This window comes from Malaya genurostris, chromosome 3, assembly GCF_030247185.1.
Source record: "Malaya genurostris strain Urasoe2022 chromosome 3, Malgen_1.1, whole genome shotgun sequence".
Taxonomy (NCBI): domain Eukaryota; kingdom Metazoa; phylum Arthropoda; class Insecta; order Diptera; family Culicidae; genus Malaya; species Malaya genurostris.
Window position 1 is genome coordinate 53,163,181 of NC_080572.1, and position 72,089 is coordinate 53,235,269.

Here is a 72,089-nt window from a genome sequence, read left to right on the forward strand (position 1 = left end):
AAATGTTCGAATCCGTAGATCTACAGAGATTTCCGTAGATCTGACATCGCTGAACGCTATACCCGTCCTCAGCTAATAATGAGTATAACGTGTTTAGCCAGCATGTGTCGAATATGCAACCTCAAATCTTCTGTAACGACGAGTTTTGTTGAGTGAATAACATTCTAAAATCGTCTCAAAAGGGTTGATATAATTTAGATTGTGATTAGGCCAATTGAAGACATTTGAAAGGTGATTGGATTTGTCATTATTGTACAGAGTAGGCCATTTATAGAGGAATTGGTTGATTTTCCATGAAAAGCGTGAAAAGGTTCTCCAAAAATGTTTCCGAATGTGATCTTTGTTGCCAGCATAAGGTTTTTTTGGAAAAAAAAATTTCATTCCATCGAATTATTTTTTCAAATAATTGTGAAAGATCACAAAAACACTCATTTTTCAGAGCTATTTTTGATAAGACTCGGAAAATCCTCCGAATTTTCCGGCCATTTTCACCCTGTAGATAGATAAATGTATTTCAAAGGTCTGTATGTTTTTGGTTTTGTCGAATTTTTCAAAATTTCCATCGAAAATTTTCTAAAACCACCCGCGCGCATGGTACTTGGACGATGGCCTTAATTTAATTTTCATTTAGATTATAATATTTTTTGTTGAAGGAGATATGTTACATCTATTTTTTGAAAATGATACCTTTGGTCTTGAGTACAAAATGTACCCTTTTTTCGGCGTTTTCCATCGTTTTGACCAATGTATCGGTCGATATGGTGGCGATTTCACGTCCTATGTCGACTTTGAGTTCTGCTATGCTTCATAACTTATTAGCGTATACCTTAGATTTCAAAAAGACCCCACAAAAAAGTCTTGTGGCGTCAAATCGAGGCCAGTCAAAATCATTGTTTTGCGATATGACTCGTACGGGAAACAATGTTCATAACAAATCGATTGTTAGTCAAACTGTATGGCATGTTGCACCATCCTGTTGAAACCAGTAGCCATTCAAACCGTTTTGACGAATAGTGGGTATCACAAAATCATTTATCATGGCACGATAGCGATCACCATTGACATTTTACGTTGCTCTATCAGCGTCTATGAAAAAAAAACATCACACCAAACTTTAACTTTTTGATCGTATAGAGACTGCTCCTCAATTAATTGAGGGTTCTCAGTTGCATAGAACCGACAATTTTGCTTTATAAGGCATATATTAAAAGTGAAATGTGCCTCTGACATGATGATTTTTCCAAAAGTTGGTCTCGTTTTGCATGCAAAGCTGACCAATTTCAGCGCGTTCTTTTGATGTGTATTGTTCAATGGTAAAATTATCTTGGAATGACTCTTCCAACGCGGTAGGTCATCAGTCGTCAGATCGACAGAATTGTCACATCGACTGATGACATATCGCGTTGGAAGCGTCATACCGGGTTACCCGATGCTTCCACTTTAAATGGCCCACCCTGTATTTGCAGGAATGCAATTGGCCCTATAAAATAATATTAAAAAAATCTTTTCGCTTCCTCACATGAATGAATATGATCCCAGCTTGTGTTCGCATTTCATTCCAAGTTTTTTAAATCTAACAATTGAATGTACTTTTCGAAAAGCAGTTTTGTGTTCGGATTAATCTAATGAAGTTCATGCTCTCCCTCCGTTTTCAACTAAAAGTTTATGGCTACAATATATATGGTTGAATATTACGAGCTAATAATGCAAATTTTTCAAGGGTAATGGGGCAAGGATAATGATTATGCAAAACTTGAGACAAATAAATATTCGAAATACATGTGTTTTAGTAAAGATAATATTCGAATCAATCCTTCCGATTTTTACTCTATCCTCTGAGTTAATGCCATGCACACATGAATATACATATTTTGTATAATTACGCCTATTTTCTTGCACAAAAAAAGGATATTAAATTCAAAGTTACTTTACAGTTTTTTATTTTTCTTTCTACCCAAGTAGCAAACCTGAGCGTTGGAAAACAAAGTTTCATTCATTTAAAATCAATGCATTCGTATTTAGTTTTATATCGATTATGTTTGTCAATCAAATTGATGTCCATTTCATATTACTGTTGACTTACATATCGTATAAGTTTCTTTTTTTGTGCAGAGATAATGAATCCTACTGTAACTGATGGTTTGAATGAATTGAATGAATAGAAGATGTTGAACATTTCACTCTAATATCGTTTGAATAAAAATTTCAAATCTGTTTAATATTCACAATAGAACTGATACAACTATGATGTTCCTTGAATTGAAACCACTAATATGCATACTTGACTGCACAGAAGATTAACAGGAGTATTGACCCTATCAGAAGAAACACAACTACGTTCTCATTTTTTTCAGTAATCCCTAATACATGTTTGTTTGTTAATTGGCGAAAACATTATAAATTTAGTGAACATGAATGCAGCTACGAGTTATTAATAAAGTATATTAGCTCCATTCATTATGGAAAATCCGTCGTGATGAAAACAGATACGAACTAAGTTTACCAAACTATATTTCATGTTTCATCTTCGTACCAAGAGTTTTATACATTAATGATTCATCTCTAATAACTTATTAAAGAGTTTCCATTGAAATTTATAAAGTAGAGTTGACATAATTATCAAATCACATTCAATTTTCCCTGCGGAACAAGACGAGACTCAATGAAAATGTCCTTACAAAACCACCGGATGAATACATTTGTTTTGGAGGAACCGGTTAAGTTTTTGTCCGGTTTTTGCATTCAAAGTATTTTTGTCCGGTTGTTCCAATAAAAATGTTTTTAAACGACTTTTGCATTTCAAAGTCCGTGTCCGATTTTTGCGCTCAATGTTTTTATCCGGTTTTTGCATTCAAAAATACTTAAACGGGTTTTCCAAACTAAGTTGCACTTATCCGACTTTTGCTTTCAGCCGTTCATATATACATACAATACTCAAGCGAACAAAGTGTTGCGCAGACAACAGGAAATTTCAAAAACACATCATGCAAAAGCGACAATCCAGCAAGTGAACGCATATACAATCCAGTCACCAGCTCACTGGACGAGCTACTTGTTTCATTCACAGATAGGCATCAACTAGGCAAAGAAATATTGTGCAGCCTACACAGAAAGAAATATTGAAATTTACACGAGATGGAAATCAATAGTAACATGGAATAGACATGGATTGAATCGAAATTTTGATTGAAAACCTTCATCGATGCAAAACTGAATTGGATTGCATTGAATTTTCAATTAATATAACTGTATCTTTCAATTAACGCTTATTTTGCGATTAAATTATATTGAAACGTACAGAATTGTAAAGTAATTTTATATTTAATTGCCTGCTCCAAATATGTGCATGAAAATAGATGTAAATTCACAAAATATTTTTATCTGTGTATATTTATAGATTTCTCTTCATACTACGCATAACGATGCGGTGTTTTTAATGCATGACGCAAATCCTCCTATACCGAACAAGAAGTTGACGTCATTTTGTACAACAGGGATTGGTGGATGAGAACATAGGTCGATTCTAACCATTTTTCAATAGTATGCTATTGAAATACTGAAACGACGTTGCCATATATGTTTAAGTTAAAAGTTTCCGAATCGATTGGTTGTTAAATTATATCAATCCATCAACAAATGACTGAGTTATTAACGTTGAAAATTATGACGAAAAACCTATTTTAATCCACCTAGTGGTGTAATGATGCCTTTCTCATATTACTCATTACATCATAAATATAATCGTGAAATTCGCAAAAACAACTGTTTATTGAATAGAAATAGGATAATTTGTTCGGATCTAATCTCACAAACTCTATAAAACCTGTTTACCCTGTAGTTTCCGGAACCGAAAGCAGTATCCACAACAAATTAAGGAATTCCGTATGAAACTGTAAGACTTTTCTTTTGAACCTATAAGTTTGTGAAAATCGATTTGGCCATCTCCAAGAAAAGTAAGTGAGATCCTTTTTGCAGTTTTTGATCACTATTTCCAATTCTTCCGAAACCGGATTCAGATAAACGGAATAGCCGAATTTGGCTCGTTTACTACCAACAAATATGACCTATAAATTGGAACAGTTTTGAACGTAGTTAAACCTATACTTACTATCTCATGCTCTATTTCGATTAAACCAATTAAACGAAATCTAACAAACGAAACGAACCTGCGTTTCTGTTACTTCTGCATATGTAAGTCAAGCTAAACAGCATTATTATTATTATTATTATTATTATTATTATTATTATTATTATTATTATTATTATCATTATTATTATTATTATTATTATTATTATTATTATTATTATTATTATTATTATTATTATTATTATTATTATTATTATTATTATTATTATTATTATTATTATTATTATTATTATTATTATTATTATTATTATTATTATTATTATTATTATTATTATTATTATTATTATTGTTATTATTATTGTTCCGTGTGTGTCTTGTTTCGGCAACAGTTGTTCAGGAAATGGTAGGAAAAATGAACCACTCAACTTTTATATGGATGCTCTTGTATAGATGCAGACATCCTGCGTTCTGATTGGCTGGTGCTGTCATGGGTTAAAGCAAACAGGTTTTTCAATTGTGTACTATTGAAAAACTTCAATGTTGTTGCAATACACGTTTTCGATTCTATTGGTAGTTAGATTATATAAATGCTTCTACAGATCACTGAGTTATGAGCTTCCAAATTACGAGAAAGGCAAACGCGCCTTATGAATTATCCTCTTTGATACTCGTTTATACCAAACATTTCAGAAAAGTTTAATGTTGAACTATTTGAGGTTATGTCACACAACTGAAAATTTATCATAAAATTGTGATCATATTTCCGATGGCATGTCGCAAGAATTATGTTGATTCATTAAATACAACAGGAGATATTCACGATCAAAAACTTATCACTCTCTCAGAGGGCGAATTTTGAAAAGGCGCCCCATAGGAAAGTAAGTCGTATTCATGACAAAATGTATTACTTTAGATAAGCAAAGTTAGAGATATTCAACAATCCCTTAAAAGTTTTCAAACACTTTTTCGATTTGTAGATCTTTTAGTTGCAGGTTGAAAATAGCGACTTTGGGTTTACCGCACCCCGGATGTACTGGAAATAGAGAAAAAAAAATCGTCAAAGAAAATCATATCGATTTATCTGTAGTTCTTACTGTACTTCAAACTATGTTGATCTGATGATTATTTACGTATTGTTGTTCAGCTCTAGAAGAATATTGTTCACTGTTTGTAATATGCCGATTTTTTTAGAAATGCAAATTACATGCATATTACTCCAATTCATAAATTCTTAACATTTACGTAGAAGGTAACAAGGCTAATTTGCTAATTAAATATCTGTTTTACTCAACCTTTGATTGGTATGATTTGTAGATTGAATCTAAATAAAAAAAAACAAATACACTGAAGTCTTTTTTATGCGAGTTTACGTACCGCATAAAAAAAACCGCATAACTTTGAAAATTCGCATAAAAAAAACCGCATAACTTGAAATTTCTTATAAAGAAAACAGCATAACTCTGAAACTTCGCATAAAAAAGTCGCATAAAAAAAGATGTTAGCAAGTGTTTTTATGCGAGTTTACGTACCGTATAAAAAAACGGGCATAACTCTGAAAATTCGCATAAAAAACTTTGCATAAAAAAAGTCGCATAAAAAAGACCGCATAAAAAAAGACCTTAGCGTATTGCATAGAAATACAATTTTGAAGAATAATTTATTATTTTCCTTCTGTTTCTCAAAGTAAAACATTTCAAGAATATTCTGTGAAGTTTTCAAGTCTATCGGAACACAACTCAGCAAGTTATGGGCCTTCATCTTTGTTCATCTCATACTGCGAAGCAGTAAGAGCTCGGCACACAGGCCCAAGATTTCTGCTTCGAATGACTTAAAACTTTGACAAAATATTCTTGAAATGTTTCATTATAACAAATTATTTAGGAAAAATATGATTTTTGGAAAATGTTTGACCCTACCATTGATTTTAAGGACGCGTTTTCCTTTAAACGCGTTTTCCTCGAAAGCAGGTTTTGAAATTCCGTGTCTATCGGCATTCAAAAATTACTGCACCAATTTTGCACACACTTTTTACATATAAAAAACAAGACACCATTTTTTTTTTTGCTGTTTGTTACTTTGTGAAGGTTTTACAGCTACAAAATGGCGGTTTTTTCCGTGAAAAATCTTAGTTTTCACTTTGAACAACCACCAAAAATTCAAAAAAAAAATCAAAACAGAAACGTTGGGGTCTAGAAAAACGTCTACTCTAGCTTTGATTTGTTCACTTCCGATTAGTCTGCGCTGAGATACAGTGGACGCCGCAAATCATGATTTTTAAGAAGCGTTCTCAAAAATACCTCTTCACCAACTTATTTCTCTATATCATTCCACGAAAAAATTACAAAATGTTGTTCGAATGATGCTTTTCATCATGCAAAACATTTGATTTTACCGATTAAACTACCGAGCAGAGAAACAGATTCTTGCGAAATTTAAAAACTTTCTATGGGACGATAATTCCTTTCATTAGAGCCTAGGTTTGTGATAGTTGGTTTTGCCATCTCGGAGAGAATGGCATATACATACTCACACACACATACACACACAGACATTTTGCGATCAAGGTAAACTGATTCGATTGGTACAAGGAAATCGGCCCTTCGGGCCTCGGTTTAAAAATTAGTTTTCACAGTGCTTGCATAACCTTTCTATACGATAAAGTCAAAAATGACCACGTCAATGGAGATATGGGTGTACTGAAAATGTATGCACAGTTTTAACCAAATCTAGGTATGTGAAATCTGAAGACTTGTTTTCAATTTCTGGGATTGTTCTCATGCATCAATTCCGAAGAATTCATTATTGGAAAAAGAAAATCATTTCTAATCATTCTATTATTGCTGACATTATGACTAATGAAGGAATATCTAGTCCAATCTTAAATGCTAGGTAAGGTAAAGTTCAAATCGCAAAACTGGCTATTGGCTTTTATTGTTTGGTTTTGTTTATAAGATCAACAGTTTTCGTTTATTTCGCTTCATAGCCCTAACTGCGAATCGTAACTAAAACAAACTTCTGTAGAAACAAGTTCTGAATGTTTATGACGCATACTGTACTAAAATACCAACGTACGTCGGCCGCCGGTTGGTTATGCTGCTATTTTTTCCCCTGTTAATCTGACAGTGGCCTAACCAGTTTCGCTATTTTCCCACAAAAATTGTCCCCTCGCCAGAGCTGAGTCATGTTCGCCGCGGGTTTTTTTCGCTCTCAGATTGATCGAAGGAACAAAAATCACCGAGAGTGATCGGCGCACACACCAGCACACTACCTGTCGAAAGGTGAATGTGTAATTACCTCACGTTCCTATAAAGTTCACGTTTTGGCTGGGCCAACCAGTGTCGTCAGCCAAAAGCCATAACCACGTCGTTGGCAGCGATCGTACGCTTCTCCGGATGAATGCACACACCCACCGCGCGAGACCCAGCGAATTGGCGCTAGGCACTGAGTCAGTTCTCCTCCAGCGGTTGTCTTGATCGGTTAACTATTTGATTCACGAGATTGCTGCAGCAGCCAGACGTTCGGTGATTGCGCGTGGTTACGAGAATTGCAGAAAAAAAATTGCGCGCGCTAGACTTTACGTTCGTGGCCGGGACACGTGCGAAAGTAATTTGCTAGGAAATAGCATGTACTGAATAGTGGCGGTTGTAAGTGCTTTGAACCGGCCCTCTGTCATCTGTCGAAGGATTCCGCAATTGTGCCAATAGAAAACAGCCATTTTCGCAGCATGCAGAACGAAGCCTATGTCGGCGATGACGGTAAACGAAGCCGGGTGGAGGGACTAACGGTGACATGTGTAACCATCGAGCGGGAGGTAGGTTTTTCCGCGGTGCATTGGGATTGTTTATAGCTCAGAAAGTGTTATTACGAAATCCGTTTATCGCTCACAGTATTCGGAATTAAGCTCTGTAATGTTTTCCGCTTGAAAGTTTATTGGAGAAATAAATTGAGCTAACAGAAGCCTCAAGCGTCTGAAAGTGAATAGAACGTTTGATTGCCTATTTTCACATTGTAGAAAGTGCAGCAGAAGTACTTGCAGTCTAGTGATGAAATCTATCATATATGCTAAGAATAAAATTATTAAAGTGTGAGAAATACTCAATGAAAACTACTTGGTTATTTTTTGTCATGAATACGACTTACTTTACTATGGGGCGCCTTTTTAAAAAATTCACCCTCTGAGAGAGTGATAAATTTTTCGATCGTAAATATCTCTTGTTGTATCTAACGAATCAACATAATTTTTGCTAAATGCCATCGGAAATATGATCACAATTCTATGATAAAATTTTCAGTTATGTGACATAATGTCAAATATTTCAAAATTAAACTTTTCCGAAATGTTCGGTATCAACGAGTATCAAAAAGGAAAACACAAGGCGCGTGTTTGCCTTTCTCGTATTTTGAAAGCTCATAGCTTAGTGATCTGTGGAAGGATTCATATAATCTTACTATCAATAAATTCGAAGTTTTTCAACTTCGAACGTGTATTGAAACAACATTGAAGTGTTTCAATAGCACACTATTGAAAAACTTATTTGATTTGACCCATTTCAGCACCAGCCAATCAGACCGCGTTCTGAGGAAGAGAACAAAATGACAAAATAACAAATGCTGCTCCATCGATATAAAAGATGAAGATTTCACTTTTTATATCATTTTCTGAGCAACGGTTGTCGAAGAAACATCGGGCCGGGCACACAGCGAAGCCAGAAGCCTGTCAGCTGAAGTCATAAGTGTACACACCAAGAACTATCTCAGACCTAAATGCAGATCTCGTTTGTTCATGACAATTAAAGGCTCTTTTCAGTGCCACAGATCATCATTAAGAATTAGTTGAATTTTTTCCATTTCTTACCAAAAGCATCATATTCATCAAAATGGAAGTTGGACAGTTTAAACATACATCTGATGTTTTATTATTTTTCAAGAAATTTATAATAATAACGAAATAATAATACTAACAATCATAAGAAATTATTGTTATTACAATTGTTTGTTTTCCTATATTTATGAATTCGTGCCAGATTTTCCAATACTAATTCAGAAGTGCTAGTGATAATATTGCGGACAGCGGAGGTTAAGTTTTTGATATATTCCAATAATCTTGAATCCGCTCTAAATAATCGTTATTTTGAATGATTGATTTTATTATTCCAAAATTCTTCATGAAACTTGACCATTTTTCCATTATTATTAGTATTATTTTCAAAATGATAATAAATCAATTACAGTTATTATAATTATTATTATTATTATTATTATTATTATTATTATTATTATTATGATTATTATTATTATTATTATTATTATTGGTATTATTATTATTATTATGATTATTATTATTATTATTATTATTATTATTATTATTATTATTATTATTATTATTATTATTATTATTATTATTATTACTCTTTCTTTTTAAACAACTAAGTATAGTAGTCAATATTTCTTTTTTCCTTTTTATGCGATATTTTGTAGAAACAGAAAATGAAAATTATAGAATGATAGTACTCAAGGGAGAGCAAGGATGTGAATATATAGAACGGAAAAGGAGAGACGTGATAGAGGGTCATTTAAGCCAGCAGAAATCTTATAGTAACTTAACTTTTACCTTCTACCAGATGAGTCGGGTTTAGGCATCTGAACAATGCGAATCGCCCAAGTATCTGGTATGTCGGAAAGTAGTGATAAAGGTCTTTCCATTTACTATCCGATCCGAATATTATTATTATTATTATTATTATTATTATTATTATTATTATTATTATTATTATTCAGTTTTTGCAATGACTGAGCGGAAATATATATTGGAGAAGCCAAGTGAAAGAAAAGCTAACAGAAAAGATGAATTTTTTGGAAAAAGATACGCTCAGAGACAGGACTCGAAACTGCGTTCTTATGCATTCCGTGCATACGCGCTACCATTTCGCCACTCAGATCTTGCTTTAGCCACACTAAAATTCATCTTTTCTGTTAGTTTTTCTTTCACTTGGCTTCTCCAATATATATTTCCGCTCAGTCATTGCAAAAACTGAACGATGTCCAGCCAGCGACTGGCACCATTAAAGAAGGTGACAAGCGATTATAAATACACTCTTTTACTCAATGCTTGATCGGAGAAATAGGTATAAAGCGAGAGGACTAGTGTTTGATGGACAGAGAAGATGTTTGGATATAAGATATCAGTCGGGTGACGGCCAGGATGTAGACCATGTTCGATGTACGTTGCTACTATGTCTGTGAGTTTTAGTGTGGCTAAAGCAAGATCAGAGTGGCGAAATGGTAGCGCGTATGCACGGAATGCATAAGAACGCAGGTTCGAGTCCTGTCTCTGAGCGTATCTTTTTCCAAAAAAATCATCTTTTCTGTTAGTTTTTCTTTCACTTGGCTTCTCCAATATATATTTCCGCTCAGTCATTGCAAAAACTGAACTTAGAGTCATGGCGGCTTTACGTCAAACTAAAATTAATAAATCGTTATTATTATTATGATTATGATTATTATTATTATTATTATTATTATTATTATTATTATTATTATTATTATTATTATTATTATTACTATTATTATTATTATTATTATTATTATTATTATTATTATTATTATTATTATTATTATTATTATTATTATTATTATTATAAATATCACTATTGCATTACCGAGAATCTTGATACATTTCAGATCAGGCCATTGCAATTGTCTCTTAATAAAATTTCGTGAAGAATCAGATATCTTCGAACTTCATAATTTCACAAAAAAAAAAAACAAACTGCAAATTTGTTGTATCCAACCTATATTAACAAATTAAAAGGGAATTGTTTTAAGTTTAGAACAAACAGTTTCAGAATAGCAGATGTTTAATGTAACTTATCTGTACTTTAGTTTAGGTGCACTCCTTTCAAATTCTAGTAGTGAAGTAGGTGAATGCTTGCACAATCCACACAATTGATCATTCAGTTATGTCTCTGACATTATCCACCCGCCTTTTTTGTAAAAACACACTTTTTTCGTTGAATCTCGGAAAATAATAAATAATTGGAAATTGGAACTGGATGTCGTGAATACAGAAGAAAACTCCTTCACACTTCCGAATACCAGTTATTTGATTGATTGTGTGAAATGAGCAAACTTTCCCTTTTTTTAATTATAATAATAAAAATATTTTTAATAATAATGACAATAATAATAATAATAATAATAATAATAATAATAATAATAATAATAATAATAATAATAATAATAATAATAATAATAATAATAATAATAATAATAATAATAATAATAATAATAATAATAATAATAATAATAATAATAAATGAAAAAAACCTGTCAGTTCGTGCTCACATCTCATCAGACAGAGTCGCAAATCGTTTACGGTCGAGACAACAGAAACAAAGACAATACAGTGTAGTGAACAATAGAGTGTACGAAATGGGCAAATACGATTTAACAAAGCCTGAAACTTGGCCTACAAGACCAAATTCAATTTGTATTGATTTCAAGCGCTGCAAAGTTAGACCAAAAAATGAAATTGAAATCTTACTTAAAGAACGAATGCATCTAGACGCTAATAATGTAAGTGAAATTCAGTTCAACAAGGCGTCTAACTGTGTGTACATTATGTTCAAACGTGAAAGAGATGCAATTGCTTTCGCTTCGGTTAACAACGAGGTGCACAGTGTTGATCATGACAATGTTAAATATAAAATTCCTGTGTACATGGTGGACAATGCAATAGAAGTACGCGTGCATGACCTTCCCCCGCAGACCAGCGATGGGTATGTTCGGGAAAACATGTCGCAGTACGGTGAAGTTCTATCCATCGAAAGGGAAGTATGGCGGAATTTTTTCCCCGGTATCCGGAATGGCGTGCGAGTGGTACGTATGCAACTACGTAAAGCAATTCCATCTTACATCGTTTGTGGTCAAGATGGAATACATCCATGTAAAACGCTGATTACGTATGAAAATCAACTGGTTACATGTCAGTTTTGTGAACAACCTGCACACTATGGCAAACCTTGCACTGAAACTGCGAAAACAAACAAAACAAACAAAAACAAGGACAACCGCTCAACAACGGAAACTAGTGAATGCAGTGCTCCTGTTTCAAAATCACCTTCACCATCTAACCAAACAGCAACTGCAACCAATGTACAACAAGGCGCTTCTACAGTAACTAGCAACGAGATCAAAACTGCGAATAACAAGGAAAACGAAAAGAAGACGGAAATCAACAATGCCACCGATGCGTCAATGGACGACGAAACTTGCAACGAACAAAGTGCCCCTCAATCCTCGCAGGAGGGAAACGGAAGCTCCTCTCCCCCTAGAAAAAGGGTGACAACGAGATCGAATACAAAAAATTTTTTATTTAAAAAATCGGCTCAATCGGCCACGTAATGCTTGTACGCAAATAGGCCTGAATAAAAACGTCTTTTAAATAAAAAAAAAAATAATTGAAAAGTTCTGCCACGAAATCAAAATATAGGAAAATCATCAATTATAATAACAATAATATCTTATGATTGTTAGTTTTATTATAATTTCATTATTATTGTAACTTTCCTGAAAACAAATAACATCAGAAGGGGACGGGTATAGCGTGATGGGTTAGTCGATGTTCTCCCTGGGTTCGATTCCTAATCCCGTACATAGAGTCAGAAAGTTTTTCTGGCTCGAAGAGGTGAATGACATTATATTTAAAACCTCTATAATCAAAACAAAAAAAAACTAACATCAGAAGTATGTTCAAGATAAGTAAACGAACCGTTATAATCAATAATTATATAAAACCCATCTTAATCCACCTAGTGGTGTGATAATGCCTTTCTCTTCTTTCATAACAGTCTCATGAAAATATGTTTCATACATTTATTAAATAATTTTAGACGCCAATTGATTCAGATTGATTCGAGTAGCTCACAAAAGCATGCTTCAGTGTTTATGTCACACAGTCAGCATCATTTTTCCAAACTAGTGCTTGACATTTGCGTTGCCTATTTGTATGAGAACAGTGATGCTAATCTAAAAAAAGCCTTCTTAGTCCACTTAGTGATGTTTTCATATATCTTGAAAAATCACCATAGGGGGGAGTACATGAAATTTTCGAAATCGAAAAAAAAATTTTGATGCCAAAAGGCTTAGAATTGCATGAAACGTCGAGATTTAGTGTGATCTCGAAAAAAAATTTTTTTGAAAAAATCGACTTTTTGGGACTTAGAAAAAATATGAAAATTTTTATAAGTCCCAGAAAGTTGATTTTTTCAGCTGAGTCGAATGGTATATAACACTATGGGTCTCCGAGGCTCCGTTCGAAAGTCGGTTTTTCCAGCAATTCTAATACCTTTCTATAGAGAAAGGCAAAAAGTATGCCAGACAGGATAGAAAAATTTAGCATAAACATACCATGTCGGCTTGCAATCGAAACCGGATTTTGAATCCCTCTAACTCCAAACACTTTTTAAACAAATGTAGATTTTCAGCGGTTTCAAGAAATTCTTTCCTTTCGTAGCATTTAAATCTGTATTTTTTAGAAGATAAAAAATACACATTAATCTGTACAGTGGTTACCCTATTTCGCACGGCATATTTCTAAACGACATCCATACTAGTATAAAGATAGGTTCTACATCAATACTTTCGTTTTTGCATTACTTGAGTCGTAATTGAATGTGTTTGTGACGGTGCAAACTTTGTCTACTTCCATTTTGATGAATGCTTTTGGTACGAAATAGAGAAAATTACATTAATACTTTATATAATCTGTAGAACTGAAAAGTGCTTTGAATTGTCACGACCAATAGGATCTGCTTTTAATTCCGAGATGGTTCTTTGCGTGTACACTGATGACTTCAGCTGGCCGACTTCTGGTGTAGTAACGCTGTGTGCTCGGCCCGATGTTACTCTCGTGTGTGTCTCGCTTCTATAACAGTTGCTCACAAAATGATAAAAAAGTGAAATGTTCAGTTTTTATATCGCTGGAGCATATTTTGTTTTCTTCCCCAGAACGCGCTCTGATTGGCTGGTGCTGAAATGGGTCGAATCAGACAGGTTTTTCAGTAGTGTGCTATTGAAACACTTCAATGTTATTGTAATACAGGTTAAAATTGAAAAATTTCGATTCTATTGTTGGTTAAATTATATAAATCCTTCTACAGATCACTAAGCTATGAACTATCAAAATATGAGAAAGGCAAACGCGCGTCATGTATTTTCCTCTTTGATTCTCGGTGATTCCAAACATTTAAGAAAAGTTTAATTTTGAATTATTGGAGATTATGTCACACAACTGAAAATTTTATCATAAAATTGTAATCATATTTCCGATATAGCCAAAATTATGTTGATTCGTTAGAAACAACAAGAGATATTCATGATAGGAAACTAATCACTCTCTCAGAGCGGAAAATTTTGAAAAGATGCCCCATAGTAAAGTAATTGGTATTCGCGACAAAAGAAAATCAGTACCCAAGCTTGTAAACTTTTGCATGAATCTTGAGTGCTGTATGTATTCGTGGTTTCATAAATGGAAATTCACATTCTGTAATAAGATCTATTTCGATTTCTCCGATGTCATCGCGATGCTAGGACTTTTCGAGGGTCAAACTTAGATTCCGACCACTATCTTGTGGTATGCAAAATTCCAGCACGATTGTCCCCAGATAGGAGAAAGTCATGTGAACATACAGTGGGTTTCGATTTCGGCTGTATCCGAAGAATACACCCGTATACTTGACGAACGAATCGGAACGCAGTGTGGAAGCAGTTTCACGACGTGGTGAACATAACATCCACATAAGTGTTAGGTACCACACGGGGAAACCAACAGAACGCTAGGTTTGATATTGACTGCCAGAGAGTTACAAACGACAAAATACCAGGCCTGAAGCCGAATACTTACCGCGGTGACCCGTCCAAACAAAGAGCAATATAGGGAGTTTGAAGACAGCAAGAAACGAAATGAGGATTGAAGATGATGAACAAGCTGTGGACCCACCCACGCTAGACGAAATACGGAAAGCGGTTGGATTGCTAAAAATGGGAAGGCCTATGGAAGGAACGGGATCTCGACCGAACTTTTCAAAGTTGAAAGCGAGCGGCTGTACTACCAACTCTACCAAGTGATCAGAATGATCTGGGAAAGAGAGGAAATACCTTCGGACTGGCTAGATGGTCTTATATGCCCTATCTACAAAAAAGGTCACTGCCTTGATTGTGAAAACTATCGAGGCCATACATAACACTCCTCAATATAAATATATAAGGTACATTCTAGAGTTCTGTTCAGCAGACTGCGTCCGTTGGCAGAATCCTTTGTCGGCGAATACCAATGCGGTTTTAGAGAAGGACGTTCAACGACGGACCAGATTTTCACCTTGCGACACACATACGTATAGATTTCGCGAACGGCATTGATATTATTGGTGTGGATCGTATAGCTGTGGAAGAGGCTTTTGTGCCTTTCAAGAAAGAAGCTGCGAGAATAGGGTTGGCGATAAACTCTACCAAGATGAAGAATATGGTGTCTGCTAGAGAACGGGACAGACCAACCAACCCAGTCAAACAATTTCATTATCTTTATGTTTCGACTTAGACTCGTCAGTGCATAACAGTTCATGTTGAACTGCAGGTGGCCCAACAGTTCAACAGAAACTGTTATGCACTGACGAGTCTAAGACGAAACGTTAAGATAATTAAATTGGTTCTGTGCACAAAATTGTTACATACAAATAACAGATCGGCTGAAAAGTTCGTATCGTTTCTATGAGAGGGCACCACTAAAATTAAATCCATACCATTTTCAGTTAGTACCAACCTTCAAAAGGTACGTGTATAAATTTGACAGCTGTCTGATTATTAGTTTGTGAGATATTGCATTTTGAGTGAAGCTGCTTTTGTTATTGTGAAAAAAATGGAAAAAAAGGAATTTCGTGTGTTGATGAAACACTACTTTTTGATGAAAAAAAGTGCCGCCGATACCAAAAAATGGCTTGGTGGGTGTTATCCAGACTCTGCACCGGGCGAAGCAACAATTCGTAAGTCTTTTGCAAAATTTCGTACTGGTCATATGAGCACCGAAGACGATGAACGCAGTGGACGTCCAAAAGAGGCTGTTACCGATGAAAACGTGAAAAAAATCCACAAAATGATTTCAATTTTTCAATGACCGTAAAGTGAAGTCGATCGAGATAGCTGACACCCTAAAGATATCAAAGGAACGTGTTGGACATATTATTCACGAATATTTGGATATGAGAAAGCTTTGTGCAAAATGGGTGCCGCGTGAGCTCACAATCGATCAAAAACAACAACGAATTGATGATTCTGAACAGTGTTTGGAGCTGTTATATCGAAATAAAACCGATTTTTTTCGTCGATATATAACAATGGACGAAACATGGCTCCATCACTTCACTCCGGAGTCTAATCGACAGTCAGCTGAGTGGACTGCACGCGATGAACCGAACCCGAAACGTGGAAAGACTCAACAATCGGCCGGTAAGGTTATGGCGTCTGTATTTTGGGATTCGCATGGTATTATTTTCATCGACTACCTTGAAAAGGGAAAAACCATCAACAGTGACTATTATATAGCGTTATTAGAGCGTTTGAAGGACGAAATTTCAAAAAAACGGCCTCATTTGAAGAAGAAAAAAGTTTTGTTTCATCAAGACAATGCACCGTGTCACAAGTCGATGAAAACCATGCTGAAATTGAACGAATTGGGCTTCGAATTGCTCCCTCATCCACCGTATTCTCCAGATTTGGTCCCCAGTGACTTTTGCCTGTTCTCAGACCTCAAGAGAATGCTCGCTGGTAAAAAATTTAGAAGCAATGAAGAGGTAATCGCTGAAACTGAGGCCTATTTTGAGTAAAGGACAAATCGTACTCAAAAATGGTATCGAAAAGTTGGAAGATCGCTATAATCACTGTATCGCCTATGATGGCAATTATGTTGAATAATGAAAACGAATTTTGGCAAAAAAAATGTGTGTTTCTATTAAACGATACGAACTTTTCAGCCGAACTATTATATACACACACATTCTGCGTAATCGAAAACTATATGACACAAGATATTATAGTCGGCCCCTTTTCACAGTGATTGTATAAACCTTCTTTATACAAAAAGGGCAAAAAAGACAATCGATAACCAGAACACGTTGACTTATTGCGTAATTTAAAAAAACTCTACAACCCAATCGAATCGAACAAAAAAAAATAAAACAAAAGGTTTAAATATTTGCACATAAAATGCAAACCGGCCCACCGTTAACGCATCAATGAATGCATTCACAAAGTTGCATTCAAATGTCAACTGCTCGTGGGAGCATGAATCTTGGCAGTTACTAGTAACAACCACCAACTGCCAGCACGTTTACGGGAAATTAACGAAAAAAAGATCAACAAACTCAACTCTGTTAATCTGCTTAAAATGGTGTTGAAAGCAGCGGCCTTTAGTGGTTTGGAATTATGTTCGATTTCGACTGGATTCGAATGCGAATCGATTTGATTTTAAAATGCCAACACGAGAGGATGTTGAGCTTGGAGAAAAGATTATTATAAAATTGTCCAATTGTTGCACATTGCTGTAGTACACTCAAAAAAAAATTGAATTTTACAGGTGACTTAATCCCTCATACGATGTAATTCATAAAGACCTAATTTGTCAAATGACGGAAGATTTTATTTGTACTGACTTAATGTTAGATGAGCTTGAATTTTGCTGGTTTCAACAGTAACTTGCGTTCTGCTAGCAGGTGCGACTGTTTGAATTTAAATGCACCTTTTACTAACCAAGCAGATGCATGTTTCTGTGGCTCAGTCGATAAACAGACGTACTAGCGATCCAATGATTCTCGGTTCAAGTCAGTATTCGGTTGCTATCAGTATTCTTTTTTTTATTTCAATTTATTTCATGTCATGAAGTTTTAGACACAATATTAAATGTTCTTCGACGTAAATTTGCGTGAACTGCGACGCTCCTTTTATGTGCATCTAATAAGATGTAAAATCACAGGGTTTTTTTTAAGTGTGTAGCTACTGTTGATTGTCTTTTATGAATGAATCTAGAGTTCAAAACAATTCCGACCGTATCACCTGGATGTGTATTCGTCTTTTTCATTCACTCAAAATAGGCAAAAATGACGAAAAACAAATGAAACTCGCAACCTTGCTTGCAAACTATGAGAACGCGAACCTTGTCCAGTCAACGAAATAAGCGGTAGTTTTAAAATTGTGTTCTTCCTTTCATTCAACCATGTGGAAATGAGTGGAAATCGTTTACTGTGCAGTGTGAATAGTGTCAAAAATGACAGAAAACGATTCACAATGATTTTTACTTGTTTCTGTTCGTATCTATAGTATTTTTGATTTTCAAAGAGTGTAATTACTTCGATGTATCATATTTTACATACTTTGTACAGCCAAACTTCACAGATTTTCGTTATATCGATGGGAATTGAAATTCGACTGATTCTTTCTGCAGGCGTCATATTGGTTTCGCAGGCATTTTGTGTGTGAAAAATAATTTCATTATTTTTCTCGAAGATGGCTCCCGTATAAGATTTCTGAATTTCATTTGAATCTGACTTCTGGTTCCGGAACTACACGATGAATGTCACTTATTTTGTTCGTAGATGGCTAAACCGATTTCGTCCATCTAATATTCAAATGGAAGGTTTTAAGGTCCCAAATGAACTGCTTCTTTTTTAATTAAATCCGACTTATGGCTCATAAACTAAAATAAACTGAAATAAACTTATTTCAGTTTTACCGACATTCGGTTTTCGATCCCGGAACGTACCCAAAAGCTTTATTTGGAACGCACTACGATTTCTCTAAAATGGCTACAATGATTTTCAAAAATTAAAACCTAATGAAATTTCAAAAATTGGGGGTATTGTTTGTTTGTGCAAACAGCACATATTTTGTTTCTATTTCTTCGCGTTTCACTTTCGGCTCAACAGTGCTTAAAGCAGTTCAATTTGAACTGCCATCTCGTGCCTAGCAGTTGAACTTAAACCGCTAAGCAGACGCAAAGTTTGCACTATTTATGCAACCCTTAAATAATATAACACAGGTGTTATATTAAACTGACATCTCAGGCGTAACCGAATGACGGCTTATTACTGGCTGTCGCAGAATATGAACATTTTGGGGTTATTTTGTTTCTATTTCTATTTACAACCCATTAGGCGGAATTAACTGACTTCGGTTACACCGGTTTCCGAATTCGGTGCCCTAAGGTATCGGGAATAAATAAGCTAAAAGACGGCCAAAATGAATTCAATAGACCAAAATTTAAATTAAAATAAGCTAAATAATAAATTGGTAAGTTTTATCCGATTCCAACTTCCAATTTTGTAATTACAGGGTTATTAGTTTTTAAAATTCGTCATAGAAGACGACGATACCAAAAGTCTTCAAAGTTGTACTCAAAACTATTTCAATTTATTCGCCTTACTAATTCATGGACATACGAACAATTTTGGGTTTTGCTGGTCTCTGAATACCGTTTCTGGAAGTACCATAAATAATGACAAAAACTTTGTAGAGGAACTCACTTCTACTTCTCATGGAATAGTTTATCGATTGTCACACGTTTAGATTGAAAGGAATAATTTTAAGGTTTCATACAATTTCTATCTTCGATTCGTCTTGCAGTTACAAAATAACAAGGTAATGAGTGATTGATCGAAATTTCAAACTGTCATTTAAAAAGAACGGTCATTAAAATAATTTCATGAAAACTAAAAACTTCGAAGAATATTCAAGTTGAAAACATAAGTAGTATTAAGTACGTTTTTATCAGTGAAGTGAATTCTGAATTTTATCTGATTTATTAGTTATTTATGTAATTCTGCAGCTAAATTCAACTAAATCAAAAAAAGTAATACAAAACACGAAGCAGAGCTAATTCCGGTCATCAGGGGCGACAAGTTCCATGAAGTATTGAAGCGGCACAAAAAATTATTACTACAGAACATTTAAACTTAGCAATATATAACATTTTTATAGAAGGAACGGAGAGGTTAGAGCAAATAAAAAGCTACTAAGTAAGCAAGTTTTGTTTTTTTTCGAAATGTTTTGCCACGATCAAAAACCTTTTTCATTACTATTCCAGTAATAACCAATATTCGAAAGTGTTTTCTCTGAAGAACATCTAACTGATGAAGGAATATCTCTTGCGGCGAATAATGTCCTTCTTCGTTCTCCAATTGGATGTCATCCTATTATCTCAACTGCTACTGTGAGCTCAGCATGTGCCAAGTTAAAACGTGGTAATAAAAAACTGCTCTGGCAGTCTATTAGTTCCACTATCCATTATACTCAACTGCTCCTTACGTTCAAGAACTTTTCCTGAAATAAGGAAGAAATCCTATGTGTTTCCTGTTTATAAAAAAGGAAACAGGTATACAGTATCTAACTACCGCGGAATGGCAGCTTTGTGTGCCGTATCTAAGCTGTTTGAAATTAAAGCTCTGGATTTTATAACACAGAATTGCTCTAACTATATATCTGATACTCAACATGGTTTCATGCCGAATTGTTCGACGTCTACAAATTTAGTATCCTATACTTCCTTTATCATACGTTCGTTACAATCACGACTACAAGTAGATTTTATCTACACCGATTTCTCCGCTGCGTTTGACAAGATTAATCATCAAATAACAATCCCAAAGTTGAATAGACTAGGATTTAACGGGTCATTTCTGAATTGGCTTTACTCATATCTTACTGGTCGCGAAATGATAGTGAAAATAGGAGACTGTACAACCTTACCATTCGCCGTAACCTCTGGAGTTCCTTAAGGAAGTCACCTTGGACTGTTTATATTTCTACTTTATCTCAACGACCTAAATTTTTCGATCAAGTGCATGAAACTATCGTTCGCCGATGACTTTATTTCATGTCATCAAATCCACAGCTGTAGTGTAATATCAACAGAATGGTTTTGAACGCCTCCAAATGCTCCGTCATCTCTTTTAGTCGTAAAAAGTCTAAAATCAGTTTCGGCTATAATATTTCACAAATAGTTCTGGAACGTACATCGTCTGTGAAGGACCTTGGTGTTAAATTTCAAGGAACACATTGAGTTTACTATCTCCAAAGCCTCCAAGCTGGTAGGATTCATTTTTCGCGTTACTAAAGAATTCGATGATGTACATTGCTTGAAAGCATTATATTCTGCCTTAGTTCGCTCTACGCTCGAATACGCCTCGGTTGTCTGGTCACCGTACTACCAAAACGACATCCAACGCATTGAAGCAATTCAACGGAAGTTAGTTCGATTTGCTCTGCGTCGGCTTCCTTGGAGAAACCCTTGGAACCTCCCAAGTTACCATGCCAGATGCAAACCGATTGACCTCGATTTGTTATCTGTCCGTCGCGATGTCAGCAAGGTTACTTTTGTTACTTTTTAACTCTCCTCCAATCAAGAATAGACTGCTTCGAGCTCTTACAGCATTTACAAATTGATATCCACCGCCGTTATCGTAGAAATTATTCTTTTCTTAGGACCCCCTATGCTAGAAGCTAATTATGGGTATAACGATCCTTTTGCCAGCATATGCCAAATATTCACAGTTCCAATTCATTCGACTTTAATCTATCACGAAACGTTGTCAAGAAATTGTTCCTAGGGTTACTATCCAATTAGTTTTAGTTTTAGTTAGTTTAGAAATGCTATGTTTAAGTGAAATGTATCATGTGGATGATTGTAATCTGTTGGTGCTAAAGATGAGGAGGTTTTATGCCTGTTTGACAGAAACTAAACCCACCGGACCTTTCCCTGCTTCAAGTAAACAATTAATAAACAAATAATAGTGTTAAAGTATAGCACATTTCACATTATAGTAAATTAGTTTAAAAATTGTAGTAACTTAGTGAAGAAATATGAACGATTACGGAGTCGAACTAGGACACCACTAGGAGTATTAAAACATCTTCGTCTGAACTCTGCGCAACGCAAAGTGTACATATATTTACACTAAGGTCTCTTTTTACATGAGGGTTACGTACCGTGTTAAAAAAATCCGTGTAAAATAAAACCGTGATAATTGCGGAAACCGTGCAAAAAAACCGCGTGGAAAATTTGACGTAATAATTCCAAAAACCGTTAATTTGGGTATTTGTTTGTTTTGTTTTTGATAAAATGTAACTGTTTTTTCACAATATAAACGGAAATCTAAAAACCAGCCTGAGGTTACGAGAAGGTCTAATCATACTTGATAAAACACATTGGATAACAAATTAAAATTAGATCACACAGGAATTGTACGATAATCAAAATAATCTAAATGGCTCATGCCTTATGTTTAATAAATTCTGTTTTCAAAAGAACGATAATACGTACAATTTAGAACGTTCGACTAAAGTACTAATAATACCACCCATAAACACTTTCACTGCAAATAAAGTGTTGATTATATAAACAATAAAGATAAGTTGAGTTACTGCTTTTGTCAATCCTCTTTAATTCATGTGAGTGATTACAAATCCTAAAAAATACCATGTTAGTTTTATCCGATTTGAACACAATTGCAATCTTACGTTCAGTAAGCTTCCTCAACTTGAACATCAGTATCTACACTAGTGAGCCGGCGGCTATTGCTCCGTCTGAGATGGAGTTTTGTTAGACTTTATACATCTATTCGAAAAAAATGTGTTTAAGCAAACGAGGTTATGGAATCCACTTCAATAACAATTTTAGCGCGAAGTGATTTGGCTATAACGTTACAAATTATTCCCTAACATTATATTTAATTACATGAGTGCACCATAGCTACCTTATAATTCAATAGACCCGCTCTTCGGAATTATGATAAGTTTTAAGAACTTCTATGATAGGTATATAAAATAATAGATATTAATGACTGACATCGACTAATTCAACCGCCACCTTTCTAACTCAATATATGATGAATCATCTCTTTGACGTCTCTGGTGTCGCCCGCTAATTCTGGTCAGTGATGCGAGGGGTCCAACAGCTAAATGTTGTTAACATAAAGCGATGTGTAGTAAACACTAACGATCTTAATAGTCATTTTTTTAATTAAACTGAGTGGGAAGGCATGGGCATTGAATGAAGATCTATGCACGCAGCGACAGAATTAAAGGGAAAGAATTCATAGAGATGAATATGGATCAAATTAGAAAAGGTATTACTATGTGTCATGCTGAAGAAACTCATTTCATCGGCGTAAATCATAATACTACTAGAGTTATATTATTCAAATGGGTATAAAATACTGTACTGCTCGATATGATGAAAACTTGAATATATCTCGATAATATCAATGACGATGCTAACATCATATACCACAACAGAGCGGAAGAGACGTTGTCGTGTAATTTACAACAGGGACTGAAGATCTGAAGGCTGATTAATCATTTTTTGGAACGACAGACAATGATCTTACAGACAACCTGTTCCCTTTTTAAATTTTTTCTCAAAAAACAAATGACAGTGGACAGTGCTTTTTAAACTCACATCAGAAACCGTGTTAATTGCGAAAACCGCGTAAATAAAAACCGTGTTAATTCCGGAATCCCGTGTAAAAAGAGACCTATATATATATATATATATATATATATATATATATATATATATATATATATATATATATATATATATATATATATATATATATATATATATATATATATATATATATATATATATATATATATATATATATATATATATATATATATATATATAAGTTTTTAGTTATCTTTGAAGTGATGTAAATTTTGGTCAGCCATCGCTTTTAGCTAGCACATTGTGCAGCACCAACGATGAAGCACCGGTAAAATTAGAGAAGGGGATTTTCCGACCGACCGAAACAAAAAGTTGTTTGCTTTGTTCAGATGTCGAGCTTTTTGTTTCGTTTTGATTGAAGTGAATGAAAAGTATCTGTATGACGAGAAATTTTTCAGGAACGGAACAGTTTGTAGCTGTCAGGAACAGAGTTAAGATTCAATGAGAATCGCAAAAGTATATTATGACTCCTGTAATTAGTGACTCCTGTAAATTTAATACAAATATTATGCTACCAACAAGGTGTCATTTAGTCTAGTTGTGTTGAACAGTTTGGTATGCATTATGTCGCCTCTGGTGTGTTCATACAAATAGAACGTTATATGTTCATACTTGGTGGTATTGTTTGGATCTATGAGCTTATGATGCAATGGAATATTGTTTGTTTGTTGCTACATATTAAATATTGAGAATCAACATAAACATGCACTCGTTGTGATAGTCATGCAACAATAGCTTACTAATGCCGTGGTGGCGTGGATTGCTCTGGTTTTGCACTTTCGAGCAGAAATGCAACATTCTGATGGTGTTTCATTGCGATTTCTGCTTGAAAGTCCAAAACCAGAGCAATCCACGCCACCAGTGTTTTTCAATGATCTGTGATCTGTGATCGAATGCATGTTGTTCCGATTGATGGTGGCGTTCGATAATCACGTCCGTATTAGGCCTCATACCTGACGATATTGTCTGCCTTCACAGACAATTGCATTGAGTATGGGAGAGTGTTCGGTTACGGGCACCCTTTTATTTTAAGCTTATAATTTCTGACTATTATGCGGACATATATACATCGATGGAAAGCTGAAGTTCCTAGCTAACAACTGATAAAGAAACTAAGTTGAGTAAAGTTTTGGTCATTTCAAAAAAGGTGTTCGGTTACCGGCACCCCAAGAAATTTCGCTAAAAATAGGAAAATATAAGTAAAAACTGCAATTATTCAAAGAAACCACGAAATTTATTCTTTTAGGAGGCGTTTTGGACAAAAGTCTTTATTGTCTGATGGTGACTTCGCATTCACTCTCTTGACCGATGATTTGGATGGTGGAGAGATGTTTGGCAACAACTTTGGCTTGCTTTGTCTCTCTGCATCTCTGCATATCACTGACAATTTTTCATGATTTGTAAAATAAATTAGGTGCCTATAACTGAAATCGGTAGACATTCGGAAAATGAAGAAAAAACTACAAGGATCAGCCTCTGGGGTTGTTCGAGCCATTGATGTGGAACAAGGCAACCAAAATTTCTAATGATCGATATTTTCAATTAATCGCCACACTTTTGAATCCTCAAATGCACGAGAGTCTGCTTAGATTGCTCTTTATTAGGAACCAACACCGAACACGCGAACCCAGAATATAGACTTTAAGTCTATTCGCAACGCGGTAATGGATATCTGTTCTAAAATGACATACTGTTGTATAATTTAAAACTGTCAAAAATAAAACTCGAGCTTGACGATCTCAACGGAAAGATTTAAAATCTGTTCTAAATATTTCTGTAAATGTATTGGTGTTGTGTCTATTCACTTCACTGTTTCAAATCAGAAACAAACAAACTAAATTAATGATTTCGAAAACGATATGCATATTTTTACAGATCATAGTGAGCTGGAGTGCTTCTAAATGAAAATGTATTATTCAGTGCAAAACATTTAACGCTTATATTGATAATTTCTGAAATGTCATTCGACGCTTTGCATCTCGTCTCTCAGATTTCGTAACAGACGCTCACGCAAAAAAAAAATTAAAACAGTGTTCTATTCGTGTTTCAATTATTCTTTAATTTAAAACAATTTCGTCGAGCAGTTTTAAATCTGCTTTAAATTTGTACTCGAAAAATAGAACTAAGTCTCAGCGTCGTGATTGACAGGTTTCAGTTGTAGATCTAAAGTAGATCAGTCCATATGAAATAAAACAGCGTTGCGAACAACCTATTAGTCGTGATTTGTATTTGTTTTGTAGCCGACGAAATTACGTCAATAGCCCAAATGTATGCAATTATATGTTTGTACATGCTTGCGATACGGATATCGATATTTAAGCCTCTCTTCGCCAAGCTTGTGTTCAAGTTTTGTACGCAAGCAGTTATTTTTATAGCGTTTCTCTACCTTTACTATCCTTCTGCGATTTTGGTTGAAGCGATAAACTTTATCTCATCATCAATCGAGTTCATCTTATATAAATTAGAAATTAATCTTATGCACTCAAAATTTACCCTGGGGTAGTTGTCATTTTCTCAGGCGAAACGACATAACGATGAATTTCATCCGATCTTGCATGACACAAGATCAGAGCATACCAGTTGAAGCTTCAAATCGTTTTATGGCACTTTTTATCTTGCTGTCTAGCGACAACCTACCTCTAGCATACTACGCGAAGGACTGAAACGTTAGCTATAATTTTGCTTCTATTTATAGATTTGCGTGCTTCCAACAGCTTCGCTTTTGATTCGATTGACCAATCAGAGCGATGCTTTCCCTTTGATATATCGCTTACTCCTTCAAAACCGTCGACTATGGCAGGGAAATCCGGTATGCCGGCGATATTTTGCAGACAAAATAGGACACTGCTAGCTATTCATCAACATTTCAATGATACAATTAAAAATACATGGCTATGTACATTCAAATCAATACGTAGAAATATTTCCAATCAAATGGTGACATAATATTAATAATTGATACAAAATTGACTGAGCTGTAATTGTTCAAAACCTGACCACATTTCTACGTGTATTTTTCTTGAGTTTCTAGTTTGTACCCGTATATAGAAAACAAAAATGTGTTCCACATTAAAAAAAAAAGGGGGGGGGGGGGGGGGGGGGGGTAATGTCAGAGACATAACTGGATGTCGTGAATACGAAAACAAGAGTTCCTTAACACTTCCGAATATCAATTAGTTGATCAATAGTATGCATTATGCAAGCATTCTCTTTTTTGCATTTTTCGCAAAAACAAAGAAGGCTTCACTTGATCTCGATTACTGTGAATTTCACACAGCGAACAGTGCACAAATCTAATCGAACAGTTCTAGATTGCACTAAACTGAGGTTTCTACCTTCGATTTGCAAAGAAGAAATCCTAATAGTTATTTACGAAACATTTAGAGCCATTAGAACGACTGATTTTGTGTGATGCTCCCCACCGTTATCATCTTTTCGTTGTTCTTTCACCAATGTAAACGACTAGCAGCTGTGACGTATTCGCTTTTGTCACAAGCAAAACTAGCTTTGCAAACGACACACAATACATCTGCTCGCAGTGGCGATAGAATCTAAACTGATCCAATGTTTGTTAAGAGGTTTCTGTTTACGAGATTTCGTTTGAAGATTTTTCACTAATGGGCGATCCTAACGGCTATAAAAATAGCAGCATATGGACTTTTAATGTCGATTATTTCATTTTGGATTTGCATTCCATTGAAAGAACCTATCAGGATGCTGTACGGGATTCATTCCTGCTTTTCAGAAGGACCAAATTGTGGAGCTCACTACGATACTAAGCACTGTTCGGAACATTTTTCTCGAACGATTTGTTGTACAGCAGTAGACATTTTGTTCTCTTCCTCAGAACGCGTTCTGATTGGCTGGTGTTGACCTGGGTCAAATGAGACAGGTTTTTCAATAGTGTACTATTGAAATACTTCAATGATGTTGCTATTCTCGATTCTATTGGTAGTTAGATTATATATATCCTTTTACAGATCACTGAGCTATGAGCTTTCAAAATACGAGGGAGGCAAACGCGCCTTATGAATTATCCTCTTTGATATTCGTTTATACCAAACATTTCAGCAAAGTTTAATTTTGAATTGTTTGAGAATATGTCACACAACTGAAAATTTTATCATTAAATTGTGATCATATTTCCGATGGCATGTCGCAAAAATTATGTTGATTCGTTACATACAACAAGAGATATTCATAATCAAAAACTTATCACTCTCTCAGAGGGTAAATTTTGAAAAGGCGCCCCATGATAAAGTAAGTCGTATTCACGACAAAAACTTTGGTTGCGAAAACTTTGATAGCATCCGGTATCAAATCACGAAATAGATCGATTTTACCTCATACATATTCAATCCACTCACCTTTTCGATTGATGCTCTTCAATTTATGATACTATAAAGAAAAGTCAGAAAAAATTTTTGAGTTAATTTTCGCGCAATTGAAATTTGTTTTGAGCACAGTAAAAAGTACAAGCGTTTGTTTGCTTTGGTATCCAACACAAAACGAACGTGCTGCTATTAGACACACATGACATTTGTCGGAATGACACTATCTGTTTGATGTCAAAAGTTACCCCGGCAACCGAACACTGCCGGTATCCGAACACCTTACCCTACTAATGTAATTCTACTGATAATTGAAACATTTTTTTGGTGGGGTTCCATGCGGTTTCGAAGATTTCTTAATTAGATTTTTCTTTTACTTCCAGAATGGTGCAGTCACCAATGGGGGCTCCAGCCACCTTAGCAGTGCTACCCCTGCAAATCATAGTCCAACTACTGCACGAGAAAAATGGGGTAAAAACATTGAGTTCCTGCTGTCCTGCGTAGCCCTGTCGGTCGGTTTCGGCAACGTGTGGCGATTTCCGTATACGGCATTCACCAACGGCGGTGGCGCATTCGTGATACCTTACCTAATAGTGCTATTAATTATCGGCCGACCCGTTTACTACCTTGAGATGGTGATGGGTCAATTTTCGAACCGAGGTTGCGTCAAAGTTTACGATCTCGCTCCAGCTATGCGGGGTATCGGCGTAGGTCAAACCATAGCGATCTTCAGTGTTATCACGTACTACGCATCGGTGCTGGCAATCACGTTCCGCTATCTGGTGGCATCTTTCAGTACGGAATTGCCCTGGGCTAAGTGTGAGCCCCAGTGGGAGGATTGCGTGGATTCCAGTTTTATTGGATTGGTCTCTGCTGGCAACAGGACAACCGTTCAGTCGTCCGCTGAACTGTATTTTAGAAATACAATCTTACACAAAGCTGCATCGCTGGATAATGGAATTGGACTTCCTGATTGGCGACTGGTAATCTGTTTGGTTGTATCATGGATTTGTATTATCGCGATTCTTATTAGAGGTAACTGGTATTTGGTCTGTAAATCGCTTAGTTATAACATACTTTCTTTTCTTACACATTTTAGGTATCAAAAGTTCAGGAAAATTTTCCTATTTCCTTGCCATATTCCCCTACGTCATTATTTTTATTCTGCTCATAAGATCGGTGACCCTACCGGGTGCTTGGAATGGCATTAAATACTTTTTCACTCCCGATTGGAATAAATTATTGACCGTCGAAGTATGGTACGAAGCAGTCACGCAGTGTTTCTTTTCATTAACAATCTGCTTTGGAGGGCTAATTGTATACTCGTCATTCAATAACTTTCATAATAATATTTACCGGTAAGTACCAAGTTTCACTCCCAATTTGATTATTCTGTTGTATTCAGTGTTCTTTTGATATGCACATTTTGTTAGTTTTACGTTAACAAAAACAGTATAAAAGATGTATTTTAGTTGTGATAGTAACTGAAATTCTACTCTTATCCAGAGTTATTATATCAACCCAGAGTACTTCAAAATTTCAAATTATTCGCATTTGAGTGACTATGAACAGTTTCGTCCAATATACTAGAATCAATCCGTTTGCTTCCTGTTGTTAAATTACAGTGATGGAACTGAGATTTGGGAACTCATCGACATATTTTACATATTCGAATGATTCACTCTTTGCTTATGAACTGTCAAACTGATTTTGGTTCCATTTTGATTGGATCAGTTGGGACTTTTAAGAGAAGGAAAAAACTGCTTTAAAGTGCGAAGTGTACGTGTGTACCTGTTTTGGGGAAAAATGTTGAGATCGAATAAAAACCAATTGTCAGATGATGCATTTTTACGGAACATTCTACCATTCTACTTCAATGATCGCGAGCAATCATGAGAGTCGTTCGATTATTCTGACTTAAGAGTATTCGAAATAATTTCCTTCCAAAGATAAGCTGGAGCTGTGAGAAGTTCACCGGGACAGCTACAGGTACAGAAATAAGAGGAACAAGTACAGAAGTTCAAGTTCAAGTAAGTTCAAGAAAAAATAAAGAAGGTGCAGAAAGTACAAATCGAAAAACCAGAAATGAGGGAAACAGGTACAGGAAGTACTGGCACAATTGTACAGAGTGCCGAAAAAGGTACAGAATGTACAGATGGTACAGATATAAGTACAGAAGTTACAGGACCAAATACAGAAAATCCTGGAGCAGGTACAGAAAGTGCAAATAAAAATTCTGAAACAAGCACAGAAAACACAGGAACAAAAACACAAATTACAGAAACGTCATACATATAATGGCTATCATTTGCATAATTTTTTTCAGCCATATACTGTCGTGATCCGACTTGTTTTGTTGCGTGACTGGTGACTTAACAAATTCATTCCGGAAACACAGGAAATAATGGCCATAAAATTCCAAGACGGGAATTACATCGATTATTCTTATAAATGATAATGAGGACGGTTTTGCTTTCTCATATAAAAAGGCTACGCCATCACTGTGAAAATCGAATTTCTGATGGCCGAATGACATATCTCATTCGATTCAGTTCATCGAACTGAGCTAGTGAGTGTTTGTATGTGTGCACATGTGTGTATATATGTATGTGACAAATAATGTCACTCAATTTTTTCGGAGAACTGATTTTCGTAAACTAAGACTTCAAATGAAATGTCATAATTTCCCATCAATTTTTATCCGGTTACGACTTCCGGTTTCGCAGTAATATGCGTAATAAAAATGTAAAATATATGCGCTCAGTTTTCTCAGAGATGGCTGAATCGATTTTAATAAACTTAAATTCGAATGAAATGTCTTACAAATCTACAGTATGCTATTTAATTTAATTTGAATACGACTTCCGGTTCCGGAACTACCGGGTGATACGCAAAAACAGTCAATTTCAAGAGCGTGTTTCTAAAAATGGCAATGCAAAAAAGAATAAAGTCCTTTGAACTAGTGTTTTATTCGTATAATTTGAACGCCTTATCGGTTGATGGCAAAAGAAATCGGATTACAAAAAGCATCTCACTTCATTTTCTTAGATAAAACCCAATCAATTTTCACGATCTTAGATTCAAATGAAAGTCATAGGGTCTTCTAGAATGCTATTGGATTTTATTAAAATCCGATTCCCGGTTCCGGAAGCTCAGGGTGAAGTGTGCTTAAAATTTTAAATCATTTGAAGCGAAGAAGCAAAATCAAAGAAATATTCTACTAAATTTTGCTCGAAACTGTTTTATTTAATATCTCATGCTAGTTTTCGCTCTCACAAAATTCAATGAAATCCACCAATAGGTGGATTCAAACAGGTTTTTATAGTACAAAACAATGACCAAGTTTCGGAATACGAAAAATAAATATGAAAAACCTGTTTTAATCCACCTAGTGGTGTAATGATGCCTTTCTCATATCAATCATACTGTCATATATAATACTGTGGTATTCTTTGAAAAAAATTCTTGATTCTTGAAAGAATAACCGAAATCGGTTTGTTTGACCGTCTACTGATAAAAACTATTAATTGGAGAAGATTTGCAGTCGATTTAGATTTTTTTTACGGTTTTTCACCCTTTTCAGTGATGGTATAGAATTTTTAACACACTTTACCCTATATTTCGGATTCGGATGAAATTTAAGAATTCCTTATGGGACCACAGGACCTTTCATTTGAACCTAAGTTTGTGAAAATCGGTTCAACCATCTCCGAGAAAAGTTAGTGCAAAAAACCGTCACATACACAAAAACGCACATACACACACATATACACACACACATACATTTTGCGTACCCGACGAACTGAGTCAAATAGTATATGATACTCGGCCCTCCGGCCCTCGATTCAAAAGTCGGGTTTCACATTAGTTGCATGATCTTTCTATATGAGAAAGGCAAAAACGCCTCAAACCTGGAAAGCACTCGAACAGAAAGTAATTATTATACAGGATTATTATACCAAATTTATTAACAGAGTCGCCATGTTATTATGCGGGTTACTCGACTTTTAATCAACGAATTGTGATAAAACCGGATACAATATCTTTGGTTCGACTTCAAGAAGCAATATCACGGATAAAATAGTTCGACAATCGAGCGATACTGCTGTTATAGCCACGCGAAAATTATAAACAAATACAACTAATTTCATCTCACTCTCAGAGTCAATGGATCGAACAGAGATATTCAATAAATATTGGAGTATAATAATACCTTCCATAAAAAAAGGCGGGCGGGTAATGTCAGAGACATAACTGGATGTCGTGAATACGAAAACAACTGACATGACTCCTTAACACTTCCGAAAATCAATTACTTGATCAATTGTATGAATTATGCAAGCATTCCCTTTTTTTGCATTTTTCACAAAAACAAAGAAAGCTTCACTTGATCTCGATTACTGTGAATTTCACACAGCGAAAAGTGCACAAATCTAATCAAACAGTTCTAGATTTGCACTAAACTGAGGATATTTACCTTCGATTTGCGAGGAAGAAATCCTAATAGTTCTTTAGGAAACATTTAGAGCCATTAGAACGACTGATTTTGTGTGATGTTCCCCACCGTTGTCCTCTTTTCGTTGTTTTTTCACCGATGCAAACGACTAGCAGCTGTGACGTAATCGCTTTTGTCGGAAGCGAAACTAGCTTTGCAAACGACACACAATACATCTGCTCGCAATGGCGATAGAATCTAAACTGATCAAATTTTTGTTAAGAGGTTTCTTTTTGCATGATTTCGTTTGTAGATTTTTCACTAATGGGCGGTCCTAACGGCTATAGAAATAGCAGCATATAGAATTTAAATGTCGATTATTTCATTTTGGATTTGCATTTCATTGAAAAAAACTATCAGGATGCTGTACGGGATTCATTCCTGCCTTTCAGAAGGACTAAATTGTGGAACTCACTACGATACTAAGCACTGTTCGGAACATTTTTTTCGAACGATTTGTTGTACAGCAGTAGATATTTTGTTCTCTTCCTCAGAACGCGTTCTGATTGGCTGGTGTTGACATGGGTCAAATGAGATAGGTTTTTCAATAGTGTACTATTGAAATACTTCAATGATGTTGCTATTCTCGATTCTATTGGTAGTTAGATCATATAAATCCTTCCACAGATCACTGAGCTATGAGCTTTCAAAATACGAGAAAGGCAAACGCGCATTATGAATTATCCTTTTTGATACTCGTTTATACCAAACATTTCAGAAAAGTTTAATTTTGAATTTTTTGAGATTATGTCACACAACTGAAAATTTTATCATTTTATTGTGATCGTATTTCCGATGGCATGTCGCAAAAATTATGTTGATTCGTTACATACAACAAGAGATATTCACAATCAAAAACTTATCACTCTCTCAGAGGATAAATTTTGAAAAGGCTCCCCATAGTAAAGTAAGTCGTATTCACAACAAAAATATCCTGCAACGGCTGTTCAATGTATAAACGTGTTCGATGTTCAGCACAATTGGGTTGCTAACTAGTGTTTCAGCTATTAGTGTTTCATGCCATCCAGAGTAGCTCAATTGTCAAAACGATTCACTCGCATAGGAGAAAGTCGCAGGTTCAAATTCCGTCTCAGGAATAAATTTTTCGTAAAGTATGATTTTATCTTTCTTCAATCTGTTGCGTACCGACTTACATCTTAGATTAAAAAAAATTAAACCGTCTGATATCGAATTTTCTCATTTGGTGTCAAAAATTTGTTCGAAATGTAATACATCTTCTACACACTTAAAAAAAACCCTGTGATTTTACATCTTATTAGATGCACATAAATGGAGCGTCGCAGTTCACGCAAATTTACGTCGAAGAACATTTAATATTGTGTCTAAGACTCCATGACCTGAAATTCATTGAAATTAAAAAAATAGAATACTAGCAACCCCCGCGACTTGAACCGAGAATCATTGGATCGCAGGTACGTCTGTTAATCGACTGAGCCACAGAAGCATGCATCTGCTTGGCTGCTAAAAGGTGCATTTAAATTTATACAGTCGAACCTGCTAGCAGAATGCAAGTTACAGTCGAAACCAGTAAAATTCGAGCTCATCTAACATCAAGTCATTACAAATAAAATTTTCCGTCATTTGACAATTTAGGTCTTCATGAATTACATCGTATGAGGGATTAAGTCACCTGTAAAATTAAAAATTTTTTAGAGTGTAGGCTTATGCGAAAAATACGAAAATTCCTTGAAATTTTGTTAGGCTAGGCTAGTAAAATCAATTGTTCTATTGGGTTTTGCGTCACCAAATAACTCAGTCAACTGCCGTTCCTCGATAGCCAACTCAGGCACCAATACTTCTGAAGTCTTCCTCCATTTGATCGATCTACCTTCCTCACAAAGCTCTAGTGACATGCCCAGCCAATGATAGCCGTCCAATTTCGAATGGATGATCGATGGGTTGCTGACCACGTTTTGTTTTCCATCTGCATTTCGCCGTATCCGTACCTTCCGAAAACACTTAGAGCACGTTGTTAACCGATCTATTCAGTTCAGAACTCGTGATCGTCGAGAACAGCCCGTTTCGATCTGGTTTGTTCATTATACGGTGAAAAATTAAGTAGGAAAAGTTGGAAAAATAAGCAATTTTCAAAAAAAATCATATGCATCATCACTCATTCATTCAAACATCTCATGCTTTAAATAGTACTATAAGTAAAAATTGATTTTTGTAACAAATTAGCAGAACAGTGCCAATTCAAAGTTGATTTTATTTGTTCAAGAAACAGAGCTTTGGTTTTCTTGAACTTATGTATATCGATAATCTGTAGTAGTTTTAGATGAATTTACAAACAACTAATGAACTACAATCTTCTCCGCAGACACGCCGTCATCATCACATGGCTCGACACGTTTACCTCGATGATCGCCGGTTGCATCGTCTTCGCCGTAATCGGACATCTGGCGCACGTGACCGAACAGCCGGACATCCGAAAAGTGGTCAAAAGTGGACCCGGTTTAACATTCGAAACATATCCGGATGCGATCGCCAAGTTTGACTTTCTACCTCAGCTGTTTTCGATTTTGTTTTTCTTCATGCTGTTCCTGCTGGGAATCGGAACGCTAATCGGAATCGTGACGTCCGTGATCACCGCCATCCACGACCAGAATCCGCATTGGAAACGCTGGAAGGTGGTTCTGGTCGTTGCGTTCGCTGGGTTCTGCATCGGACTGGTCTATCTTACTCCTGGTGGATTGTACATTCTGGATCTGGTAGACTACTATGGAGCCACATTTGTGACGCTGACTTTGGCAGTTTTCGAGCTGCTGACGTTTGGCTGGATATACGGTGTCGATCGTGTTTGCAAGGATATTGAGTTCATGCTGGAGAAAAAGACTGGTTTGTTTTGGCGAATTTGCTGGGGCGTTGTCACACCGATCGTAGTGTTGGTCATTTTACTGTTCAGTATTGTACATTATGTACCGAAGGAACTACCGGCGGGATATAATGGTAGGTTCTATAATTGAAATACATTTGAATCTAACTTAAAACGATGCTACAATCTAATTTCCTTCACAGTTTTCGGATGGTGTCTTTACACGGTAGCCGTACTGCAACTTCCTGCATGGGGACTATACGCGTGGTACAAAGCATCTGCTGCCAGTCCCATCCAGAGGCTCAGGAATATTCTAAGCCCAATGAGCATTTGGGGTCCAGAAGATGCTGCCATCAGGTCCAAGTACAACACTTTCATGAGTGAACACGAAGCTGCCTCCTCGGTAGAGAATTTTACCATAACCAAGTACATCCACAGGAAACTATTAGAATAGCGAATCCGTCGGATGTCATAAGTTGTTGATTTTATTTATAAGTTCATTTCGACGTTTGCTTAGAAAGTGAGGAGAAAGAAATAAAACGATAAATGGCTTCGGTTGCATTTAGTCGTCTAAAAATATCTTCATTCATCGACTGGCGTGTGCATTCGATGACGATGACGAATTCTAGAGAGACCGAGAGCTGGCGAAAGTATGATTTCGTTTGGTTTTGTTAATCCGAAGTGATGTTTTGATGCGCACTTGAAATGCAAGAGTGACTGATATCAACAAATTCTAAAATTTTCGTGCTATTTTGGCTTTTTTTTTAACGATTTTAAACTAACCAGAGATTGTGAGAGGAGAAAGAATTTGAAATTTATAGCGTCATAGTACTCAAGGAAGAGGAAAGATAAAGTGCGGAAAAGTGGAACGTGACAAGGGTCATTTAAGTAAGTAGGAAACTTCTTGCATTTAAACTTTACCATTTACTATCCGAACCGGCAAAAGTAAAGTTACGAGAAGTTGTAACATTCTGTCCACGACGGCTTTCTCACACAATGTGTTTCATCGTGCTGGCATTTTTGCCTTTCTCTATAAAAAGGTATTAGAATTGCTGGAAACTTTCGGACGAAGCCTCGGAGACCCATAGTAAAATTGGAGAATATCTGTGTGTGTATGTGTGTGCACTTTTAAAAGATTCGGTTCGGGAGTAACGAGGTAAAATTTTCAACAAACTTTAAAAAATACGCTCAATTTTCTCAGAGACCGGTAATCCGATTTTCTTCAACTCACTCACTAAACTTCGTTCGGTATTATTATCATTTTTGACGCATTTTGAACAGCCGAACCACCGAGTTTTCTTCCTTTACTGATATATCAGCACAAATAAACATTTCTTTGACAGCGGTACCTCAAGGTTCTCCTGTGATGAAACTCTATTTTTACTGAAAAATTCAGCTACCAAGGTTCAAACAGCTGAGATCAGTTATCAAATTTAAGTATGCAGACGAAAGACCCTATAGTGGATATGAAAAAACGGCAAAATTCTTCTAAATGTTGCTCAAAACTGTTTTATTTTGTAGTTAATGATGGTCACTAGCCTAACGAACCGATTTTAGCAATAACGATCCCCAATTCCCGACCCTGGAAGAAGCGGATCTGGTGCACAGCATGAAGGTATGAAATTTACAGGTGACGCAAATTCAAATATGACACAATTCATTAGAACGTAATCCGTGAAACGATTGAATTTCACAAGAATGATATAAATATACGTCAAACAGACCCCGACTTTCATTCAGTAATAGCTGTTCAACCGAGAAGGTTGTGTATAGAAGCGTACAGTTTAATAACGCTGGTTGGTTTACACGCGTTAAATACGACAACGGTTGAACTACAGGTAGAAACCTGTTGGCAGCAGCCGTTAAAACGTATAGTCGTGCTGCATAAGAGAGCCCTAGTACTGAGCCAAGCTGGTGAAGGAAACAACAAAGGGCGTTTCCCAAACTCTACCCAGGCCGCAATATACAGCCACAAGTGCTGAGCAGGAGAGTGCAAAGGCACATCGAAGAGGAAGAGTGCAAAGGCACATAGAAGCAGGAGAGTGCAAAGGCACACCGGTGCGAAGGCACTTCGGTGCAGAAGCATATCGGTGCGGAGCACTAGGAAGAAGGAGACAAGACAAGTCGGTCTTTCCATTGCCATACAACACGCAGGTATACACCGGTGACCTGCGCTGGTTACAGCTGGCGAAGACGAAAGCAAATCGGAATTCGAGTGGTGCTTGATGTCAGGTAGCAGTAGCATCACATCATATTCTATCGCTACAGTGAGCTTCAGCATTGTATCAACGTCCAGATACATCCAACAAGAACATCTAGAGCAACGAGGATCTACACGGCAGTGCAACGGAGATAGACAACAATTTCAAGGTAGAAGTTTTTTCTTTTCCTTTTGATTGAGTACTGTGTAGTGTTGGTTTCAAATTTTATTTTAAAGTTTAGTTAAAAATTTTAATGTAATGGATGAATCCATGGACGTAAATCCTAGCATGAATCCGATACCCCCACGAACGAAAAAATATCAGGAGAGCTCTTCTGGGCCTTGGATAGTCTTTTTTAGACGTATATCAAAGCCATTAAACATTTTTCAAATTAATAAAGGTTTGACATCACGATACTCTTCAATCAAAGAGATCATAAAAGTAAATAACGATAAAATTCGTGTTGTGGTAAATAATTTGAAACACGCGAATGATATTGTCTCTTCGGAACATTTCAATAAAGAGTATAAAGTTTACATACCCTCCAAAGATGTCGAAATTGACGGTGTTGTTACCGAAGCGAGTCTTTCGGTAGATGATTTACTCAAGCATGGTGTTGGTCGTTTCAAGAACTCTATGCTTGAGGGTGTGAAAATACTGGAGTGCAAACAACTGTACTCAGTAGTTCATGAAGAGGAAAAAAAAGTTTATCGCCCATCAGACTCGTTTCGAGTGACATTTGCCGGGTCTGCGTTGCCGTCCCATGTCTATGTCGATAAAATTCGCCTCCCTGTTCGGCTTTTTGTTCCAAATGTAATGAATTGTACGAACTGCAAAAAATTCGGCCACACAGCTACTTACTGTAGTAATAAACCAAAATGTATTAAGTGTGAAGGGCCTCATAAAGATAATGATTGCAACAAGGAAATTGAAAAATGTATTTATTGTGGGAATAGTCCTCATGATGATATTTCAGTATGCACTGCATTTAAAGTGCACAAAGACAAAATTAAGCTTTCTTTAAAAGCACGGTCTAAGCGCACATATGCAGAAATGCTTAAAACGGTCATTGATGTCCCCCCTTTGGAAACCGAAAACGGGTTTTCAAATCTAGAGGAACCAGAGGACTCTGACTCTGACGAAAATAGTGAAGGTAATTCGTTTATCACTACCCAAGGGTCAGTTAAGAGAAAGAAGTCTTCCTCCAAATTACCAAAAAAGACACCTAAAATTTCAGCTTCAAAAAAAGATCCCCGTGTTAAACAAAAAAAGTCAAAACCAAAGACTGTGCCTCCTGGTTTGTCAAATTCACAAACCAATCCAGGATCTAGTACAGAAGAAGATAATAATCCAGTGGGCTCCATTTCACAGCCACCAACAGGATTACTGAAGTTTTCGGAAATTGTTGAATGGATTTTCTCAGCATTCAATATATCTGAACCCTTAAAGACCCTCATAATGGCATTCCTTCCAATAGCTAGAACCTTTTTGAAGCAGTTATCAGCTCAATGGCCAATTGTCTCAGGTTTTGTATCTTTTGATGGATAATTTATCACCCGTCGCAAATGATACAATCACTGTCCTGCAGTGGAATTGTCGAAGCATCATGCCAAAACTTGATTCATTTAAAATATTAATGCATAGTCAAAAATGTGATGTATTTGCTTTATGCGAAACATGGCTTACTTCAAACATAGCTTTAAATTTTAATGATTTTAACATTATACGTCTCGATAGAGACTCTCCGTATGGTGGAGTGCTTTTGGGAATTAAGAAATGCTATTCCTTTTATAGATTAAACATCCCTTCAACTTCTAGTATGGAAGTTGTTGCTTGCCAAATAAACATTAAAGGCAAAGATATTTGCATAGCTTCGGTTTATATTCCTCCAAAAGCACAAGTTGGACAGCAACAGCTTAATGAAATGGTTGAAGCCCTTCCTGCACCACGATTGATTCTGGGGGATTTAAATTCGCACATACCGTGGGGTTCCGTTTACAATGATAGCAGATCATCTTTAATACAAAACATTTGTGACAATTTTAGCATGACGGTATTAAATATGGGTAGCATGACACGGATCCCAAGACCTCCGGCACGCCCAAGTGCATTAGATCTATCTCTTTGCTCAACATCAATTCGACTAGATTGCACCTGGAAAATACTGCCTGATTTACACGGTAGCGATCATTTACCAATCATCATCTCAATTAGCAGTAGCAATTGCATTGCTACTTCCGCTAGTATTCCATATGATTTGACAAAAAATATCGACTGGATTAAATACCAAAGTAGTATCTCTAGTATTTTGAATTCAATGGAAGAGCTCCCTCCACTTGAAGAATATGACTTCCTCATTTGTTCGATTCTGGAGGCAGCAGAACAATCCCAAACTAAACGCTTTCCTGGGCCAACGACTAACAGAAGGCCTCCCAACCCCTGGTGGGACAAAAAGTGCTCAGAGGCTAAACTCGCAAAACAAAATGCTTGCAAGACGTTTCTAAAACGGGGAGGAGGAACTCCTCAGAATTTTGAAAAACTTCTGGTTTTAGAAACCAAGTACAAGAGCATACTTCGAGCCAAAAAATGTAGCTATTGGAGACATTTTGTCGAAGGTTTGTCAAGAGATACCTCAATGAGCACTCTTTGGAACACGGCCAGACGAATGAGGAATCGTACCGTGGGCAATGAGAGTGATGAATACTCGAACCGATGGATATTTGACTTTGCTAGGAAAGGTTTGCCCAGATTCTGTTCCTACGCAGAGCATTATACGGGAATCTCCTCCAAATAATGGTTTTATTAATAACCCATTTTCAATGATGGAATTTTCTATAGCACTCTTGTCTTGTAACAATAACGCTCCAGGGTTGGACAGAATTAAATTCAACTTGGTGAAGAATCTGCCCAACCTCGCAAAAAGACGTTTGTTGGAATTGTTCAACAAGTTTCTTGAGCAAAATATTGTTCCACCTGACTGGAGACAAGTGAAAGTTATCGCCATTCAAAAACCGGGGAAACCAGCTTCCAATCACAACTCATATAGACCCATTGCGATGTTGTCCTGCATCAGAAAATTGTTCGAAAAAATTATTCTACGACGTCTCGACACTTGGGTCGAGACGAACGGTTTGTTGTCAGATACTCAGTTTGGCTTCCGTAGAAATAAAGGGACGAATGATTGCCTTGCATTACTTTCGTCTGACATCCAAATTGCCTTCGCTCAAAAGCAACAAATGGCATCTGTATTTTTAGACATTAAAGGAGCATTTGATTCAGTTTCCATTGATGTTCTTTCAGACAAGCTTCACCAAAATGGACTCCCAGCGGTTATAAATAATTATTTGCACAACCTTCTGTCAGAGAAACACATGCATTTTTCACATGGCGATTTGGCAACACTCAGAAATAGTTACATGGGTCTCCCGCAAGGCTCATGCCTCAGTCCGCTCCTCTATAATTTTTACGTAAATGACATTGACAGCTGTCTAGTAACCCCATGTACACTAAGACAATTGGCAGATGATGGCGTGGTTTCAGTTACTGGGCCCAAAGCTATTGATCTGCATAAACCATTGCAAGATACCTTAGATAACTTGTCCGATTGGGCTGTTCATCTTGGTATCGAATTCTCTGCGGAGAAAACAGAGTTAGTCGTCTTTTCAAGAAAGCATGATCCCGCGCAGCTTCAGCTCCATATGATGGGAAGAATGATCCAACAGGTTTTAACTTTTAAATACCTCGGGGTGTGGTTCGATTCCAAATGCACGTGGGGAGGACACATTAGGTTTCTGATAACAAAATGCCAACAAAGAGTAAATTTTCTTCGAACAATAACAGGATCTTGGTGGGGTGCTCATCCGGAAGATCTAATAAAATTGTATCAGACAACGATACTTTCAGTGATGGAATATGGATGCATTTGCTTTCGTTCCGCTGCAAACTCTCATATTATCAAACTGGAGCGAATTCAGTATCGTTGTTTGCGAATTGCTTTAGGGTGCATGCATTCGACACATACAATGAGTCTTGAAGTTCTGGCGGGAGTTCTTCCATTAAAAGATCGATTTTGGGAGCTTTCATCACGCCTGCTAATAAGATGTGAGGTGCTGAATCCCATGGTAATTAATAATTTCGAACGACTAGTCGAGCTTCGATCTCAAACAAAATTCATGACAGTATATTTTAACCATATGTCACAGGAAATCAACCCTTCAAGATATATTCCTATCCGTGTCAGCCTCCTAAATGTCCCTGACTCAACTTTATTTTTCGATACATCCATGCAGCGCGAAGTGCGTGGAATCCCGGATCATCTACGTTCGACGGAAATCCCAAAAATATTTTCAAGTAAGTTCAGGCATATTGACTCTGAGAAAATGTTTTACACGGACGGATCGCGAATTGAAGAAGCGACAGGGTTTGGTATGTTCAACAATAATGTTTCGGCCTCATTTAGGCTTCAAGAACCTGCATCTGTTTATATAGCAGAGCTAGCAGCAGTTCAATATAGTTTGAGTGTAATCGTCACATTAATTCCAAACCATTATTTCCTCTTCACAGATAGTCTGAGTGCAATTGAAGCCATTCGCTCAAACATGACTGGCAAGACTGAATCGTTTTTCCTGGGCAAAATAAAACAGTGCCTGAACGACATATTGAACAATAATTATCTAATCACTATAGTCTGGGTCCCGGCTCATTGCTCCATTCCTGGCAATGAAAGAGCCGATATTTTAGCCAAACGTGGTGCTATTGAGGGTGAAATTTATGAGAGACCAATTGCTTTCAACGAATTCTATAGCTCGTCTCGCCAAAGAACACTTGCCAGCTGGCAAGCTTCTTGGGATAAAGATGATCTGGGTCGGTGGATGCACTCAATTATTCCGAAAATATCGACAAAGGCATGGTTCAGGGGACTGGATGTGAGTAGAGATTTCATTCGTGTGATGTCTAGACTCATGTCCAATCACTACACGTTAGATGCACATCTCCTTCGAATTGGGCTCTCCGAGACTAATCATTGTGCTTGTGGCGAAGGTTATCGAGATATTGATTATGTCGTTTGGACATGCGTGGAGTATCGTGATGTCAGATCTCAACTAATAAATTCTTTGCGTACCCAAGGTAGACTATCCAATATCCCAGTTCGAGACATTCTTGCTTGTCGTGACCTTTCATACATGAAACTTATTTATCATTTCATAAAGAAAACTGGAGTTTCAATTTAATAAAGGCCCCTTTCAAGACTTAGTTCTGATCCCAGCTGCGTCCATGAGTTCAACCAATAGCTAAATTAGAATAAAAATAATGTAATGATACAAACAAACTCGAAACAGTTTATGAAATTATTAACAAAATGTCTGAAAATAACAGCTTATTTTATAATTTATAGAAGTTAATCGTTTGGTTCAAATAATATTTCCGAGTAGATTTCATAATTAATGACGAGTTACCTAAGATGATATTTAAGTAATAAGAGAATATGTTTTAATAAATGCAAAACGTTGTGACTATGTTAGAATTAAATTAGGATAAGAATATTATGTAAAAGTGATGCTACGGCGAAGAAAAACTTATGTAAACTGCCTTAAGAAATAAACGTATTTATGAAAAAAAAAGACCCCGACTTTCAAGCAAACATGTAAATTCACATGTTTTAGCACTTAAAAATATGTTAGAATGCATTTAATATATGATGAGTTAGATATACTGTAAAACTGAGCCATTGTTGACGCTCATATAGGTATGTCGATATCATAAGACGTTAATTTACACGATTTTTTCTAGGTGTGTGGTCAAAAGCTCAAAAACGGAACTTTCTTCAGTTTCAGAGTCGATTTTCACAAACTTTGACTCAAATGAAAGTTCCTGTGGTCTCATAAACTGTTATTGACTTTTGTTCGGATCCGACTTCTGGTTCTGGAGCAACATGTTGAGCGTCAATGCCACAAAACGAAAAATTCTTCAAAACGTGACTCAAAACTATTTACAAATTAAAAAGCTTATGCTAGTTTATGCCCAAATGAACTTTCTGGTTCTTACATATTTAAGAATCAAAAACTATTTTTTGAAGAATCCTTTAGTAATGTTTACAAAAATGTGAGTTATATGAGAAAGGCAGTAAAAGACCACTAGGTGGATTAAGACAAGTTTTTTTATGTCCCAGCGGAACATTAAAATTTCTGCAAAGTGGCAAACCTTACGCATTAGATTTAAATTATAGTTACTCCTTTCCAGTTTGATGAATTTCGCCAATTGTTTAATGAACCACTACAAAAATGTCCCAAAATTGGGGGTAAGTTAAGTTAAGCGTTCACATTTTAATAGTTGTACATTTCTCCTAAAATCAAACTTGTAAAATTCCCGAGTATCCGAATAGATGTTCTTATTGATATAGATTCGAATGATGTATCTATCATTAGGAAAAATGCTTTAGTGAGGTAAAATCCGAAAAATGCCTTCCTACTATTTATACTTCATATTTTATCGAACACAACGTACGGTTTCGTGTTGGTGGAAATCACGATTACCTAACACGAGCGGCAGCGGATTGGAAAAGTTTTTAATTTATTTCACCAACCCCAGGAGGGAGAATCGTCCTTGGACCGAATACGGTGAATGTTTAAGTATGATTTTGATTCGACACTGTTGTTTCCAGATCACGTAAAGGTGGCTGATCATTTTTACGTAACAGTGTTCCCAATTCAGTCTATAACTCTGGAATCCTTAAGCATTTTCCTGGAAAAAATGTTACCGTTTCACTGAGTCGGTTAGCGAAAATGGAATTGTGGAAGCAGAGTGATCCGTGACTCGATTCGAAAGTATGGTAATCAGGTTTCCAATGAGGACAAGAAAAATCTGTACACAAATTAGGCTCTGTGAATCATAACCAGGCTCAGAAAATTATATAAGCTTTTACTCATGTGAAGAATACTTGCGTTCGCTATGTGATCAAAAATCTAGGAACCATGAAGAGTAGCATCAATCAAGCAAAGACTCAAATCGTGTAGAGTTGTTCACCCGAAAGCGCCTTTTAATTGAATTTATTGTAGCCTCATCCAATTTTCTCTTCACTTTGGTTACTTATGCTTTTAAAATATATCCTTAGTTCTGGACTGAATGATCATTTAAACACGATCCGTGGCGATCGGTGTATTGATGATGTCGATAAGTAAGTTTTCATAGAAAATTTAGATACAAAACCAATGATTTGGCAAGCATTTTTTGGGAGTGTATGAAAATCTATGATTTATTTTTCCTCTGCAAAAAAAAACATTTATTTTTATTCCTGTATCGGTTTAATAATGCCTTTCAGTTTATGTATTTATTTGGTGCAGGGAAAAGCCCATTGGAGATCATTTTTGTCAAACTAGCATAAAACCTCCTCATCTTCTGATTCAACATTACAATTGTCCAAAAGATACATTTCCCTCAAATCTAGTTCTATTGAAATTAAAACTAATTAGGCAGTAACCTTATTTTTGATTTCTTGATAACATTACGCGATAAAAAACTGTCGAAATTATTGAAATAGTTGTTAAATATGCAACACATTCTAACAATGGGCTAGCATAGGGAATCCGAAAAAAAGATTCGAAGATTACGGCATCGATTGTCTAATTGTAACAATTGTAATAGCTAGTAGTCTCACAAACATCTCGACGGTCAAATAATAAATCTAGACCCTTGTCACAATTTGTCACAATATTCGAAGCCCCCTCTCCCCCATTAAAGAGTGACGTAATTTGTGCATGACGCCATAGAGGTTTTAACCTTTAGGTCTTTCGCCTCTTCGGACCATAAAACATTTCTGACCCTATGTGCGGAGTTGGGACTTACCCATCACGCTATACCCATCCCCGAAGTCAAATATTCTTCGTGTTAGGGACCGATCTGAATCGTCGAATCTATAAGAAGTATGCGAAACCAAAATGCAGTTTGGCACAGTACGCATTGATCAGGCTCAGAGTTCGAAAGTTGTTCGATGCAAACATTTAAAATCATAAACGACGAAGCCTACGTGAAATTGGATTACAAATCCAGGCCAGGGCTACAATATTATACGGTGTGAAAAAGAGAAGTATTGAAACAATCTGAGACATGGATTTTAGTCGAAAAATTTAGTAAGAAATCATCGATCTGGCAAGCTATTTGAGACTGCTGCAAGATTTTGTAACCCATTCGATGAAAAACGAAATACACATCAAAGAATGTCTACGAAATCGACTTCAACCCATGATTCGAAGCCTCAAGCATCCTATTGTCTTCTGACCAGTGCTTAAAGTTGTCACGCATTCTTAATGAAAGAAACCATTCCAGCAGTCTCATTTTCAATGTTTTACTGTCTCATTCGTAAATGACCGACACCAGAACAAACGAAGGGAGACGAAGCATTTTCGTTTCTCATCGAAAAAATGAGAGAACATAATTGCCAACGTCACTCTTTCCTCTGTGACAAAACGAAACCAAAATAACGTCTTCAGGTAGCAACAGCAGAGTTTCAATTCTCATTCTTTCATCGATGTATTGAAAATCTGTGACGCTGGGCTATAAAAAGTGACTAAAATATGGCAAATCGAAGTAATTACATCCCAGTACTTCTTTGGAAACCAAAACTACTACAAATTCGAGCACCAACAGTTAAAACTTATTGTGAAACCTTTTTCTGTCGTTTTCAATTCTCACAGCTTTGGTTGAATATCGACTCTTCATACTGTGGGATTTTCACTGAAAACTGCAAATGACTGAAAGGGCAAATGAAAGAAAAAAACCCAATTTTGAAACTACTGTCCCGCTTGTGTCATTTACTGGACATGGATTTCGTTCTCATAGTTTACAAGCGAAGCTGAGAGTGACAGTAATTTCTTGTCAATGAAAATGACTTTTATTAGCTCTGCTTCTTATACGCAAATTTAATCAATTGAAGAATTTTGTGCATTTTCGAAAGCACGTCCTAAGGAAACATGTCTCGGGATTATTTATGGTTTAGTCAACGTTTGTGGATAGGATAACTAACCGTTTTCATTTACTTAATGTTTCGTCTTCAACTCGTCAATGCAAAACAGTTTATGTTGAACTGTTATGCCACTCGACAGTTCAACATACACCGCTAGGTAGACACAAAGTTTGTAGCAATTTTTTTTATATAATATTTTCGGGACATTTTTTGATTGTTGGAAAAACATTCCTATTTTATCAGTGTATATTGCTTTCAAGAGTACTAAATCGACTTCTTACAACTTCTTGTTCTCCATCAAAATGCAAAAGTGCATACAAAGAATCATTCGCTCCATCCAAAAGTCAGCATTGAGGCGGATTGGTCTTTCCATCTGTGAAAAATAAATAGTTTGAAACACGCTACGTGTTCTTTTTTTCTTCATTAGTTATAAATTTAGTTTTCGTTTAATTATTTTCTGGAGCTAGAACGAAACGGGAACTTTTTCATCTTTCGTATTTTTTTTCTCCTTAAAATACGAGCTCGGTGTATGTATGCATGTATGTGCACCTTTTTACGATTTATTTATACGCTCATATTTCTCAGAAATTACTAAATCGATATCAACAATCTTTGATTTGTGTGAAAGCTATTATTAGGTCATTGATGGTCGAAGATCAAATGTCTGATATATATATACGATTCCGATGTATAATAGTATAAGTGACTTAACAACTTTTTTAAATTATGCGGAACATTTACGGTTTACGACACATAATCGTATAAACGCCGTAACTGACAGAAATAGTTACTCAGCGAAAACTCAACCCATTTCGACTAACTTGGGCTCATATGAAAGCTGTAAATGAGCCAATGAAAAGATTTAAATTAATCATTGCTGTTGTTCTCAAGTATCATTTGAATAGGACCCCTCGATGAACTTCGGTTTCAGTTTAATCATCATTTGAAGTGAAACAACAGGCGTCTGATCGCTACATGAGTCGAAACTAAGACAATGTTTGTTTATGTTTAAAAAAAATCAATTTTCAATTATGTACGATATTCGGTAAAATCCAGTGATTCTTGATATAAGAAAGTAAAGATTATTTAGAATTATTGCTTGGAATTTATTTAATTTGTTATTGTCTCATCCCACGAAGCACGTGCATCTTATAAGGTGCAAAATGGTAAAATCGCAAGATTTTTTCCAACTGTGTATGCATTTTACAGGTGACATAATTCTGCAAACAATACAATTCACAACTATTAAACTTTTCAAATGACGCTAAATTCCACTCGCACAGAATTTTACAGGCTCTGAGTGTAATTTGCACTCGGCTACCAAATGCCGCTGTGTGGATTTAAAAGGATCAATTTTTGATCAAAGGGATATGGGCTTCTCTGATTCAGCTTGAACTTGAGCTTGAGCGACCACCACTGGTTGCTACTCCGTTACTGATCGGGATTAGCTGAAATTGTACAGGGAGTTTCTAGAAGATCCGACCTGGGACTGGTAAATCATCCTTCAATGTACATCTTCTGATAATCCCAGAATTCATTGATCAGTACCGGCGCCGGCCAGGCCCGAATGTAGATCGTCTATGGAATGGGAAGGGGTGTTAGTCCAACACTTGTTGTTACTAGAGGCCGTATATACTACTGCGCACTCCACAAGTGTCACGGGAAAAGGACATTTGTTAGTAAAAATTTCAGTATTGGTATTATTCGCGCACGACTCAGTATGTTCCGGTTTCAAGATGCTCGAATGCACCACTAAACTCACTGACTTCCCGAGTGAACGTTTCAACAATATCCTATATTAAAGTCCCGGAAAGTCTTGATTCACAGCTCTTATTCGAGGAAACTGAAGAAAAATTTGCAATACTATCGCGTAAAAAATAAAAACTTCCCTATTTTTTATAAATGAAATTACGTGATACAAAATAAACGAGTGAATAGGATTTAGACAAAATAGTTGATTTATTGCATTGTTTATTTGTTTATTTGGAGCAGGGAAAAGCCCGGTGGAGTTAGTTTCTGTCAAACTTGCTCTCCAACAGGCATACAACGTCCTCATCTTTAGCATCAACAGATTACAATCATCCAAATGATACATTCTAAACAGTTCTTATAAAATCATTTTAAATCACCAAATAAAGGTCAACAGATTTCACGCGCGTCTTGATTCTGTATTATTTTATTATTTTAAATATTTATGAAAATTATTAATTGGTTGATCTGGGCAGCCGGCAGCTGAGAAAAATTATAATTTATTGTTTGAAATGATAATATCAAGTGTTTTTTTACTGTGTATTCAATATACCGATATATGTCATCTCTGTTATTAACTTTGTAATATCAACGGATTTGCGCAATAGTTGATTTTTATCATTCAATTAATAATCCTGAAAGACAATCAATAACATGGAAGAAGAAAACATTCCACATAAAACTATTCTCTGAAGCTAGACGGAAATTGATAGGTTGAATGAAGAGATAATTTAGTAAAATAGAGTAATCAGAAGAGGAACATTGAAAATATCTGATAACTGAAAAGAAAAAGAAACTCCTGCCATTGTCGCCTTTTACGACATGGAAGCAGGAACCCAGTGGATCTATTCTTGGTTCATTTTTTTTTCCGCCGGATTCCACACGGCATCTAGGCTGGTACTGTCCGGAGAGAGCTAATAGGTACTATCAATCTCCTAGTGGTCCCCCTCAAACGGATATGGGCTTCTGGGCTTCTCTGATTCAGTCGATTAACTGACGTGCTTGGTGATCTAATGTTTTTCGGTTCAAGTGGTGCTGTTGCTATCGATCTTTTGTTTTTTATTTCATTCGATTTCAAACTTCTGCTAATTTCAAAACACGCAATTTTACATGATATTGAATATGAATTTGTGTGAAATACGATGCTCCATTTCTGTGCATTTTATAAGATGTAAAATCACATGACATTTTCGAACTGTGTACAAAATATTCGTGTAGAATGAAAAACTTCCATTTTTCAAACAATACCGGATATGTAACGAACATTTGTGTAATAGGTTTTAACCGTCTTTTGATTCATTCCTCCAGCGCTTAAAATAACCTCAACTGAACAGAACAAATTGGTGATCCTGATATTGGTCTTCTAAAATCATTTTCAAGTAAACCGTGCTTGTAACAAACTCTCTCTCTTAAAATTCTACAAAATAATTAAAACTATTTGAGTTTCCCTTATAATCCTGTGTAAAGTTCAATCTTTATGCTAAGAAAGCTTCAATTAATGAAACTTAGATTACGCGTTAGGTAAAATTACTTCTGCGTTAGATTTCCAAACCTTACTTTTTGTGAATCATAGCGCTGGCACACATAGGCCATTTTTGCATGTGATCATTTTTTCGCACCACACATTTCAACGACTGGGAGGCAAATCTACATACACAAAAAAAAAGCTTGCGATGCACAAACAGCTGATGCTCGCTGATGAAATGACGCTCCGCACAACACCACGAAGAAACCGATATCGTTTCTCTATGTATATTTATATTCGGCTATCTCTGTTGCTTTCTCACATCATAGCAGATTCTACGGAAATGCAAATTTTGTTCGCCGGTGGCTACCTCAGACGACGCGAACGGGGAGGAGTGCAAGCGCCAAGATATTTTTGAACTTGACCTTCACCAATGTTGAGAAGCGTTTTCTCATGTCTGCTACACATGACGGGACCGGAGCGCGCGGTTTGGCTTGGTGAACTTTCGGGTGAACTCTCGTAACGTACCACAATGAGAAGCGACGTATGAAAATGAAATAGTTTAAAATTTCAATAAGACAAACATGATTTATTAGTAAATTGAATTGAATCAATTTTCATCGCCGGACTCAAATTGTGCTTTTTTGTTCTGCAGTTCCTGCCTCAAAACTTCGACGAATTTCTGACACATGCCGGGAGTCCCGAAATCGATCTCCATTCGGTCTACCAACCAACGGTCCGTTCGGTACTTTGGATGAGGCAACGGGGAAAGCGTCCAGTTGCAGCACGGCGTCACAGGGTTAACGTGAAACACGTGCCTGTTCTCTCGTTCAGCAATCGGGGTTTGCTCTCTGGTGATGGTTCGCATTCTCCTGTCCAACAGAACTCGAAACTGAGTCAGTTGATGGAAATCAATGCATTCCTGGGTACGTGAGATTATCCACAACATCGGATGGCTTCTTGATTCCGACTTTGTCGAGCCCCAGTACAGAAAATAGTCGCTGGTAAAAATGTGAATTAAATTCACAATCGGAAAGGGTGTCAGTTTGATTACCACGTCCGGAAAAACGATTTCCTTCAGATTAGCAATTATAGGCTCGATGAACGCATTCGGGGATGATTTTAGGTTGAAGAAATACACCAGACAAAGCACTCCACCAACTTGTTTCAAAGCTTCATCCATAGTTTCGTAACGGTCATTGAAGTGAATCACGTGCATTTCCAGCGGAAGCGGGACTCCATCGATGGTATGAAAACTGCCTTCCGCGGCCGTGTTTCCCCAGTGAAAATGTATTTGTGCGAATACGTATCTACCGTCCAGGGAACCACCTTTCAGCACTGGGTGTTCACCGTCCGCATATTTGGCGGTCAGAATTACCGTATCGCCGGTGTTGGTCAGTTTGATCTTTGTTGGCACTAACTCGTAGTTTGACCATTCCAGGGGAGGCAACTCAAGCTGTTCAGTGCTGTTGATGTTTAAATCTATCGGTGAAGGAAGAATCGCTTCCTCGGCTGCCAAGGCTGCGACAATGGTACATGCATTAGCACTGAGATCGGAACCGGTGAGTTCAGGAAATTCTTCCGATGAGCGATTTTGTTCAGCCATTTATAAACTATGTGCCAGCAAAAGAACGATTTTCGAACGCCAACGAACTTGACAAGGCTCCTGCGATTGATTATTCCAAATGTCAGTGTCGTATCATCAATGAAATAATCGCCCTTATGAGTAATGATGTTTTTTTTAAATGCCGTCATTTAATTCTGGGTGAGACTAATCCTGAAACTTGTCACCGAAAATTCAATGGCACATGAACGATCGTATTTTAAACAGCGTATTTACTCTACCTACATAGAAAAAAATAATGAAATTCACAAAGAAAAAACCTGTTTTAATCCACCTAGTGGTGTAATGATGCCTTTCTCATATATAATACTGTGGTATTCTACTCAAAATGTTTCTCTTCGATTTTTGAAAGAAACCAAGAGAGTGTTTGTGCATTAACTAGATAACATGGAGAATGAAACAGTTCTCTGATCGGTTAGGCCATCCATTAGAAAACGAAGTGTGTTCACTATTATATGTACTTCCAGCACCGGAACCTGAGAACCGGTATAATCGAAGTCGGTTCGTTCGGCCACCAACTAACACGTACAAACTTTACTAGTTTTTATTCAAATTTTGAAGATTTTATACGATTTTGCCATCGTACTCTTCATTGGGAATAACGATTTTGAGTCCAGTTGAGAATTTTTTTTTACAGTTTTTGTTTCGCCGGTTTATGCGACGGTGTACAATATTAAACACACTTTACCCTATAACTCCGGAACCGGAAATAGGATCCGGATGAAATTCCGGAATTCCATATAAAGCTTGCTTCAGATAGAATTTTGTTTCATTTTATAGAGGCTTTAACATTAATGCCATCGCCTCTTCGGATCAGAAAAATTTTCTGACCCTATGTGCGGGGTTGGAAACCGAACCCAGGCGAGCTGCGTGGAAGGCATCGACTTACCCATCACGCTACACCCGTCCCCCCTTCAGAATTTTAACAAAGGCAGTTGACTGTTTTTTTAGTTATTTATTATTGAATTCAAGATCTTTTTACCTTTTTTTATAAATATAAAAAATAGGTATAGAATTCGCTCAAACTTTAGAAAAATTTTCCGAGGCCCGGTGGGCCGAATGTCATATACCAAACGATTCAGCTCGACGAACTGAGCAAATGTCCGTGTGTGAGTGTATGTGTGTGTGTCTGTATGTGTGTTGTCAACTAAGAGGTCGAGATCTCAGAGATGGCTGGACCGATTTTGATCAAACTAGTTGCAAATGAAAGGCCTCCGCGTCACCCAGAACGCTATTGAATGGTTTTGAGATCGGATGTTTACTTTTTGAGTTATACGAAGTTTTATGTCAAAATTTTCAGTGTTTTGACAATATCTGTCAGAATCGACCTTGAAAACAAAATATATTTTCAGACTTAGATTCCGCACGGTAATACCTACCTAACAAGCCATAGATTGTTAAAATCCGTCCATTTTTAACGGAGATATAGAAATTTTTGTGTAAGCGACTTTTTCCCCTATTCCAGCAGTAGAAGTTTTGAGCGCTGTCTGGCAAAGAAATGATTGGCAGCAACATAAAACACGATTTTTTATACTGTTACATACATTTGTTTTAAGTACTCAAAAGACTGTGTATAGCATGATATTTTGCCTCGGACCGATTTTAGCACGGTTCGTTTTTAGCAACATAATCGTTCGAATATGCCATATGTAAACCAGATGATGGCAGAATTTTCGAGTTGAAAGCAATTCCATAATTATATTGATTTAAGATACTTACAGCAATAAATGCTGGAAGAACATAACAGCCATATACCATTCGAATCATTTCGTCGAGATCAGCAAATGCGTGTGTGACAAATAATTTCACTCAATTTTTTTCGGAGATGACTCAACCGTTTTCTAAAACTCAGATTCATATGAAAAGTCGTATACTTCCGAACAAGGTTCCTGAATTATGTTTGGATCCGACTTCTGGTTCCGGAACTACAAGATGATATGTAAATCTAAATTGAAACTGTGTAACTCATTTTTCTCGTAGATGGCTGAACCGATCTAAGATTCAAATGATTAGAATCATCTAAGATTCAAATGAAACGTTTTAAGATTCTATAAAACATTTTGTTTTTCAGTAAGATCCGACTTCTGGTTTAGGAGATACAGGGTGATTAGTACAAAAACGTCTATTTCTCATAAATTAATCATGTTTATCGGGTTTGCAGATTTGGATAGTCGATAACCAAATAAACTTATTTCATTTTTAGTGGTAATGAGTTTTCGATTCCGATTTAATTCGCACTACGATTTCTCAAAGATGCAGTTTCGGCATTACAGAGCATTAAAATCTCTAATTGCCACTTAAAACGACGGACATTAGAATAATGTCATGAAAACTGAAACACCGAAGAATATTCATGCAAAAAACACATGCGGATTGATAAAAAATGTAACATCTCACTGCTAGGTGGATTAAACACGTTTTTTATACAAATGTAGCGTTTTCGTCACACTTCTAAGAAAAAATACGGATAAAATTATTCGTCACGGTTTCGAAGGAATTCTGTGGTATTCTTCAATATAATTTTCTTCGATTCTTAAAAGAATAACCGAAATCGGTTTGTTTGACCGTCTACTGATAATAACTATCAATTGGAGAAGATTTGAAGCTCATTTAAGAAACTTTTCACGGCTTTTCGCCCTTTTCAGTGATGGTATAAAATTTTTACCACACTTTACGCTATATTCCCGGATCCGGATGAAATTCAGGAATTATGTATGGGACCACAAGACCTTTCATCTATCTATCTATCTATCTATCTATCTATCTATCTATCTATCTATCTATCTATCTATCTATCTATCTATCTATCTATATATATAAAAATGCAGAGATCATTCTTTGTAATCGCATCACGTAAGAACGGATGGACGGATGGAGATGCTTTTTGTTTTGTTTGATCAGTTTTTATCCCCACCGGGTTCGTACATCAAAAAAATTAGGAAAACTTACCGGAAAGTGGGAAAAACCAATAAAGTTATTTTGTATGGACATGAAATTTTCCACTGAAAAAGTCGCCAATGCTTGCTAGATCTACGGTTTATGTTTGGCGCGCAACGAGTTGCATAAGTGTTTGACCGTCGAAGAAAAGTTTGGTGCGCAAAGATTAGTAGTGGAGATTTCCCGTGCATCATTTAGAGCCACGTGCTTAATTGGGTATTAAAACTTGACAAATGACTCAATGACGGAATGCATATGACTGTTTTCTGGAAAACCGCTGTAGGCAGCAGAAAAAGTTCTGATATCATTTACCTGTTGATGAATTGTGATTAATGATAAATATTGGCCATCCCGGCCTAACAAATCAGTAAATTTTTGAATAAATCAATGCAAAGTTTGTGCTGTAGAAGCGTTTAGGTCAAGCTAAGAGATTTTCCGTGCAGTTTGTTTTCTAATGATTTAGAGTATACTAAGCCTCTCTAAGCAACCAAAGGTTCACAGTACATGAAAAATATCCACTTTATTAGAGCTCTAAAGTTTGCGTGGCACTTTTTGGCAACTTAAACATACAGAACAAGTTCTGAGAAAACTTTCCCGCTGTCTTCAAGCTGTGCAAGAAACTGTTCTCTGTTCAGAGAATTGACTCAAAGGATGAGATTACAATCTATGCATTTGATAATTTTTTGCTTAACAGAAGTGTTTCACATTTTCACATTAATTTTTGGTGATATTTCTTTTTTAGGCTAAAGCGAATGTGTATCGAATTCTATTGATTGTAGGTTAAGTAATCAGAAAAATAAGGAAAAAGAGTCGGAGGAAAGAATACTAGATCGTTGAAAAAATTGTTTGGAGCGCAACGAGATGCCTTGTGTAGTCAATCTAAGAGATTTTCCTTGCATTTCTCTTTCTAATGATTTAGATTAGACTATGCGCACACAGTAAGTGGCTATCAGATATCAATGTTCAAGATAATTACCATAATGAATTGAGACTGTCATTTCATGTTGCATATTCTGTGAAGAATTTTCAAACTGGTACGATCAATATCAAATTACAATTTAAGCGTCGTCTCCAAGCAATCAAAAGTTCCACAGTACCTGAAAATATCCACTTCATTAGAGCTCTAAAGTACGCATGGTACTTTTTGATAACTTTAACGTACAGAACAGTTTTGAAAAAAATTCCTCGCTGCTTAAAAGCTGTACACACCGAATTATTTTTACGGATGTCGGTACAGTTTTACTGACTTTCAAACAGCTGGACATTCGGTAATTCGTTCGGTAAAAGTTTTATTTGCTGAATGATCCGTATAGTTCCAATGAACTTCGATCTGTCATAATTCTAATGACTTCTTCATCAATCATTACCGACGTTCGGCAAAAATCATAAAACAATCCTAAAAATATGTAAACTTCTTGACTTGTAAAGTATTACTGTTTTTGGTAACTTGTATTAGAGATCTAGGAAAGGAAGGAGCATTTTTGTTTTCAAAACATATTTTCATCCGATTAATTTATTTATTTGCGTGTGATGAATGAATTGAATTACATTTGCTCTTCAGAAATATTTTTTTCAAATAAAATGATCAAATATCTTTCGGATGCAATTCAGTAGAATATGGGATCACCCTTCATATTTTTAGAGAGCAGAAATAATAAGTTGTAGAAGGCTTTTTGAATATATTCACTAAATGAAAAATTACCGCTAGGAATCAGTATTATCTATTTTTCGCAAGCAATCAATTCGCACGACTATTTTTTTCTTTACAAATCTAGAAATTTTCACACCTTTACGTCCGAAAATTATGTTTTTTGACAGATCTTTGACAGAATGTTTAATGATGATTACTGAAATTCTTCATTATTTTTTATTATTTTCCGGATATTGGTAAAACTTTTACTGAGTTCACAGACCGTGTCAGTAAATAATAAATAATCGTAACTTTTACATAGGATTTTCCGATATTCAGTAGTTTTTTGACAGATGACCGTAAGTTGGATAAATTTTACGTATCTTTCAGTAAAAATAATATTTTACAGATCGTTGCCGGAAAAATTATTACCGAACACAAATATAAAAATTTTTTTTGTATAAGAAACTGCTTTGAAGTTTGTTCTGTCGGGTGAACATTCACGTATGAGTAATTCCTTAAAACGGACTGTTCAGAATAGATATCTGTGCATTTGTTCAATTTTCGCTTAACAGAGGTGTTACATATTTTCACATTAATCTTTGGTGATATTTCTTCTTTTTGAGCTAAAGCGAGTGTGTGTTTCCGAATTCCGTTGATTGTAAGTTAAGTAATCAGAAAAATAATGGAGAGAAACGTTGACCACTTAGTCTTTTGACAATTCTTCTGGCGAGACAAAGTTCGACGGGTCAGCTAGTTTGAATCTAAGTTTGTGAAAACTGAACATTTCCGAGAAAAATAGTGCACTTATTTTCACAATTTTTTGCACATTTTACCCCATAATTCCGGAACCGGAAGTCGGATCCAAATAATATTCGGGAATTTTGTGTAGGACCACAAGACCTTTGATTTGAATCTAAGTTTGTGAAAATCGGTTCAGCCATCTCCGAGAAAAGTTAGTGCAAAAAATGTTACATACACACATACACATACACACACAGACATTTTGCGTACTAGACGAACTGAGTATATGACACTCGGCCCTCGCAGTGATTGCATAACCATTCTATATGAGAAAGGCAAAAACACACACACAGATATTGCTCGATCGATCGATGAACTGAGTCGAATGGAACTTGACACTTGGTCCTCCGGGCCAATTTTTACTAGTCGGTTTTTCAAGTGATTGCATAACCTTTCTATGTGAGAAGGGTAACAATAATGATTTTCATATGTGAATCAATAGCAATATAAACTTATTCTTAATCCACCTTGTGGTGTTATTATGCCTTTCTCTGACATTGAAACAGACTCACAATAATTTTTTTTGCCTTTTTATTAAGATAATTTCTGACAATAACTTGGGCCCATTTTTGACACCTATTTATTCAGATTGATTCGAGTTGTTCACAAAAACATGCTTTAACGTTTATGTTACACATTTGGCATCGTTTCTCAAACCAAGCGCTTGACAGTGATGCTTGAACAGACTATTTGAAATTTCATATAGTAAAGAAATTAATTTGTAAGCGCGCAAGTTTGGCCAAAAACTGATATGTTTGAATACAGTCAAAGAGCGAATCTTGTGTTTCAATAAACTAGTTGACAGTGGTAAAGCTGGTTCGAAACGAAATCATTCGGACCAGCTCCAGTTCATCAGCTCATTTATTTACAGCAACACCGGAATTGCCGGCAAATCGTAATAAGTAAACAACATTTGAAATGCTGCAGTCTTTGATTTGAGTTTGAAATGTGACCATCGAACTGAGTGCCTTGAAAGCCACCTGACTTGTTTGATAGCTACTATTGGTTCATTAAACAAGTTGGATGTTCAATTTGCTGTCACTCGCGGTTCCGGTGATTTAATGGTATAAATGACGTGAACGTCGGAAGTCATTACCGCTTAATTTTCTTGTGTATGGAATCACCGATATCAATAATTTATGGCTCGTTCGAAAATAAAATTGGGTTGTGGGTCGATTTGGAAGACTAACAGCTAACATTTCAAGTTTCGAAGATATAATCGTACTAGGAACGTAACCGACAACATATTTTTTCCATCCTAAGAAGTGTTGCTTGGTCTAAGAAGTGTTGCCGAATATGTGACATAAACGCTGAAACATGGTTTTACGAACTACCCGAATCAATTCGAAATAAATTGGTGTCAAAAATGAACGCAAATTAGTGTCAGAAATGATCTTACTAAAAAGGAAAACAATATTTTAATGAGACTGTATCGATGAAAGAGAAAGGCATTATCACACCACCATTAGGTGGAATAGGAATAGATTTTTGTATATGCGTGTGTGCATGTGACAAAAATATGCCCTCACCTACTTTGAAAAATACTGAAAATTCAATAGTTTTCTATTATCGAGAAATTTAGAAACTTTTCTGTTTGTATTCAATGAGAAGGTTTTTTTCAAGAATACTGCAGTAATGTTTCGGAGAGTATGAGTAATAAGAAAAAATGCATCATCACACCACTAGGAGGATTAAAAAAGTTTTTTTCACCGCTGTACCACGAAAATTTTTATTTGCATAAAAACATCAGGTGTACAACTTTGCTTCCGCCGTTTTCCGATAGGTGGCTGTACCGACTGAGGCTGGTTAAAAAATACATAGATGATAATGCCTTTAAAGTAAGTGTGTACAATGCCTAACGAATTGTCATCGCCGTTTCAGTGACAGTTGTTCTTGTTTTCTTATTATTCACGCTCGAAAATGTCTGTTTATGTGCCCAATTCTCGTCATTTGCGGGAAGTTTCACTTTTCTGTTACAATTCGAAAAAAATGCGACTGAAGCGCATCGAATGCTTTCAGAAACTTACGGTGATGCTGCTCTGAGTAAAAGAACGTGTCGGGAGTGGTTTCAACATTTTTAAAAATGGTGATTTCGATGTCGAAGACAAACATGACGGTGGAAGAGTAAAAACCTTCAAAGATGAATAACAATTTACTACGAGCTCTTAAAACCAGGTGAAACCATCACAGGAGATCGCTACAGAACGCAACTGATGCGGCTTAGTCGCGCGCAAAAAGAAAAGCGGCCACAGTATCAAGAACGACATGACAAAGTCATCCTCCAACACGACAATGCTCGGCCTCACGTCGCAAAAGTGGTTAAAAGGTACCTGGAAACGCTGAAATGGAAAGTCTTGCCCCACCCGCTGTATTCCCCAGATGTCGCCCCTTCTGACTTTCACCTATTCCGTTCGATGGCACACGGCCTGGCAGATCAACATTTCAATCCTTCGAAGAGTTGGAAAAATGGATTGCTTCATGGATAGCGTCAAAAAAGGACTCCTTTTTCGAGCCGGGATCCGCAAATTTCCGGAAAGATGGGAGAAAGTTGTCGCTAGCGACGGACAATACTTTGAATAATACATCTGTAAGCACTTTTTCGCAATGAAGCTTTAAGTTTTGAAAAAAAAAAAACGGCGGAAGCAAATTTGTACACCTAATATTTAGTATCGAAGGAGAAGATCTGGGAAATCGATTAAGCACTCTTGAAAGATGTGCACAGAAAAAAGTCGACTGCGAATAAAAATTAAAGATATGATCGAATTCTTCTTCATTTTTATAAAAGTCTGCTTTCTTTGCATTTCATGTCTAAATATCTCGCGAACGGAAACGAACTTCTAGGAGAAAGGTCACTTTGAGTAAAATTATTGTTTGCTTGGAGTAGGGAAAAGCTCGGTGGAGTTAGTTTCTGTCAAACTTGCTCTCTAACAGACATAAAACCTCCACTTCTTTTGCATCAACAGATTACAATTATCCAAATGATACATTTTTCCTAAATATATTATTTCTAAAATAACTAAAACTTAAACTAATTAATTAGTAACCCTAATAACTTGACAACATTTCGTGATAGATTTAAGTCAAATGAATTGGAACAGTGGTTGAATTTGCGGTGCATGTTAAGAGCAAATTCAGCAGCTGCAAGATTCATATGGGTGGTCTATAATGTAAATGAAACTGAAACAAACGTATCCCCAGCAATCCGTTTTAGTTTTATTTATTCGACCAGTTCTACTGTCAAATTTAAAACTGGTATACATTGCCGTTCTATTTTTTCTATATTTGAAACACAGATAAAACGCAGCTGGGGCTGCCAGTTTTTCTTGTTATAAAATCCAGATTTAAATTTTGTAACTGACATAAATTATGCATCTAGAACTAAAACACTCCTGAATATGCCCTAACGAATGACTCGTTGTACTCATAATAAGATTTAGCATAGGCCCGTGTGCAGGAATCATTCAAAGGGGGGGTCGTTAGACCACCAACCTCCCTGTGCACGGACCTGGGCGATGGTTATCTATTTGCAAAAGTTTTAAGAGCTTGGAACAGTATATTCTTGATCGGAGAAGACTGTCACAAAAGAAGCCTTGTTAACATCGCGACGGACGGAAATCGAGACCAATCAGTTGGCATCTGTCATGGTAACTTGGATGGTTCCAAGGGTATCTCCAAGGAAACCGACGTAGAGCGAATCGAACAATATTTTCACTGACGATGTGTAAATTTATGCCTTTTGTTGTGTGGAATCATTTTTTAGTGTTTAATTATTAATTCTGTAAGTCGCAATGAATTTGTGATGCTTTATGCTAAGAATGACTTTTGTTATTTTCGAAACAATGGATCAGAATCAATTTCGTGTTTTAATTTTACACTACTTCTCGATGGAAAAAATACCGTTCAAGCGAAACAATGGCTTGACTTCGCTCCATCAGAAACAACAATGAAACGTTGGTTTGCTGACTTCAAACGTGGTCGTAGTGACACTGATGATGCAGAACGCAGTGCACGTTGAAATGAGGCGGTAACACCAGAAAACATTAAAAAAAATCCACAACATCGTTTTGAATGATCGAAAAGTGAAGTTTCAGGAGTTAGCTGACATCGTCAATATATCAAAAAAACGTGTAACCTTTATATTGCATGAGCATTTGACTATGACAAAACTCTGTTCAAACTCTGGGTGCCGCGGTTACTTACTATTGACCAAAAACGGGAACGTGTTGATGATTCTGAGCAGCATGAATTGAATATCGAATTGCTCCCATATCCACCGTATTCGCCAGAATTGGCTCCCAGGGACTATTGGCTGTTCGCAGACCTGAAAAAAATGCTCACCGGTAATAAATTGTGCTCGAATGAAGAGTTTATCACAGAAATTGAGACTTATTTTGAGGATTACGATGGAGATTACGTTATTTTCGAGCCAAAAAAAATCGTACTCTTTCTGTTAGGCCCGGGACTTTTCAGCCCATGTGTTAATTTTGACGTGAACACGTCTTACTTTACTGTAGGGCATTTTTTCAAAATTTACTCTGTACAGGAACTTAATTGTGAATATCTCTTGTACAACGCAGCAACATACCATTGGCTTTATGATCAGCAACCAGAATTTAATTTCTAAATGCAGTTTCAGAGTTCAATTCCGAAATTCAGTTTTAAAATAAATTTTCAGAGTTCAGAATCTGTATGCTGGAACTAAAATCGGAGTATGGATTCTAGAACTATATTTTGAAATCGAATTCAGTTCCTTAAAAAGGTGTTTAGAATTGAATTCAGTTCCTTAATTAAGGTTCGGAATTCAAGTTCAGAATTTAGTTGTAGAGCAAAATTCGGTACCTGGTTTATTAGAGACCAGTTTCATAATTCTAGAACTAAATTCATGAACTGAATTCTTAATCTGATTTCCGAACCTGAATTATTGAACTGAAATTTGAGCATGTCCCAGATTTCGAATTTAGTTCTTGAATCTAGTTTTATTTCAGTCCTGATCTAGAATTTTGGTTTTGGTGTAGACAAATAAATGAAAACAAAAATGCATTAACAGTTGTAAACATTGGATAAATTCCGCAATTCGGTTATTTCTAGAACCATTAAAATTTAAAACACCCCGCTGCTGTCTTGGATATATTTTTACCACAATCATATTTTTTCGGTATTTTTTTAATTCTCGAAAAAGTGTTCCATTTTTCAATATTTAATTTCCGAGTTCCAAAGATTTGAAGAAATTCTCATGCGAAAATACATTCCCCTTATCAGAAATCAGTCATGAGTCAAACGAACAGTTTGTCAAACTAAAAATGTGTGCGAAGTTTCCTATAAATCGGGGACAGTCGATCCTGATTTTGACACCTTTCTGCGGTTAATTTCTTTAAATGCTCAGAACATTTTATGAGAAAACAATAAAAACTTTTTTACAATTTACTTTTACTACTTTTATTGATCGATTGTTTTTGTCAGTATTCCATCATTTTGCATTGAATCTGTGTCATTTTCTAAGCTTTATATCTACGTCTGGTTCTAAGCCAAACTTCTTTGTTGCAAGTATCCGTATGGGAAGATATTTCGGATCAATCCTTTGCCCGTTTCAGAACGCCAATGGCCGTCCTGTGAGCTTGGTAGCATCCAGTATATTGGCAGAGTTTTCTGGTCGCTTCTTGGTTCCAAAAGATTAGAGAATATAGTTTCCAGGGGCCTAATCAGATGCTCTTCAGATAATCTTGGTTGATATATAGTAGGCATAAGTCCCAAATATGCAGGATGATCCTTACTGCAGCCACCATTGCATTGGTGAGTTTGAGTGTTTTGGGCGCAGCTGTGGGTAGCTTGAAAATATAATTCAAATAATAAAACATTTTTTTACGAACAAAAAACAATCACAAGCCTTACCCAGTAAGTTGACACCTAACCCTTGTCCAAGGCCTTGCAGTAAACCTCCAACTAATCCACCCAGCAGTCCTCCGACAGCACCCCCAACCGGAGCGAGTGATGTAACCGCCGGTGCGTTCGATTGAGCAGTGTTATCTGGGCGGCAGCTATGTGGCTCCCGGTTTGGCATGGGTTTTTGAGGAGCGGGAACAATGGCTACTGATCGTATTTCTTTCGAATAGCAGTCATCCGGGAACTGTAGTTCATTCCACAGCCGTTGCTCGCTACGCAGCGGATGCTGATCTCTGTTTTCACCGGTTTCAGTTGATGATTTTTTTGCGGATGGATTGGCCGTGACGGTGTACAACTGCACGGGCTGATATGGTTGAATTACGCGGTAACCACGAGCATCGGTCACATAATGGGTTATGTGAAGTCTGTCCGAGCTGTCTGAGTAACCATAACAGCCATACGAGATTCCGTCGGCACCACGATTCTCAAGATGGAACTGTCCGTTTCCACTAGTCTCCTTGTCAATATGATTAAAGTCTTTGAGAAAAATGTCAATGCACAATTATTTATGAATGATAGATTTAAACAACCAGAAATTTACCTTTTTTGGAAACAGACTCATACAGTTGCGGCTTAGCTTCCAAATGTTTTTGATCCTTTTCGGTTCCTTCGATGGAAAAAATATTTAAAGCACAAAGCTGTAAGATAATATAATTATTTCAATATTCACTTATCATTTGTATGTTGCTGATCGATTTAAAACATAAATTACCGAGATCAAAATTTTCCATACAATGTACTTAGACATTTCCTCTAATAGAACAATCGTCGAGAAAAAGAATTTCAGTAAATAATGAGAACTATAAGTTCGTTGATTTCCGACTCAGTAAGTTTTTCCGGGAGTTCGACTCGAAATCCGAACAGTTCTGCAGATCCTGTGCCACTGATGATCTCGATTCTCGGCATGATCTATTTAAAGCAAATCTTCATGGACACCATTGTTCGGATGCAATTAATTGCATACTTTGGACGCTCTCATTTAGAAAAGATTATAACTATGGATCCATTCTAGGCTCCAGTTAATGAGATAAATTTGATATGACTTCTCACCAGAACATTTACCGTGGCATAAGTAGTTGATCCGCGAAGCACGATGGCGGTGTAGTGGACGAAAAGAAAAGAAATAAAATTAGATAATGGTCCGTAATCCCTTTGGCCGTAGAAGTATAAAAGAGGAAAGATTAATTCATCCTTATTCAAAGGCTCCAATCGGTCATGGCTTATGAAATAAATGCTGCATGTAAAGTGTTAACTGCACAACTTGAATGACAACCGTACATGTGTTGGAACCTTATATCTGTTGTTTGGTGAACAATGGTCAAATTATTCATGTATCATATTATCCTATGAATCGTAACGTATTGCCAAGCGCGTTAGCACTACAAGCTTATTACAGTCAAGATTTTTCTTGTTTCAATTATAGAGGTTTTAACACCGTAAGGTCATTCGCCTCTTCGGACAAGAAATTTTTTCCTCCCTAGTCAATATTTAAATGGTTGGCCCGCAACGAACACTGCGTCTGCCTTGAAATATGTTATTAAATAATAAAAACCCTTTTGCCTTTCTCATATAGAAAGGCTATACAATCATTGCAAAAACTGTGTGTGCGACAAATCACTGTGTGTGACAAATATTGTCACTCACATTTCTCGGAGATGGCTCAACCGATTTTCACAAACTTAGATTCAAATGAAAGGTCTGAAGGTCCCATTCAAAGTTCCTGAATTATGGAATTACAAAATGACATGTACCAAAATTGAGAAAATAATTTTACTCACTTTTCTCGGAGATGGCTGAACCGATTTTCACAAACTTAGATTCGAATGAAAGGTCTCACGGTCAGATAAAAAGTTCCTGAATATCATTTAGATCCATATTCTGGTTCCATAGATACAGGATGATATGCACCAAAAATGTGAAATTAATATCACTTAATTTCCTCGAAGATGGTTGGACCGATTTTCACAAACTTAGATTCAAATTAAAGGTATCATGGTTCCAAACAAAGTTCCGGAACTTCATATGTATCCAATTTGATAAGGTGATATGCACCAAAAATATGGACATAGTGCATTAAAATGTGAATACAATGTCACTCACTTTTCTCAGAGATGGCTGAACCGATTTTCACAAACTTAGATTCATATAAAAGGTCTTATGGTCCCATACAAAGCTTCGGAATTTCATTTGGATCCACCTTCAGTTCCGGAATTACAGGGTGATATGCATTAAAATGTGAAAGTAATGTCACTCACTTCTCTCGGAGATGAAAGTTCTTAAGATGCTAAAGATAAGAATATTCTAATTTTCATTCGGATAAAACCCCTGGTTCCGGAGATAGGGTGCTCAGTATGAAAACGTCAATTTCAGGAATACTTTGTTCATAAGCTACCTCTTTATATTGGCTAGTGATTTTCTCTAGTTAGCAGACTATGAAATTCTGAAACCAAATAAACCATTGAAAGTCCCATAAATGATTTGCTGAATTTTATCCAAGTCCGACTACCGGTACATTTTTTCCAAAATTCAAATCGTCATAGACAACCGTAAAGAAATTTGTAGTTCATGTTAGTGTATGGTTAAATGAACCGAATGTCACTACCCCAGCTTTCGGTTCCGAAAGTACCAGCAATAATAACCAAATATGATAAAATGGAGCTCACCTCACCTTCTCACATATGATTGAATAGATTTTCACTTACTTAAATTCAAATGTGGTGTATCAATGTAGTAGTATTATGCAACATAAATCTTCAAAACTATTTTCTGAACTTTTTTAAATTATAGTATTTCAGGGAATTTCTGCTGTAATATACAGGAGAAAATGAAAGGCAGGTTTTTAATCCACCTAGTGGTGCAATGATGCCTTTCTAGTATGACTTATGTTTTTGAATCACTAGAAGATTCTGTCAAGATTTCCTTTTTCAATCTTGAATAAAATTTAAAAAAAAATCTTTGGTGTAAACTATCATCACCTTTTCAATTTGTAAACAGTTATGTCAAGTTGATAAAGATTCAAATGTGGAAACTCAGTACGCTATACAAAAGTTAACAAAGCACGCTAGGTGGATGCGTTTTCTTCTTCTTCCGTACCAACACGTACCGATGCGCGTCGATTTTGCATCATTTTGTATGACAGTTTGAAAGTTTTGATACTAATTAAATTTAATTTGAATAATAATTTGTGAAAATCGGTTTAACCGTTGCTAAGAAATCGAAGTGGGTTTCGTTTTTGGCTTTTCTTCACTATTACCGGTGCGTTACAGGTAGACAACTACCGCTTAGTTCTTCTAATGTAAACAAACAAAAACAGGAACGCCTTCCAGTTCGTCTTCTAATTAATAGGTAGATCGGCCAAGCCATCTTCTTTTAATGGCAGTTACACTAGCGTAACAGGTCTACCTACCAATATTCCTTCAATACCATTTGCTTTTTTAAACGAAGTCGATTTAGGCAATATAACGGAAAATAAAATTATCTACCACCAAGATCAACCTTTTCAAATGATCATCCGAAAGAATTTGACTTCATCACTTTTTGAAGCATTTCAAATGGGATGGCAATTTGCAAATAATATTACATTGAACTAATTAACAGGGTCTAAATTATAGTGAGTGTTGTTCCTTTTATATGAAACGAAGGTAGATAGATTCTTAACAACAGGTAGAAATGCATTAAAAAATTGTTTAGGGTAAAAATAGGTTAAGTGTTTTCTATGTTTGTTTGTCCGCTGTGTATGAGTAGTAACTTAAAAAGCCAGGAAGACATATTTCCTTGGTCTCAATTAAATTTCTTTAAAGGCGATTTGCAAAAACTCACAAGATATTGACCGAAATTTTTCGTAATAGGGGACCTAAATGCAAAGCATGTCCAGTGGAATATTGTAGGCAAAATAACAGTAATGGTAAAATACTTCATAATCAACTCTCTGCTGGTTACTTCACAGTTCTTCATCCCAGTAATCCGACTTGTTTCTCTTGCGTGAAAAACCCGTCTACAATTGATCTGGTTCTAACGGATCAAAGTCACATTTGTCGTGAACCGATTACACATGCTGACTTTGACTGAGATCATCTTCCTGTAACATTCCAACGAAGCTTTAATTAATCCAATTAGTTCTATATTCAACTATCATAGAGCCAATTGGTTTGAATACAGATCTCACATTGAAAATCATGTGGATCATGAAACTACTTTAGGAAACTCTGCAGACATCGACACAGCAATTGATAATTTGAATCATTACATTATCGAAGCTAGAAATCTTTCAGTTCCCAAAGCTCAAACTAAATTAAATTCTCCTATTATCGATGACAATCTTCAACTGTTCATTCGGTTGAAAAATGTTCGTCGACGACAATATCAACGTTCGCGTGATCCTGCTATGAAAAACATAGTTAAGGATTTACAAAAAGAAATTAAACATAGATTTACTTATTTACATTACATAGACAAATTAAACCATATTCTAAACATTTCTGGAAACTTTCTAAGGTTCTTAAGAAACCTCAGGCACCTGCTCTCAAGGAAGGAAAGCAAATACTTCTTACAAATGACGAAAAAGCTCAAAAACTTGCTCAGCAGTTCGAGAGTGTCCACAATTTTAATTTGAACGTTGTGAGTCCTATTGAAAATGAAGTCTCACTGAAATATGATCATATTTCAACCCAAGTGTTATCACAAGATGACGTTATTGAGACGAATTTTGATGAAATTAAGTCAATCATTAGGAAATTTAAAAACATGAAGGCTCCTGGTAATGATGGAATTTTTAATATTCTTATTAAAAATATGTAAAAACGCTAAAGTAATTCCTATCCCCAAACCTGACAAAAAAAAAACAGCAGAAACATTAAGTTATCGAGCAATTTTTGAAAAAATTAACTTGTTGAGAATGATTTCTCATATAAATGAGAATTCATTTTTTTACCAGAGTAGTTTGGATTTCGTCATGAACATTCAATTACTCATCAATTTGTAAGAGTAACGAACATGATAAAACATGAGTTGCTCTTCTAGACATAGAAAAAACCATTCGAATGTGTTTGGCTTAAACGTTTAATAGCAAAAATGTCTGATTTCCAGTTTCCTATTTATTTGATCAAAATGATTCAAAATTATTTAACTGATCGTACTCTTCAGGTTAGCTATCAGAATTGTAAATCTGAATTGCTACCCGTACGAGCAGGTGTTTCGAAGGGTTCGAGCGTAGCTCCAATCTTGTATAATATTTTCAGTTCTGATCTTTCAAATCTACCCGGAGGTTGTCAGAAAACGCTATTCTGTGAAGACACAAGTCTGTTAGCCACAGGTAGAAATCTAAAAGTGATCTGCAATCGCCTACAAAAAAGTTTAAATATTTCAGTGATTATCTGTCAAAATGGAAAATTGCACCAAATGCAGCAAAAACGCAGTTAATTATCTTTCCTCATAACCCAAGCGCTTCTTTTCTTAAACCAAACAATAATCACATTATCAAATAGAATGGATTGGAATTGCCATGATCTAATCAAGCAAAATACTTTGGTTTAACGTATGACAAAAAACTCACTTTCAAGGATCACATTGAAGGAATCCAGGCAAAGTGTAATAAATATATTAAATGTTTATATCCTCTTATAAACAGAAATTCTAAGCTCTGTCTGAAAACAAATTATTAATTTATAAACAAATTTTCAGACCAGCAACCAGTACCAATTTGGTCAAGTTGTTATTCCACCAGGAAGAAAACGCTTCAAAGGATTCAGAATAAAATTCTGAAAATGGTCTTGAAGCGTCCTCCCCGGTTTAGTACAAACGAGTAACACAGACTCACAAATATAGAACCATTAGATGTAATGTCACATAATATTATAAGCAAATTCCGACAAAAATCGATGCAATCCTCAATTGAATCGATTCGCTCTCTGTATTAGTTAGTAAGTTAGTATATCAGTTCCTTTTCCCCATTACACAATACAAGTAGGTTTACAATTTTCCAAACACAAAAATCTCAGAATTGAGGAAGCAAATGATGTCTTCATGGTAATAACCAAATCATGTATATAATAGGACTGAAAAGCCACCACTTGTGGCTGAACACCCAATTTAAATCTTAATAATTTAATTTTACCTCATATTCCAATCAATAGTCCCAATACGCAAGTCCCAGTTTCATTTTCCACACTCTTACTCTACAATGTTATTGTTTATTACAAGTATTACATTTTCCATTAAATAAATGTAACGTAAATTTCAAATGTAGCTAACGCTGCGTGAATACCAAGTCCGGTCCATATTTACATCTTCAGAAAAGTGAAAACTGTTAGTAAACAAATAAACTGTTTTATTTTTATGCAGCGTTTCTCTACTGCTGGGAGTACTTAATATTTACAAACATTCATCTCGATATAAAATTGCAACAACTGTACTTTCGATTACATTGTCTCATCGTCGTTAATAGCGGTGCGAATTGTTGCATGAGCTTATCGTTGACTCAATTTCAAAATTAAACCAGATTCACAATACTCCGGCTGAAATCAATTTCCGAATCAATTCGCGCACATGCGCCATACATTCCCTACAATGAGGAGCGCCGAATCATTCGTGAACCCATAGATGATACCCCTTAGGACGGGATCGAATTTCTTCTCCTTCAAACGATCAGCCACCGTCGATCAGTTAAATTTGTTCGTCGCGATCGATCGGTACCAAATCAATCAATCAATCAATCAGTTGAATATTTGTGTTTGACGAACGGAAATTGTCCCGTTAAGTCAGCAATCCAGTGATGCTTGAGGATTCAAACGGAAACGTGCAGTAAATGAACGGTTCTGGTGCCATGGAAAATAAAGCGAGAAAGGACTCGCGCACCAAAAACATCGCCAACGGTTTAAATGTACGCGTTTGAGTGACTCAGTAGTTTGTTCTCATCTATTTGTGTGTTTCAATGAACTGTGACGCAACTAACAATAATTGCGAGGAAATCAAACAATATTGTCAACTTTAATAGAATAAATTTTCTTGAAATTTTCCATACTATCACTACGATAGTAGATTATGTGTTTAGCCGAGACAAGGAGATGAACCAGTCGTAGTCGGGTTGGATGTGATCCAATAATTTCCTCAATCAACATTTTCTGCTCATGGATTCAAAGTGACATGTTTATCTGTGATATTATATCTATAGATAGAGTGTAGTATTCTCTGCAACTAGTGTAGTATTTTCATAAGCTTTATGGGTATTTTTGGACATTGATTTACGAATTCGGTAAGAGATTTTCGACATGCCACAGGGGATGAATGAATTTAAATCAGGCGCATCTAATGGACTGACGTTGTTGCCCATGGAGGTAAAAGCAGAGAATTAAAAATAGTTCTAGTGTAGGATGATTGTCGCATTCCTCCAGTAGTTCGACTACTGGATTTTGACTAATGGCGTTTTTCATTGAAAAACACCGGTGGCGTGGATTGCTCTGGTTTTGCACTTTCGAGCAGAAATGGCAATGAAACACCGTCAGAATGTTGCATTTCTGCTGGAAAGTGCAAAACCAGAGCAATCCACGCCACCAGTGTTTATCAATGAAAAACGGCATAAGTGTGCATTGCAATAATAACCAATAACACAAATTCACGCTAAATATGTTTCACTGGAATGACATTTCGCCGCAGAGAGTAAATTCGTCGATTTGCTTGAATAAACATGACACCTTCAACTATTGGCCTAATTTTATGCCGTTTTTCATTGAAAAACACTGGTGGCGTGGATTGCTCTGATTTTGCACTTTCGAGCAGAAATGCAATATTTTGACGGTGTTTCATTGCCATTTCTGCTCGAAAGTGCAAAACCAGAGCAATCCACGCCACCAGTGTTTCTCAATGTAAAAAGGCCATTAAACTCTTTCTGTTGAAACTAAACGAAGCCGTGCCATTAAACTAATCCACTTTTTTTTTTTAAACTAAACTTTCTTATGTTGTTTTCGTTTTTAAATTGCACTACACCGGTGTAGCGAAAGCTGCACTGAAACCGTTCGTTTTTGCCAATTGCACTACACCAGTGCTACACTTTTTCTGCACCGATACCACTGGTGTAGCACTCATCAAAAGTTTGGTGTAGCTCTGTGCAATGGAATCGTTTATTGTAGTCAATGGTTACTGTTTATGTTTTCGTCAGTTTTGTTCGTTTATGCATGCCTCAGTGTAGCACTGCACCGGTGTAGTGCAAATTAAAAACGAAAACGCCATTAATTTTAATCTGTTCTAATCCGACTAATTAAACCATCTATAATCGAAGGAAAAAATTAAATAGTCAAAAATTGTGTTGAACAAATTTCATTCAGAATTTCATTTAATAGTTCCAATATTTCACCATGGAACTTTAAAGGTACAGTAGGGCATAGTTTCTAGTAAACTGCAGTAATTTGCATATTTTTCACATAATTCTGAAAGAATACAAGTAATATAACTACATTGCATTTTATATGTCATTCGGGAAGGATTACCTGTTCAAAATTAATAAGATTTTAACTTAAGGCTAGTATGACGTAATGGGTTTCTAATTTTATTTTACACTTTATTGGAAACTATAATCGGGGATTTCGAATACCGTAACAGTCTAACAGAGCTACGTTGTTCACTTGAACACGAAGTGAGGTTAGGTACTTTGTTAGATTTTGTAATGGGCACCACAACCAGCTACGTACTGATTTCTGTGTTTTCATGCGAACGTCGCACAGTGATGCCATTCAATGCAAAAATCACTACCATCAGTAATTTCAACTACAACATAAAAGACGAATAATAAGTTCTGGTTTCTTTCAATTCGTGTTCTCTCTCTCTCTCTCTCTCTCTCTTCTCTCTCTGCATTCCCGGTTGAATGCAGAACGATTCGCAATATGTATGAGCAGAAGCTAATTCTACATTCGCGCGTTTTATTTGTAATAACTAAAATTTGAAATTTACGCGATGATCGTGAAAAACGAAAGTTTTTGCATGATGAAGGAAGTTTTTTTTTATACGTATACAAAACAATCCAGCATGCTTCAGTTAATTGATTTTTAAATCAATGTACATTACAGAATTGTTTGGTTTCATAGAATCTAGTTAAGTCCGGGGGCATTCAAGAATTCCTGGAAAAAGGAAATCAGTACATGAACGTGTGACTAGTGATTTTTGAATGCGGTATGTTCTCGTTGTACTATATACAGTAGATTGACATACTGTGGCAATGTCTGTGGAAGTACTTATCCATCCAAAACCTCCTTGAAACATGGGCCTTGAGGTCTGCAAACGAAACCGATGATATTAGTGAGTTTCTTTTTTGTGGTCTATACTCGTGGTGTTACATTTAATTAATTGGATCATTGTGATAAGTTATGAGGTAGTGCTTGTTCATCCAAAAACTACTTGGAGTATAGGCCTTAAGATCTACCAGTGTAACCAAGTGAAGTTTCAAGATGTTTCTACATGGTTCATTTGTTTATTTGTTTATTTGTATAAAT

The 72,089-nt window shown here is 36.1% G+C and overlaps 4 protein-coding genes across 8 annotated transcripts in view; 2 read left to right on the top strand and 2 right to left on the bottom strand.

The window, feature by feature from the left end:
* Window positions 1–7,461: 7,461 nt before the first annotated feature.
* Window positions 7,462–35,866, top strand: LOC131437533 (sodium-dependent nutrient amino acid transporter 1-like). Its single transcript, XM_058606940.1, has 5 exons — window positions 7,462–7,898; window positions 28,354–29,005; window positions 29,070–29,328; window positions 34,807–35,435; window positions 35,505–35,866. Exons 1-5 carry the CDS (start codon window positions 7,812–7,814, stop codon window positions 35,753–35,755), a joined length of 1,878 nt encoding a protein of 625 aa, XP_058462923.1. The 5' UTR covers window positions 7,462–7,811; the 3' UTR covers window positions 35,756–35,866.
* Window positions 35,867–50,243: 14,377 nt separating this feature from the next.
* On the bottom strand, window positions 50,244–51,344 carry LOC131437544 (carbonic anhydrase 1-like). The gene has a single exon (XM_058606956.1). The coding sequence runs from the start codon at window positions 51,279–51,281 to the stop codon at window positions 50,286–50,288; it is 996 nt and encodes a 331-aa protein (XP_058462939.1). The 5' UTR covers window positions 51,282–51,344; the 3' UTR covers window positions 50,244–50,285.
* Window positions 51,345–62,100: 10,756 nt separating this feature from the next.
* Window positions 62,101–63,358, bottom strand: LOC131433797 (uncharacterized). Its single transcript, XM_058600396.1, has 4 exons — window positions 63,323–63,358; window positions 63,152–63,248; window positions 62,560–63,087; window positions 62,101–62,495 (listed from the first exon to the last, which is right to left on the bottom strand). Exons 1-4 carry the CDS (start codon window positions 63,356–63,358, stop codon window positions 62,191–62,193), a joined length of 966 nt encoding a protein of 321 aa, XP_058456379.1. The 3' UTR covers window positions 62,101–62,190.
* A 5,880-nt stretch (window positions 63,359–69,238) lies between these two features.
* Window positions 69,239–72,089, top strand: part of LOC131437478 (sodium-dependent nutrient amino acid transporter 1-like) — a 10,444-nt gene continuing 7,593 nt past the window's right edge. For 3 of the 5 annotated variants that reach the window (XM_058606851.1, XM_058606855.1, XM_058606852.1), the window contains exon 1: window positions 69,239–69,487. In XM_058606851.1, coding sequence (XP_058462834.1) covers window positions 69,413–69,487 — 75 coding nt within the window. In that variant the 5' untranslated portion in view covers window positions 69,239–69,412. Of the gene's footprint in view, window positions 69,942–72,089 lie in introns of all 5 variants that reach the window. The other 2 variants (XM_058606853.1, XM_058606854.1) reach the window with 1 other exon arrangement.

Coding starts and splice junctions, on each gene's coding strand:
- LOC131437533 (XM_058606940.1), top strand. CDS start 7,812: ATGCAGAACGAAGCCTATGTCGGCGATGACGGTAAACGAAGCCGGGTG. Junction 7,899..28,353: donor GTGTAACCATCGAGCGGGAG/GTAGGTTTTTCC, acceptor TTTTACTTCCAG/AATGGTGCAGTCACCAATGG. Junction 35,436..35,504: donor ACTACCGGCGGGATATAATG/GTAGGTTCTATA, acceptor TTTCCTTCACAG/TTTTCGGATGGTGTCTTTAC.
- LOC131437544 (XM_058606956.1), bottom strand. CDS start 51,281: ATGGCTGAACAAAATCGCTCATCGGAAGAATTTCCTGAACTCACCGGT.
- LOC131433797 (XM_058600396.1), bottom strand. CDS start 63,358: ATGTCTAAGTACATTGTATGGAAAATTTTGATCTCG. Junction 63,088..63,151: donor TGAGTCTGTTTCCAAAAAAG/GTAAATTTCTGG, acceptor TTTTTCTCAAAG/ACTTTAATCATATTGACAAG. Junction 62,496..62,559: donor GTTAGGTGTCAACTTACTGG/GTAAGGCTTGTG, acceptor TATATTTTCAAG/CTACCCACAGCTGCGCCCAA.